This window comes from Petaurus breviceps, unplaced genomic scaffold (genome assembly GCF_028583685.1).
Source record: "Petaurus breviceps papuanus isolate PSGF00001 unplaced genomic scaffold, PetGlider_PUasm1.0 90721, whole genome shotgun sequence".
NCBI classification, from domain to species: domain Eukaryota; kingdom Metazoa; phylum Chordata; class Mammalia; order Diprotodontia; family Petauridae; genus Petaurus; species Petaurus breviceps.
Window position 1 is genome coordinate 3,734,638 of NW_027187322.1, and position 70,091 is coordinate 3,804,728.

At 52.0% G+C, this 70,091-nt stretch overlaps 2 protein-coding genes across 2 annotated transcripts; both read left to right on the plus strand.

Annotated features, from left to right (window-relative positions):
• The first annotated feature begins 17,711 nt into the window (after nt 1-17,711).
• SYT12 (synaptotagmin 12) lies at nt 17,712-37,596 on the plus strand. Its single transcript, XM_069066474.1, has 6 exons — nt 17,712-19,367; nt 20,317-20,709; nt 28,689-28,904; nt 29,464-29,584; nt 32,513-32,646; nt 34,129-37,596. The coding sequence occupies exons 2-6, from the start codon at nt 20,323-20,325 to the stop codon at nt 34,300-34,302; spliced, it is 1,032 nt and encodes a 343-aa protein (XP_068922575.1). The 5' UTR covers nt 17,712-19,367; nt 20,317-20,322; the 3' UTR covers nt 34,303-37,596.
• A 5,698-nt stretch (nt 37,597-43,294) lies between these two features.
• Nucleotides 43,295-54,653, plus strand: RHOD (ras homolog family member D). The gene is made up of 5 exons (XM_069066462.1): nt 43,295-43,710; nt 48,462-48,549; nt 51,031-51,140; nt 51,922-52,056; nt 54,175-54,653. Exons 1-5 carry the CDS (start codon nt 43,582-43,584, stop codon nt 54,346-54,348), a joined length of 636 nt encoding a protein of 211 aa, XP_068922563.1. The 5' UTR covers nt 43,295-43,581; the 3' UTR covers nt 54,349-54,653.
• The last annotated feature ends 15,438 nt before the right edge of the window (nt 54,654-70,091 follow it).

Below are 70,091 nucleotides of genomic sequence, written 5' to 3' on the forward strand. Positions count from 1 at the left end.
TTTGGCTTGAGTGCATGCTTAATTGAGGAGGACCTAGGATAGGCAAAAAGATGATCTGAGTCCCTTTGGCTATGCTGACTGGGTGGGTAGAGCTGCGGGTCTGACTCCTAGAAGAGCTGAAAGAGCCCTGAGGGCATAGACTGCCTGATAGAAGCTCTTGAAGTTCCCTTCCACTTATTAATCTTGTGACTAATTAGAAACTCTCCTTGCAGGGCAGATGCCACCTGACTGCTGCTATGCAGTGGAGAAGTAGCCTTAGCCAAGACCCAGCAGATGGCAGCTCAGTGGAGAAAGCCGCCCAGCAGAAGACATCAGTAGCTCTGCGGGGGACGCAGTTTTGGAGGCAGCCTTTGGAGTGTGGGCTGTAGAAGAGTACTCCTGCTACTTAGGAGGTGGTGGATTTCCCCCTCCCCCTTATTATTTGCCATTCTGTTTAGTTTAATTACTTTGCTTTGCATTCCTATATTGTGGCTCAGTATACTTTGAAGAGTTGGAAGCCTCGGAGAGATGACCCCCACAGTACTTGGAGCCTGGCTGTTGCTTTCTGAGGGCCATGTGGAAAGAATCCTCACTCCACTTTTGTCTCCCTCAGCAAAGTAAGCATTTAGTAAAATTGCTTATATCTTAGAGGATTGTTTAAAAATAAAACCCCCAGACATTAAGGGTTTGTGCCGAGTTATTCATTGTAAAGAATTTCTTATGAATGAAGGGCCATCTGCTGATGGTGGAAACAAGCCCTTTACTGGGGAATAGTGGGGAAAGCAGCAGCAGACTCACAGCCCAAGGAACCAGGTGTGAGTCCCTCTAAATCCCACAGTCAGAACATGAAGCTTGGGTCTGAGTCAAATGTTTTGGTGTCTTCTAGATGGTAGGCGGCTTAGGGGGTAAAGGAGTAGTCCTGGAGTCAGGAGGACCCGAGTTCAAGTCCAACCTCAGACACTCACTAATTCGTGATGCTGTTTGCCTCAGTTTCCTCGATTGTAACAGGATAATAATAACACCTTCTTCCCAGGGCCTTTGTAAAGATCAAAGGAGATATTTGTAAAGTGGTTAGCATGGTGTCTGGCACATTGTAGGCTTTTAATGTCTGTTTCCTTCCTTTTAGCACAACAGCAAGCATTCAATAAGTGTCTGAATTGGGTAAACTGGAAATGCAGCACTCATCCAGTCAATAAACATTTAGGAACTGCCTATGTGTACTGAGCTCTAGGAGGGACCCAAGCCCTGCCAGGTTTCAGCTCCAGTGAACGAGATGCCCCTCTGGGGCTCAACTCCTTCCTCCTAAGTATTGGAGCCAGGTGGCTAACTCAAGCCTCACCCTCTGATTTTCCTCTGATTGGAGGGCTGGAGGGCGAGGACCAGCATCTTATAATGCCTTCTTTACAAAGGGTGGAACTTGGCCTTTTTGGCTCACTCCAGTCTGCATCTGCTGCTCAGCTTGGCCTCGGACCTCTGGCCTCCCCTACAGCCCTTACTGTCTCCTTTGGTGAGCTGGCTCCCTTCCTCCCTGTTAAACTATAAGCTCCTTGAGGGGAGGGACTGTCTTTTTTATTGTATGCTCAGTACCTGGCACAGAGTAGGTGCTTAATAAATGTTTATTGGGTTAGAGTGTATTCCTTAGAGCAGCCCAGACTAGGAGGGGGAGATTCCAGACCCTCTGATACCCTGAGCAGCCCAAGAGGTGATGTCACTCCCAAAGAGAGCTGACCCACAGAGGTTCTGAGGGAGGCCCTCTTCCTCTTTCTCTGAGTCTCTGGACATCTCTCCAAAGCGCAGAGCACAGATGCACTGGTCCCAGGAGGATAATAGCTATTCCAGAGCATGACTCAGTTCAGTCTGGATTAAAAATTCATCTGGGCTCTTCTGGGTTTGCTCAATGCTTTTCTCCCAACATCCCTGACAGGTAGCTGGGTGGCACAGTGAATAGAGTGCTGGCTTTGGAGTCAGGAAGACCTGAGTTCAAATTTGGCATGACACTTATTAGCCTGTGTGACCCTGGGAAAGTCACTTAACCTCTGCCAGCTCAGTTTTACTGCCTATACAATGAGGAGAATAACAGCACCTACCTTCTAGGGTTGTAAGTGCTTAGCACATAGTAAACACCTAATAAGTGTGAGCTATCATTTTTCTCCCCCATTTTACAGATGAGAAAACTGAAGCCCAAGGAGACCCAAAGTGCTGCTGGCCCAAGATGACACAGCTAATCCTTGTCAGAGTCTGGCTTGCCCAGGTCTCTTGACCCAAAGTGCCTCACTCTTTCCGCCACCCCCTGCTGTGTTCACTATTCATTCAGCAAACATTGATTAGGTGTGAGTAGTCTGAGGCTGGGGGGCAGGTTCGGAGGAGGATACACCATGAACATTAAAAATGCGGGCAGTAGCAATCACAGTTTGAAGTGCTCTATGCGGGAAAGAGTAAAAGGATTGTCTTCATTATTCAGAAGCCAGCCCCAAGGCAGCCAGAACCCTGCCCTCAGGGTACTTCTCAGATCCTCTCCCTCATGGGATAGATGTGGGCACCCCTTGGGTAGATGAGGTTCTCTTGCCATTCCTGGGCACAGCCCAGGGCCTGCCTGAATCCTTTTCCCATGAGCTTCCTTGCACCCCTTGGGCAGTGTGGCCCCTGCCCTTTGGGACACTCTCAACTTGGATCTGTCAGAACCTGGAAGATCTGCACCAGGTAGCACCGCTCAGGATGATTGGAGCCGATAATCCCCATCCGCCTCGTGGGCAGTCTGATATCTGTAAAAGCATCAAACATCATCCCAAAGGTGATGCTGTTGTTCTGGACCCACTCATGACCTGCCACCCATTGGGTTGGCCTTGGATAATAGCAACAGTTCACTTCAGCCAAGCGCTTCGTAAACCTTAGTGTCAACTATTAGCATCTGCAGAGCAGGGATCAATTAGCAAACACTCATTAAGCGAATTCTGTGTTCCAGATATCCCAGGATACGGCAGGCTGTGGATACGCTCACCCTCCTCTCAGATCAAGGCTACCATCTCTGTCCAAAAGTCTTCTTAATAGATTTCCTGGGACTTCCCAGAGGAAAACCCCCTTTGCTGACCCTGCTCCCTTTTTATTAGAATGTAAGCTTCTGGAGGGCAGGCGTGGGCTTACCTATTTGTATCACGGTCGACACCCAGAATTATTTAGTAAGTGGCCACTTAAAGTGGCACTTTTTCTGCATTTCCTGTGCCACTTGCTTCCACATAAAGGTTTTGTGAGGTCGGCACTATCGTATGGCATATGTCATATATCTATCTTATACCCATTCTCTCACTGGGAAAAGGGAGGTTGCTGGAGTGAAAGTGAGCTGCATACACAGTAAAACACACAGACACCGCTGGTTTGCGGCACAGTAATTGATGGTTGAATGAATGAGCGCGAGAGAAAGGTGCAGGTGGGCATTTGCCTTGGTTTGGCTCTCGCCTGAACCAGGAGCCCTGAATGCTTCGGGCCCCTCAGGGGACTGCAGAGCTGCGACGGAGACTGCCTGCGCTGTGGGGGGAAGCTGGGCTTTGTCCCTTTGAACGCAGATCCGCGGGCACACATTGGCGCATACCCAGGCGCGCACACCCAGACATACACACGCATGCACGCACGCACACTCCCCCCACCCACCCCGCCATCTCTTCTGGGAACCATCCCTGACTGCGGCGCATTTGTGTGAGTCTGCCCGCTCCGACTAGGCTGGCTCGCTGCTGACGCTAGCCTCCAGATTTGCCTGCCACCCGGTTAGTGCCCCCGCAGCGTTTGCGGATCCCCTAGGGCCGGGGGCTCGGGGCTCGGGGCTCCGGGGCTTCTCCTCCAGGACCGCGGCCACTGCAGGGGTTGCTGCGGAGGGCGGTCGGGCTTGGATTTGGCAGGGCAGGGCAGGGCAAAAGATGGGCAGTATGGGCAGGGCGTGAAGCCCCCCGAGGGAGAAACCGAAGGGCTGGGGCTGGGGCAGGGGCAGGGGCTGGGGCTGGGGCAGTGGAGACCGAGGCTGGAGCTGAGCTGCCTGCTGGAGCCACGCGCGGGAGGGGACCCGGGCAGTGGCAGGGTCGGGGCTGGGGGGCTCTCAATGGGCAGGGACTGAGCGAGGGACTGAGCCAGGGTGGGGGTCTCTGAGTATCTCCAGCAAGCAGCCTTGGACTCGGACTTGGAATAAGAACGCCCTCCTGGATCTCGGTGAGTGGTATGCCTCATCTCATCCCTCATCTTACCCCCCCCACCCCAACTCCACCCGACCCCTCCTCTTCTTCAGGACACCCGCCTGCCTGGGGAGCAGCACTTATCTCCCCTGGCCACTGCATGCTGTCTCCTCCCCAGCTTTCCCGGTGCATTCCCTCCCCCCTCCCTCCATACCACCTCTAGCCAGGCTACCAGGGTGGGCAGAGGGTTATAGTATAGTGGGAAGCATGGCGTCTGCAGGCAGAGGAATTGGGTTCCAGTCCTCTCTGTCATTTACTACCCAGGAGACCTCAGGCAAATCCCTCCCTCCTCTCTTTGCGTCAGTTTCCTCATCTGTAAAATAAAGAAGAGGGTGATGTCTAAGCTCCCTTCCCATGTTTAATCCTTTAATAATCATTGCCTGCTGGAAGAGGACTTAGTGGGGCGAGCCATAGCTCCAGAGATGAGGCAGACTGAGGCAAGGGGCGGGAGGAGCAGATTCAGGGGACTGGGGGCGGAGCTATTAGACAGCGAAGTGCCATTGGTAGGAATCTGTAGCTATGGGGATGGGTCCTGGCCAAGAGAATTCCCAGCGGGGGCTCAGCCACATTCTTAGCCATGGATGAAGAGAGAGGCTTTGGTTTTTGCTCTGCCCCGCCCCCCCCGCCCAGTTTGCGGGCTTCCAGGCCCTTCCCTGACAAACCCCTGCTTTCTCAGTGTCTTAGGAGGGACTCTGAACTGACTGGTTAGGAAATAACAGTCCATAGAGCAGAGGCTTGGCACAGTGGAAGAGGGGTGTGAGGAGCCCTGGGCACTCTGCCCCCTTCAGAGGCCTGAGAGGGCTCCTTGCGAACCCCCTCCTCTATCACCGGTGCAAAGCGCCCATTCTGGAGCCTTTGGAACTGGAGGTGCCTGGCAATTCCCCAGAATTCCATTGTGGCCTCTCTGCAGACTGTCTGGTGCCAGGCCCACTCCCACCTCCCTTGGAGGCAGAGCCCATTGGCCAAGACCTGGCATCTAGGGGTGCTCTAGAGCTACTGTCCCCTTCCCCAACATCTCAGACATATGTTTTAGATGCCACAGAAAAGATCTTCACTGTCCTGTTGGATGGAGCCCTTTGGAAGAGGGGTTTTCAAGGACAGGGTTGAATTGGGCTTTCCGTTCTGCACCATCCATGGAGGATGAAGCCCATCTATGCCAAACACCTTCCTTTCAGCAGTCAGAATTAGAGATTTGGACCTAGAAAGCACTTTAGAGGCCACTGAGCCCAACCCTTTCATTTTCCAAAGGGGATAATTGAGGCACAGAGAGGTTGAGAGACTTGCCTGGGGCCACACATCTAAGAAGTGTCTGAGGGGGAATTATTAGCCCAGATCTTCTCGGTGCCAAAGGCAGGGTTCTGCTCTTACGGACTTACTCTGCTTTTCTGTGGGATCATAGTGTGAGTACTGCCATCTCCATTTTACAAAGAAGGAAACTGAGGCTTGCTCAAGGTCAGACAGCAATTCCGTGTCTGGTCCAGGATTTAAGCCCAGGCAGGATCCTGGAAGCAGCACTTGACCCATCATATCACATACTTTCTCTGAAATGGAGTATTTGCTTGAGAGATCTTTGAGATTAGTATCTTTCAAATGTGGAAGCTGGAGCCCAGGGTAGGAGAGGAGGTTTTCTAATGTCACCCAGGATGTCAGAGATTCACCCAGGACTGGAACTCAGCACTCAGGTGTGCTGTTTTCCTCTTCTGGCAAACTGAGAATGAGCAGGCTGTTCCCATCCAGCCTCCTCTTGGATGAACCACTGTCATCCTTGGCTGAGTGACAAAAGAAAGTCTCAGAAAAGATTTCCCTCCCCCACAAGTCCCCAAACCCACTGGGAGTCTGAAAGCGGCGGCAGCCTCCCAGCATGTGCAGGCACCTCTCTCCTTGGTGCTTTCTGGAGCAGGCCTCCCCCAGATGCTGCCTTCTCTGTGCTCACCTGCAGAGCAGGAGAGGGAGGGACATGCAAATGCTGTGTGACGTAGGATGGGCTAGCAGCCATTTGATGAATGGCTCTCTCTGCAGCAGAGGCAGCATCCCAAGCCAGCTGGGCCTGGGCCAGGGATGCCCTGGGAGTGGGAGAAGCTGGGCTAGATCCCTGGGGAACTCACTCCTCAGCAGGGAGCTGGATGGCAGAGGGAATGGAATGGGGAAGGGCCCAGGCTCTGCTGTGGAACCATTAGCCAGACCTTTCTTTGATCTGGCCTCAGTTTCTTCATCTGTACAATTCAAAGGTTGAACTAGATCTCAAGTCCCTTCCCATTTTGATGTGCTCTATTCGAAGGGCCCTCCTAGAATTCTACATGTGAATGTAAATGGCTGGTCAGGACTCTTCTGGGGAGCAGGATTCGATGGGGGAAGGGAAGTAGCATAGTAGGCTTGAGGGTGGGGGGGCAGTGTCTGGGAGGATGAAGACAAAGGCTTGGGGACAGCAGTGTTCTGTCCTCCAGTTTGGGATGGATTTGCTCTTCCCCTTGGCTTCTCGAAGTAGGCGAAGGGTTTTGTTTTTCTTCCCCATAAAACGGGTTGAACAAAGCTTAGAATGTCCCATTGGTGTAAGGAGTCTGAACTACACGTCAAAATGCAAAGTGAAGCTGTAAGCCAAAAGTGTTACTAAGAGGCAACTCTGTGACCCTGGGTGGGTCACCTCCTTTGCCTGAGCCTCAGTTTCCTCCTCTGTAAAATGGGCACACTTTCACTATCTACCTCCTACAAACTCACTCACATGCATGGTCAATCACATCCCTGCACCAGAACGTGCCCCTCCCTCAGCCTGCTTAGCCTCCCTACCTTTGGGGGAAGGCATTGTCTCCAGAAGGCCTCAGTTAAAGATGCAAATATTATCACCTGTAGAGAGGTTACACATGGATCCCTTAGCTATTGAAATAACATAGATTCATTCATCAGACTGACTCGCTGTCCCCGGAAAGATGATGGAGCCTGGGCCACTGGACAGGTAAGTTTGGATGGGGGGGTGGGGAAAGGGGAGAAGGAGAGGCTAGGTCTACTGGGGACCTGCTGTAGAAGGCTCAGAGGCAACTTGAGGACCTGAATTACCTCCAAAGGGGGAATGAGAGCAAGAAGGCACAGGAAGTCATATGGTTCAACCCTCTCTTTTTACAGAGGGGGAGATAGATCCAGCATCAGCTAGTAAAGGGTTGCATCAGGATTAGAACTCAGGTCCTTTAACTCCCTGCTAGACCATAAGGCTCTTGGCAGCGTCTTTCTCCTCTTGGGGAGTTTTTGGACAGAAGATGTTGAGGGTCTCCTGGCCCAGAAGGGATCACTGTAGGAGCAAATATTCTCTCTCCAGAGGAAGGAAGGGGAATCAGCACTTTGCCTAGAGACCAAGAGCAGAGCTGCCCACCCTGGCAGGGCTCCAGGCCACCAGAGGAGAGACCAAATGCTGAAGTCATCTTTTATGAGAGGCTACAAGAAATGACCAGCAGGAGGGAGATGGGAAAAGCTTAGGTCCAGCAGTACAAAAAATAGTTGGAAGCTTGGGCAGGGTAGGGAGATACCACATCACCCTCTTCACCTGGCCCCTACCACCCAACAGTGGTCCCTTTGGCCACCCTCTCTGGGTCCTCCCTAGGTTAGGCCCCTGGCCATCATGGCAGACCTAGGATAAAACCTGCCCCTCCCCCCACTGCCCAGACAAAGCTCTCTGGGAGACAGGGGGAGGAAAATGCTCTGGACTGGGGTGTTTCCTCTTCTGGCTCAACCACAATCCAGCTGTTTGACCCAAGGCTTGATCTTTCTGACCCTTATACTTATCTGCCAAATCAAGTCTGGCCTCTTGGGAGCCCCACCCCCTCAACCCTCCCAATGGTTTGAAGATCTTTGCTTCTATTCCTGCCCCCAGAGGAAGAGATGCTGAGAGGGAACTGGTTGTTATCTTCAAACCATGACTCCTTCCACCAATCTCCTCAGGATTTATAGCCCTGGGATTGGTTAAAGATACCCTGGGATCAAATCAGGCTAAAAACAACACATCCAGGGTGGTGGAAAGATCATGGGGTGTGCACTCACTCATTGGGTTCAATGACTAGCCCTTCACAGACAAAACTCTTATCTTCTCTGTACCTGTTTCCTCACCTGTAAAACGATGAGGTTGGCCTAAATGATCTCTAAATCCTCTTATGTGATCTACTGATCCCAGGTTTTCAAGCCCCTGGTCTCCTAGAGATTGAGCTATCCTGGGGGAAGCAGGGAAGGTACTGATCCCATTGTACTGCTGAGAAAATTGAGGTTCCCCAAAGTCAAGTCCCTGAGACCAAGCCTAGACTGAGTCTAGAGGTGAAGGTTAAGTGGATCCAGATAGAGAGATGGCAGGACTGTGGCAGCAGGGAGGTGGGAACAATGCCAAGTTTAGAGACTGCAAAATTCCCAGGGTGCCATCTCCCACTCCTCACCCCATGAGGAACAGAGTGGGGGGCACCAGTGTGTGAGGGCCCAATGGTAAGAAACATCTGTTGGAGATAATGAATTTTTAGAGTAAGTAGTATTGGAGAAAAGCACAAATCCTGCCCCCTAGCCTCCATTATAGTCTCTGGATAAGATTCATTTGGTTCTCAGGGCTCTTCTTTCAAAATGCAGACTTCCCCAGGACAACACTTTACATCAGTTGACCAAGATCCCAGGATTTAGTGCCACCATGAATTGTAGATATCTTCAAAGAGGGGGATCCCAACCTAGACCTTGGTAGAGTTTTTGGCCCAGAGATTTTTGTATGAACTCCCAAATCCCCAAGAATGCCTTCTACAGAATGGAGTAGACCTTGGTCAGGTGTGCACAACTTTGTAAGATACACACACTGGAGTCTTGTAGCTCTAAAGAAGGACTTTGTCATCCCGGACTCTGCAAGGATCCTAAGAGCACAGTTATAATCAAGGGGCCAATTAGTGGTGTTCTGGGGAACCTTATCTTGGAAAAAGTTGGGAAAACTTGCTCTTGTCCAACTCTCATTTTATGAATGGGGAAACCGGGGCCAAGCTAGTGAGCTGTGCCTGGATTTGGATCCAGGTTCTCTGACCCCTGATCTTGTGCTCAAATACAGGCTGCTTCAACTGAGGATGAGGGAGGCAGGAGAGGCTAGCTGGGGGAGAGATCGAGGACTCTGGCTGGCAGGAGGGGCCCTCCGTGCACTCTCCTTCCCCTCACCCTGAGGTACAAGCCGGTTGCCAAGGAGAACTCCTAGAATTCTGAGTTTCCTCCAAGGCTCAGTTCAGGGGACACCTCCTACAGGAAGCCTTGGAGTTGAGCACATACTCTATCCTCTAGTAAAGCATAAGCCCCCAGGGCCTAGTACCTTGCCTGAGGTGGGCTGGTAATTCAGCAGCACTCTTTGAATTGAGGTGGAAGGAGGCAAGGACAAATAACCAACATCTGGAAATACCACACCCAGACAAGGCAGAACTGCAGGCTGGATCATTTTTTTTTATTTTTTTCTTTTTTTAGGTTAACATACACATTTTGAAAACAAACACATGATTGGTGCTTATATGTTTCTGCCTAATTATTTTTATGTTACTTGATTTTCTTGGATGCTTATTTGGTTAATGAGGACTAAGGTTAGAAGAAAACAAGAAATGAGAACAAAAAGGGAAGAGAAGATTCTTACTTTGCCGTTTTGCTCAGGGCCCTGGTAGCGACCAAGCGCTACCGAAAATCCTTCTCTGTTTAAACAGACAAAACAATGCTCTGATGAGTGACAAAGACAAACAGGAACAACAATTATAAGGCACATTAATGCAGCTTCACGGTTTCCAAAACGCTTACCCTCCAATGAGAGAGGATGTACAAGTATGATGTTGCCCTTGTAGAGAGAAAACACGCTCAGAGACTTTAAGTAACCTGCCTAGGGTCACACAGCGGGACTCAACTCCAGGTCTCCGGGCTTCCCGCCTTCGAAGCAGGGCTGCATTGGAGGGCCAAGGGTCTCACTGCTCAGTGCCGGCCACTGCTCCTGGGCTGGGACGGGGGGGGGGGGGTGGTGGGGAAGGGCCGGCCTTTTCCCCCAAGGTCTCTTCTCAAACGCCCCAGCAGGCCCTGCTCAGTCCAGCTGGGAGCCAAGGCTCCCATCCATGGCAAGAACTGGAGTGGTTCTTCTCCTGTGTCTCTTTGTCTTAGAGTTACTCTTCATGTCCCTCTCCCAGATAGTGACTGCCATGCAGATGGGACCTGTCTTATGCACGTTTGTCTCTCCCCCAGAGCCTAGCACATTTCTGGACGGAGCGGGAGTTAACAAATCAATGGGGGTTGAGTCTTCAGATGTTTTTGGTGGAAGGAGGTCTATGCTGAGTGCCCAATGAGGGGTGGAGCCAGGCAGGCCATGGGAGAGGGGAGGGAGGACATGCCCATGATGGGCTGGGGAGGTCAGGCGGGGCTTCCTAGGGAAGAGGACGTCTTCCTGGTTGGGCCCTCCCTGTAGGACGCTCTGGTTTTTCGTGACACTTTTTGGGGGGCTCTGGACCTGTGATGTATCTCAAAGGTAGGTTTGGCAGCTCTGGGGCCCAACACTCAGAAGCAAGTGCTAGCAAAGCCCAGTTCCCTGCCCTGGCTGACCACCTCTGCCTCTGGGTTTCCTTTCCAGATCTCGGGGGACATGGCTGTGGACATAACTGAATACCATCTTAGCGGTGAGTTAGACCATTAAGAACACTCCACACGTGCCGGTGAGTTAGACCATTAAGAACACTCCACATGCGCCCGGCGCCAAGGCTGATCAGAGCCGGGTCACGCTCAGCCGTGTGGTCAGTAGAGCGGAGGCTCTGGGAGGGCAGGGATGGTGTCCTTCATAGCTCTGTCTTTCCCATGTCTAGTGCTTTCCCTCAATAAAGGTTTGGTGAAATGCATTGACTCGATCCTCACACCTGTCTATGGGAGGGGGCTGGCTGCAGGCTCAAGGGGAGGAGGCCTGGTTTGCCCAAAGTCACTGGCTGCGCCGAGATGAGCAGTAGCCAGGCCTCTGGACTCAGCCCCAGGCTCTGCTCTAGTCAGAGAATTTTTCCGATTCACTGAAGTTATTTTTTGCTCCGGGGAGGCTCCCGTTCAGAATTCTCCTGATCCTTCCCAAGGAGCATTTCTTTGTCCCTAGCCCACACAGGAGACCAAGGTTCCCAGTCCCTGCTTACAGACAGCCTGCCTGGTTGGGGGGTCTGTACCATCACCCTCGGCCCTCCCCTTCCCCCACACCTTGACTGGGGAAGGTGCTGGGAAGGCAGTCGAATCATCCTCAGCTCCGAGGCAGGAAGCTCCGTCATTGGTACTCCTACAACCCACCACTTACTACCTTCTGCCTACACTCAGGTGCAGAGCTGAAGGAAATGGGGAGTGCTCATCTCCCTGTGAGTCTTTTCTGGGGAGGGGGGAGGAGGACAAGACAGGTGTGGGAGCACCCCTCTCCCTTGCCTGCTGAGGACCAACCACGCCCATTTGGGCTGCCAGCTATGTTCTTCAGCCTTATCAGGTAGAGCACCTCAGCCCTAGGGGCACTGGGTGGGGGTGGGGGGGTGGGGCTGGCTGCCCTGGAGAGCTCCCCTGTTTGGGAGTGGGGTGGGGGTGGTTGGTTTTTTTGACCCCTCCTGATCCAGGAAGAGCTCACATCTCCATAGTTCTTGATGGTTGGCTTTCTTTACAGCAGCTCCCTAAGTGGGGCAGGGTAAGTATATCTATCCTTATTTTATAGATGGGAAAACTGGGACCCAGAAAGGTGATGCAGTCTCCTCCAGGTCACACAGCTAGCTAGGTGAGGAACCTCTGAGGACATCTAGGAAGAGGTGGGCTCCTTGAGGGCCGACTTTGAGGATTTCTGTCTTTGGAACCCAGTGCCCCACACAAACTAAGCACTTCATAAACTCTTGACTGGGGACTGACTTAACGATTACCTAGTTCAAACCCTACCGAGATTTTAATGTGAAATCATGATAGAGATCTACCTTTCACTTATAGCCCCCCAGTTTGGGGGACCCACTAAGCCATCTGGGACAGCTCTAGTCATCAGAAAGCTCACCTTGCCCTCTAGGTTCAGCCTACCGGGGCCACTGTGTTGTCTATCCATCAGCCCGACAGATCTCAGATGGCTCTCTGACCCTTTTAGTCTTCTCTTCTAACCAGTCTAAACAGAGCTGTTGCTTCCAATGATCCTATGACATGGGTGGACCCTAGCAGAGCACAGCATTGCTCGGACCATGCTTCTCTTGATGCAGTCCAAGATTGTGTTAACTTTTCTGGCACCACATCACGGTGAAGACTCCTCTGGAGCTTGCAGGCACTACAACCTCCAGATTTTTTCAAATGATTGCTTCCAAGAGCTAGCAGAGTCCCCACTCACAAGGGTTTTTCAGCAAAGGTACATGGACACTGGTTTGGGGGAGTCTTTGTGGAGACTTATTTTAGGGTATGGATTCTGAGGTTCTTTCAAATCTGAGATTCTGTGATTTGGTCTAACCTTGCCCCTGCTCCTCCCTTCTTATCCTAGTGAAATTGATTTTTTGGACCCCAGTGTTGGCCTTGATAATTATCCCTAGCACATTTCATTTTATCTGATTCAGCCCAATGCTCTAGCTGGTCATAATTTTTTTGGATTCCAGACTCTATCACTGAGTACAATGACTCTTTTAGCTCTGTGTCACCTGCAGTTTTGACAAGCATGTCTTTATCCACATGTGGGAAAGAGCCCAGGCCAAGCCCAGATTCCCTGGGGAACTCCACTGGAAGTGGACAAGTGAACTCTTCTGTTCCAAGCTGTTCAGACTCTACAGTCTACCCCACACCTCTCCATCATTTCCACAAGAGTAGCTGGAGATACTTTATCAAATGCTTTCCTAAAATTTAGGTAAACTCCATCTGATCCATTAGCTCAATAGCCCTGTCAGAAAAGGAAATACAGTGAGCCTGAAAAACTGTTCTTGATGGAACCATCTCCTTTGCTAGATGGGACACTTGCCCTGCCTTCAGAATTTTCCCAGGAAGCACAAACTCACTGACCTCCAGATGCACACCCTCTCTTCTTCCTTCCCCAGTCCTGCAGTATCTGCCCTATTCTCCAAGATTTTAAATGTCACTGATGGCAGCTCAGCAGTCACCTGCTGGCTTTCAGGGATGAGAGGAAAGCGCTTTGTAAACCTTGAAGCATGAACCCATCTTTGGGATCTGTGATTTCATTGCTGGCTGTCTCCTCCAACAATGCAGATGGCAATTCATCCTTCATTCCCCCATCCTGTGCAGCTCTGGTCCGTGTTATCCTTTAAGTCCACTCCACACGCTGGGGGCCTTCCTTGCATTCTCCTGACATCACGAGGACACCAGTGGGGTACACAGGCTGATCCTCAGTGATCCCTCTTCTCTTGCCACGTAACCAGGCTGCCTTCTTTTTGGATTATAATTCTCCCTCATGACATCCCTTTTTCCTTTTTTCTCTGGAGTTCCTTAAAGGTCAGATGCTGCAGCCTGGTTACAACCACCATGCACCTCTCCATGGCCCTCTGAGTGGTCATCGTTTTTAATTTTTTTAAAGGCTGTGGAGTTGTGTGACTCACAGCCATAAAACACCAGTGGAATATTGGTCGTTAAAAAGATAGGCCTTTGTCCCAGGGAGAAGTTTGGGGTCATTAAGGGAGCTTTACAATTTCCCAACAACAATCCAGCCTGCTCTCCTCATATTTAATTCTGGGTCAAACTCACCATCCATTTGCAATATTTATCTAAGATTACATCTATATCTATATATAATATATATGTATGTATCTATGTATGCATGTATATATATATTGATGGACAAGCTCTATAGTTTATCTAATTGCAAGCCATAATTTGAACTACAGACATTCTTCATCCACTTGGTTAGTCTTGTGTAGATGGTCAGGTCAAACTCCTTAAGTGGTCACAGATCTCATTCAGGAGGCTCTGCAGTGTTTTAGGGTTTGATACTATCAACACAATGTCACATTTAAAAAGCACTTGGGGGACCTTCCCTTCAATAAAGAGTACCTCTTCAGCCTCCATCACAGTGGCAAACACTTTTATCAAGTGCATATCTCCTTGTTTCATGCCTTGCCTGATACTGATGATTCCAGAGGGGTCAAAGGAGGTTGTCCTGTTATTTTATCTTTCTAGGGATCTTAAATCATTTTGACATGTGGATAGGAGACAGTTTATTGAAAAGACAGTTGTTAAGGTAATTACCAAACTGCCCAATCAAGTGCTTAAAAAAAAAAGAATCGGATAATGAACACAATGGGGTCTCATATTCTTGGCATCTTTTAGTCGATTGAATAATGGCAAAGATGCACCTTTGTAGACTCCTGTTGTTTATAAGATGCCTGTTTTTGTTTTTGACTAATCAATGTCCCTTGAAATTAAGGATTCCCTGGATGCATGTGTGGACCATTCTCATTCAGAGATGGGAAAATAGATATACAGGTTGGTAGGTATTGATTTGCACCAGTTTGCATTTTTTAAAACTGCTAAGAGGGTCTGAGACCTTTTCCCCCACGCCTTTGGTATTTCTTCCTTCAGACACCTTGTGAATGGTCTCCCACCACACACACAATTGTGCTGCCTTCAGCACATAGCTCATCCAGGTACATCTGGTGCAGGCTAACTGCTATTTGGGTCTTTAGGCTGTGGTACAATATATTGGTTAAACTTCTACATGAAATGATTGTAATCATGACTTTCTTCTGTCCAGTTTTTGGGTCTTCGATAACTTGTTTGCATAGGTCAGTATTTCTTATATTTTTCTAATCTTTCTTCTTTTTTTTAGTTTGGCACTCATTTTGACTTTTGCTCATCCCAGCTGGCAGTTGATGGTATCCAAACAGCTGATTCAGGAACGACTCCCACATTGGTGTCCAGTTTGTTAAATAGAATCATTTTGGGTAATATTACTTGATGCTCACCATGCCCAGCACCTTCTGATTCTTTTCTTGAAGAAAGAGTTGACAGCGTACACAGGTGAAGCATCTGTGTAGTCCACAAGTCCGATATGGCCCATCTCATTACTTACTCCTCATTCATATGCTCCAACATATTTTTCACTGTCCTCACCCATTCCTACCTTTGCATCGAAGTGAATGAGCATCATATTACATTATGACCATTTAATTTGGAGGGGCCCATTGAGTTCGGGGTAATTTTTTTTTCCACCTCTTCATCCTCTGTAGTGGATGTTGGTACATCAGTGGCAATTGTTTTTCATGGTGGGCTTCTTGTAAATTCTTATTAGCACTTCCACACAAGATGACTGAGTGTCCCCTGGGTAGACGAATGATATTGTTGGTGACCTCTGCTCAAACCCCATTTGCCAACTTCTTTCTCTGCCTCTCCAAGGAGTATCTGTGAGCCGTCCTTCTGTTTTCATTGCATTTACATCAAGAATGTCAAGATTGATATAATTCAGTCTTACTAATGTGTCAACTTGGTGATCACTGGACAAGGACCTCACGTTTACAGCACCAACACCTAAGTTTGAGTTTACGAATGATTTAACAAACACAATTCTTAGCACTTGGACAAATAGCTCACGTTTACAGCACCAACAGCTAGGTGAAAGTTTATGGGTGGTTGAAAACTTGGGTTTCTTAGTACTTGGACACAGAGTTCACGTTTACAGCACCAACACCTAAGTTAAAGTTTATGGATGGTTGAAAACGTGCAGATCTTCCTTGCATTCGCCATCTTTTTTTTGTTGTTTTTTGTTTACCGCTCATTTGGACATCGTCTCTGTAGACTAAGAAGGGGATGCACAGGGCTGAGGGCCATTCTTCTTTGCTTCCAGATTGCTGTGGCCAAAATTCCATCACCTGGTGGCCAGCCTGCTGGTGATGGGCCTCTCCGCACTTAGCTAGGCCGATCCTCAGAACACAGACTTGGTCTGTTCCCGGGACCGTACTTGAAGTCTTTCCAGCATGGTAGGACCTGCCAGAGCTTCTGCTCGGCTGGCATAGCCTTCAAGAACCCAGGGTCACCTCCACGCCACGATGAGGCACCGGAGTAGGACTTTGTGGAGGAAAGCTCAAATCTATGAGTTTTTAGTGACATGACACGGTGGAAACTGGCACCACTGACCTTAGAATTGGTGAACTTAGAGTCATGGAACCTGAGTTCAAATCCTGACTCTAACACTCAAGGCCCCTGCAGTTTGCCTCGGGCAAATCACCTATGTTGCTTCATCTCTAAAATGAGGGTATTGGACTAGGTGGCCTCTAGGATCCTTTCTGCCTCTAAATCTATAATCCTGGGGGGTGATGTGGTCTCAGGTTGCTTTGCTTTTTTTAGATGACCATTATCACCTGATTCATGGGAAGCTTGCAGACCACTAAAACCTTCAGATCTTCTTCTGCTCTTAGGCCTGCCCCACCTTGTACTTGTGAAGGAATTCTATTGAATGGAGATGTAACTCTGGCTTCCTCTTAGAATTGGCCCAACTTTTGAAGCTGTTGAGATACTTCTTGATCCATCCAAAGTGTTGACAATGCTTCTGCTTTTTGCTGAATATTCTATACTTTATGATGCTATAACCCTAAATCCAATGAAAGTGTTGAATAGCCAGGGTCAAACACAGAGCCCTGGGGGGCTCAGTGCACTAATGACTACTATTCTCTGAGTCCAGACAGCCAGCCACTTTGGATCCTCATAATGGTACTGCTAACTAGCCTACACATCTCCAACTCGTCTGTAGAAATCAATTGGGGAAGCCACTTAACCTTCTCAGCCTCAGTATTCCCATATGTAAAACACTAGAGCTACAGTGTTGCATGGTCTAGTAACACTGTCGACATCGGGGATGAGATTCTGCTAGCTCTCAAGCCTTCTTTCTCCAAGTCACGTGGGCTCTTGGCGGCTGCTGACGGCTCTTTGAGATATTCACTGCCTCCTTTAGTCTTTGTTCCAGAATTACAACAGAAATTCAAGCCAGCCTCCAAGACTTGGAGCTTGTAAACTTGACCCTTTCCTCTTTTGACAACAGGGGTAGGAGTTGCCTTTTATGTTCTGCAGCCCTTTCCTAGTCACCTTCTCTGGGCTGGAAAGGAATTCAGAGGCACCAAGGCCAACCCTTACAAGAATCCCGTCCACAACATCACTACTTAGGGGCCATCAGTCTCTTCTTAAAGACCTCGATGAGGAAGAGCTCATTCCATCCCCAGGCAACCCCCATTCCAATTTTGGAGCATTTTGTTTCAGCCTCTTGGCAACTTCCCTGACTCCACTCCTATTCCTGCCCTCCCTTCAGATGCTTGAAGACCCAAGTCTTTTCTTATTCAAGCTGTTCCTTCCACCAGCTCTCATGGTATCTGCTCAATTGGAATGCATCAAATGTGGCATGACCTTGAGACCTCATTCCAACTTTGTCAGCCTCCTTGAACCCACTCCCTGAGATGAGATTTGAGCAGGTGAGACTCCTGGAAGTTCTGTTTCTCCAAACACATTCTGTCATCTTGCAGAGACCAGACTTATCAACAACCTCTTCTGCCAGATGTTTCAGTACCTGTAGGCTGGGATACCTGACCTCAGAAAGGACCACACTCGGTCCCATCTAATTCCACGTCTCTCCTCTGTGTCCCTTCCTCTCCACTCACATAACCGCCGTCATCAGGCTGTCATCACCTTTCACCTGTGCTCTCACCACTACCTCCCAATTGGCTTCCCTGTCTCCAGCTCCCTGCTCCAATTCATCCTTTCCCCAGCTGCCAAAATGAATTTTCTTTAGAGTTGGTTGGCAGAGACCACCCTCTTACTCAGTAAACTCCCATGGCTCCCTATGGCCTCCAGAAGCTCTTCAAACCTGGCCCTTTTGGCCTTTCTAGTTTTCTTCCTCAATGTTCCCCTCCACACACCTGACTTGGCTATTTCCCACCTTTGTGTCTTTGCCTTGGCTCTCCCCCATCATGCCTCACTTTTGGAGTCTCAACTCAAGCATTCACTTCTCCATGAAGCCTTTCCTGGGCCCTTGGAGCTGTCAGAGCACCCCCACCTCTACAAGCTTGAATTTATTGGGTACATATTTATGCATGTACGGAAACTCCCTGAGGCAGGGCCTGTTTCACTCTTGTCACGCTAATGCCAGCCAGCACTGGGCACAGGGCTTGTCACTGAGTAGGTCCTTCACAAATGCTTACTGATTAGCCAAAGCAGTAAGCTGCTTTCTTATCTCAGGTTTCCCTTCCCTCTAGCTGAGGCTGGTGTCTATGTCTTCCTCCTTACCTCTGTCCTTGGCCTTAGCTCATTCTGAGACTTGGCCCTCTTGGGGCGTTGATAACAAGGACAGGTCCCGGTTTGGTATTCTGTGCCTCTATGGGGGTCTCTCTCCTCTGGGTCAGAATCCTTCCCATGGGATCTTCAGGATATCATTCTTAAGCTTCTGGTCCCTTCTGAGAGCTCCCCAGCATTCCTCTGAACTCTCTGAAATCTGCTCCTGCCAACCACCTTGGTTCTGCCCTGGCACTGCCCTGAGAAGCTTCAGCTGGGGGCTTTTCAGACAGGTCTAGTGGACGCTTGTCCAGCCATGTCCATGTTTAGGCTCAAAATTTTCCCAACTCTCATCTCCTCTGTGGAACCTCACTGTGCCCAAAGGGTGCTCCCATGCCCAACTTGTCCCCAGGAGGCTGGGACCTCCAATTCTTGGTAGGCTAGGATCGGGATAATGATGTCTGATTCACGGGGACATTGTTTTTATGTCCTTGTCAAATCTTTAAAATATGAGATTGTCTTTCTTCATCTAATTCTCACCTTCCACTGTTCCACCAGCTGCAAGGAAGAAGGCACAGAAGGGCAATAAGGTTGGTGAAGTAGGGGGAGATCAAATTTTGATGTGGCTCAGAGGCTTAGGCAGGGCTCCTGTTCTGGGGGGCTCCTAAAACATCTGCGTGCATGGATGTGTACCCCCATTAGAATGTGAGCTTGGACCATGTGATTAACATTTTCTGATGGACAGGCTCCCCAGGATTCTACTAACAGCTACTGCCTGGTTCTTTCCCAGTTATTAAGAGTCCTCCTGGCTGGGAGATTGGCATCTACGTCACTGGGGCCCTTGCCTTGCTGGGGGTCGCTGCTGTGAACCTGTGGAAGCTTTGTAAATCGGGCAGCTTCCCCATCCCATCTCCATTCCCAAACTACGACTACCGGTACCTGCAGAAGAAGTACGGTGTGACCTATTCGGAAGTCAGGCAAAAGGTGAGAGGGGACTGCCTCCTTGGGGATGGGGAGAGGCCTGGAGAGGCCCAGCCTTCAGAGCTGTATCAAGGGCAGTCCCACCTTCTGAGAGAGTGGGCACTCACATTCATGGCAGGCCTCTCACCCCTAAATCTCTCTGCCCTAAACCTAAGGTGGCACCATTAGCTCCTACTTTGACCACAAAGATGAATTTGATGTGGATCATTCCATGCCAGGAGCCCCTCAGAGGCCGGCAGCCAGTTCAGGAGCCTCAGCCTTCCAGGAGCAGCTGCTTGCCTTGGTCTCTCCCCACTCCACCCACAGGCTCCCATTCAGCTGCCAAAGCTCAGCTGGAGCCCCAGCATTTCCCTGCAGTCTTCAAGATCCAGCAGCAGCTTCTGCCACAGCCTGGCCCTGATCTAGCTGCCAGTCTTTCTCTTCCTTTTTCCTTCCCTTTCTTGCCATCTGTGTACCCTGTGATCCCAAGTGCCTGCCTGTGGCTCTCCCAATAGGACCCCCTCCATCTCCCGCTCCCCAGCTCTGGGATGCTCTCTCTCTCCACCTCACCTCTGGGCGTCCATGGCTACTTTCAGACCCAGTTCAAACAGGGCCTTGTGCAGGAGGCCCCTCCCTCTAAGGCTGTCTGGGATGGGTCTACTTGCTGCTCCTTCATAAGAATGGAAGCTCCTTGAGGGCAGGGACTGCTTTTTTCCTCAGCACTTCAAAAAGAACAGTATCTGGCACACAATAAATGCTTGATGACTGACTCTGAACTGTGGTCCAGTCGCCCTGTGACCCCCACTCCCAGGGGGCAGGCCCTGTCTCACCTCCCTCCCACCCCATCTCATTTCCTCCAGGGCCTAGCACAGGAAGTGCTTAATAAGTGCCTGCCTGCCAGACTGAACTGGGCTCTGTTTCCTTCCGTCTTCTTCCCTCCCTCTGATGGCTTTCCTTTCCCCTTGGTCCCCAGAGAACAATGGCCTGGAGTAGCCGAAAGACCAGTGAGCGTGGGTCTCCCAGCCGCAAGAGCAGCCTGCGGATGGACGACGCCTTTGAGAGCGTCAGCGAGCTGGGCTCCCTGGAGCTGATGAACCGGGAGACGGAGCTGCCCCCCTACGGGCCCCTCCAAAAGTCCCTGTCTGCAGACTCCCTCAACTCCATCTCCTCTGTCAACAACAACTTTGGCCAGGACTTTGTGCTGGGCCAGGTGGAGGTGAGCGTCCACTACGAGCCCAGTAACCGGATGCTGCGGGTGCTCGTGCTCCAGGGCAAGGACCTGCTGGAGAAGGAGGACCCTGCCTTCGACTCCTGCTTCCTGCGTGTCAGCCTGGTGCCCGAGGAGCAGATCGTGGGCATCTCCCGGGTGAGTCTGTCTTCTTGGCATGAGGCAAGAAGCCTCGGGGGCTCCTGGGAAGGCCAGTACGGGGCAGCAGGGAGAGCCCTGGGTTCGAGTGCTAGGCCTTCTACTTAGCAGTGACCCTGCTCTGAGCCTGTGTCCTCCTCAGTAAAATGGGAACAATCACAATACTTGTACAACCTACCTCATGTGGTTGATGGTGCCCAGGTTGGACGGGCATGGATGGATTGCAATCGGCATCACTGAAGAGAACCCACACACTAGGACATGTCCACTGCAGGAGTGGCCCCTCACAGGGTTTTGGTGAGGGTCCAGTGAAAGAGCCTCTTGCCCACCTGAAAGTTCCAGAGAAATGTCAGCTCTGGTCAGGATGGCCTGGGAGCCCAGGAGGCATCAGTGGATGGACACCTGCATCTTTGAATAGACTTAGAGACATAGATGGGCTGGGATGGGAAGGCCTTCAGAACACAGAATGTCAGGGCTGGGAGGGCCCTGAGGACATAGAAAGTCACCTTAGAACACGGAATGTCAGCTCTGGGAGGGACCTTAGAGCATAGAATGTCAAGGACCATAGAACATATAGTGTTACCTTAGCATAATGAGTGTCAGAGGTGGGAGGGACCTTAGAACAGAGAAAGTTACCTTAGAACATATCATGTCAGGCTTGGGAGGGGCCTTAGAACACAGAATGTCAGGGTTTGGAGGGCTCTTAGAATACAGACTTTCAGGACTGGGATGGACCCTAGAACTCAGAATGTCAGGTCTGAGATGGACCCTAGAACACAATGTCAGGGCTGGGAGGGCCCTTAGAACATAGAATGTCACCTTCAAACACAGAGGTGGAAGGGACCTTAGAACACAGAATATCAGGTCTGGAATTGACCCTAGAACACAGAATGTCAGGTCTGGGAGAGACCTCAGAACATATAGTTTTACCCTAGCATATAGAGTGTCAGAACTGGGAGGGACCTTAGAACATAACGTCAAGGAACAGAGAATGCCACCTTAGAATGCAGAATGTCAGGTCTGGGATGGACCCTAGAACACAATGTCAGGGCCGGGAGGGACCTTAGAACGCAGAATGTCAGGTCTGGGATGGACCCTAGAACACAATGTCAGGGCCGGGAGGGACCTTAGAACGCAGAATGTCAGGTCTGGGATGGACCCTAGAACACAATGTCAGGGCCGGGAGGGACCTTAGAACACAGAATGTCAGAGCCGGGAGGGACCTTAGAACACAAGACTATAGGCTGCCAAGATCTGGGAAGTGTGTGAGGACAGACTCTAGAATATCAGAATGGAAGGAGGCTAGAGCAGATCATCTGACCCGACCCACTTGTTCTCTGGAGGAAAAAGCCAAGATCCTGAAAGGGAAAAGAAGTTTGTCTAGGTGGAGATGGGGGTGTAGGCAGGTACCCCAAGGGATGGATTGGATGCCAAAAGAGCCGAGGGCAAGGAAGACTTCCCACTGCAGCTGCCATTTTGCCTGTGGAGGGTACTGACCCACCTCCCTCCTCCTGGGCTCACATCCATAGGTGGGCAGTACCCACCTGAGGTGTCCCTAGGGGCAAGACTTCAGGCCCCCCCCCACCGCCAGGTCCCACAGGAAGGACCAGACCTCCCCTGACCCTTTCACTCCTGGTCACTCCTCTCCTTGTGCTTGGTTTGGTACCAATTCAAAAGATAGCTTCTGTAGGTCTGTGGGGCTTTGATCCAGGCCTGAGAAGCTCCTCAGGAGGGAGCTGGCATTGGCCTTGGCGGGCAGCTGGCAGCCCCAGGGAGTGCATGTAGTCGGCATCCTCCTCTGCTGCTTGGTCCAGGCCCTAGGGATGGAGAGCAGAGAGAGGCACAGGGCAGGCATTACTATTCAGAGGCCACTTGTTCAAAGTGACCCAGCCCTTGGGACTAGAAACCCGACCTCCTAAGGACCCTCAACGAGCCTTTAGCAGCGACTGTGGCTGGGGGCCCAGGACTGGGTGAGGGCTGTGGGAAGAAAGGGCAAAGGAAGCTTTCCTCCCTCCAGAGGACTCACTGGCTACCTGAGGAGAGAGATCACACTCAAAACAGTAAGGAAAAGTACAAGGCAGCTTAAAATTAATGCCTGCCTAATTATGAAGTTCCCATTTCTGTGGCAAAGCTCTGTGTAGACATCATCATACTTTCTCCCCATTTCACAGATGAGGCACATGAGGCTTCAGGAGGCAGAGACTCACTAGCTAGAACCAAAGAGAATTGGAGCATGGGGGGAGTAACTAGCCCAGGGCCACAAAGCCCGTTCTCCTGGTGCCCAGCCCCACTCTCCCGAACCAGAGCAGCTTTCAGCCCACCTACTTGGGCTCCCTTCAGGACCCAAGACCTGCTAGGCTCCTTCTGGCCTTCTCCCATCTCCACACAGCTTCAGTCACTGGTGCCCACGCCTACAACATGCAGTACCCACCTCTGGCTTGGCTGACATCCTTTCCATCTTTTCACACTCAGCTCAGGTGCTCCCTCCCCAAGAGGAGAGCCCTCTGGGCATCCCTCAGGCCTCTTGCTTTGGTGGTTTCTTTGTCCTGACCACACCTCACTCCCCCACCTGACTGGCAGCTCCCCGAGGACAGGGACTGAGTCTCTTCCCTCTCCCTTCTTGCATCAGCTGACATGCTTCCAAGACCCCCTCTTGCATCTGCCCAGACCCTCTCACCTGGACTAGTGAAACAACCGCTTCCCTGGTGTCCCTGACTCCAGATTTTCCCATTCCCATTCCAGCCTCCCTACCTATAGCTGCCATGTCGGCCCTCCCAGAATACCATCTAAGGAGGCCACACCTCTGCCAATGGCCTCCCTGGCATATCAATGTCCCACAGTGCGGCACTACCCACCTCTCCGGTCTTCTTTGGTACTGACCCCTCTGATGGAGCCCCCTGGTCAGCTAGCTGCTCCTCACACACAATGCCCTATCCCATCCTCCTCTCCAGTGCCCAGGAGCATCTCTGGCTGCCTGTAGGCCAGGGCCCTTTGGACACCATGCAGGTACTCTGCCTCTCCAAATTACCCACAGTTACTTCTCTTTGTATACATTACAGAGGGTAAGGTCCTCGAGGGCAGAGCCTATCCCCTGTGTATGGCACAGGACCCAGCACACAGTAGGAGCTTAAATACTGTTTGTTGAACTGACTCAACAAACGTTTATTAAGAACCTATTACACAGGCTGACCGTTGGGTTCAGCCCTGAAAGATGTTAAAATATGAGAACCAACAGGGGATGCAGGAGGGGGTGCCACAGAGTGCTGGGCTTAGAGCCAGGAAGCCATGAGTTCAAATCCAGCCTCAGACAGTGACTAGTGGTGTGACCCTGAGAAAGTCACATTGCCTTAGTTTCCCCAACTATAAGATGTTGGTGTTGTGAAGATGAGATAGTATTTATAAAGCTCCTAGCACACTGCCTGGCCCATGGCACCATATAAATGCTAGATATTATTATAAGAAAGTGGGATTACAAATTGAATATGGTCAGGACCAAGGAGAGGTCATGACAAAGTGCTCTGAGTGAGAAATCTGAGGGCAGGCTCACTTGGAGCTCTGGGAACATCATGGGAAGAGGGTGAAATATGACCGAGGGGCCCAGGCACAGGCCACCCCAGGCTTCTACAAGGGGAAGAGAACAGTCCAACCACTTGAAGACCATCATTCTTAGGACTGGGAGGAAGCTGAGGCCTCAGAGAAGTTAGGGGACTGGCCAGTGGTCACCCTGCTCAGCATTAAATAGGAGAAAACCAGGGTTTGGGTTCCTGGCCAAATGCTGGAACATTTGCTGAATCATGAGACTATGAGCTTCCTGAGGGCAGGGGCTGTAACATTCCTAGCCCTTGGCAGAGTGCCTGGAATGCAGAAAGTGCTTGATACATGCTTTCTCACGTGGGCACCAATCAGCACTGCCAGACACCAGCGTGGCATCAGCAAGTGGAGCTCAAGGCACACTCCCCCATTTCATTTCAAAGTTATCTAGACGCTTAGACTAGGGCAACGCTGCAGGGACAGTTCACCCAGATTTCAAGTCTCTGATGCTCTTCTGGCAGACAGGAAAGGAGGGGAGGATAGTGCAGCTGGGGTGGAGCTGGGAGGTGTTTGGGAATGGCAATGAAAGAGGGCCTCAGGGTGAAATGAGGTGTTTGGACTGGGGGGAGGCCTCCAAGGTCCTTTCCAGCTCTCCAGCCAGGATCCTGTGACTGTGAACAGGTCCCTAGAGGCTAGTCTGTTGAACAATGTATTGCTTAGACTCTAAACGGCAGGCTTGTCCAAAGCTGGAAGGGTAGGCTGACAAACAAAGCCAGCCAAGATCCTAGAAGGCGCTGGTGGTTGGGGGGGGGGGGGGGGGGAGGAAGAGGAGGCCCAGGAAGTTCCTTGATCTTGGGTGAGCCAAGGGAGAAGCAGCATGGGACACAGGGACTGGGACACTTGGCCTCCAGTGCCAGCTCCAGCCTTTCCTGGCCATGTCATGACCAGACTTGAGGCCCTTCCCTTCTCAATTTCCTCAGCTGCTATAGGCAATATGTGCGAATATGTACTTACCGGATGTCTTGCATCTTTCACGGATGGCTTCAATTAAGAAAGGAAGGGGAAGGAGAAGGCTGCTTCTTGTTCACCCACGGAGCTCCATTCCACAGAGAGAGGCTGTAAGGGAGGAAGACTGAGCCACTGAGACACCCAGAGATTCCCACCCTGCAGGGCAAGGCATGGCCTGGGCCAGTTATGCACAATGAATGGGGTCAGGGGCAAGGCGAGGTAAAGCTGGCCTCTTGTGTATGTGTATATTGCTGAGAGGTGCTGGACGACACCAGAACTGGGGACTCCTAGGAGGCAGTATCACTAGAATGAAAGCTCTCTGAGGACAGGGGCTTTGGAGCTCGCCCCCAATTATGCCTGGCACATAGTAGGTGCTCAACCACTTCTGGTTTAGTTGAATTAAATAAAAGTAGAGGGAGGAAACAACAAAGAGAACACTGGGCACGTTTGGAGTTCAGGTAAATGTCTAGGCCCATGGCCACTCCTTGCTACATCTGTTCCTCTGCCTGATCTCAACTCCAAGGAATAAGATGCCCCAGACCAGGTGCCCTGTGCTGCTTCCCCTTCAGACTGTAAGCTCCCAGAGGGCAGGGACTGTCTTTTTATTAGCTGTATGCCCAGTGCTTAGCACAGTGCCTGGCACATTCTGTTGTTGTTGTTGTAGCTAGGTGGCGCTGTGCAGTAGATACAACATGAGACCTGGAGTCAGGAAGACTTCTCCTCTTAGCTGGGTGACCCTGGGCCAGTCACTTCACCCTGTTTGCCTCACTTCCTCATCTATAATACGAGCTGGAGAAGGAAATGGCAAAGCCCTCCAGGATCTTTTCTAAGAAAATCCCCAACACTCAGCACAGTGCCTGGCACATAGTAAGGGCTTAATAATTCATTAAAAGTTCATTGGATTGGAAGATCAATGGAATCAGAAACAGAAGTGATTATGTCACTGGAGTAGACAGTGGACTGCCTGGCCAGAAGAAGGAATTAGATGAGGTATTCAGGGACCAGATAAATATGGGACAGGCAGGCTATAGTTGTGATTGGTCAGTTGATATCATGGGGGAATGGCTGCCATTATCTGGACTTCTGCCCCAAACAGAGAGGCTAACAATTTCATGGTTTGGCTTCATGATAATTTCATTCTTGAAAAGCAGGAAGAACCAACCATGGAATTCTATATCTGATTTGGGAGAAGCAAGTTGCTAGGGTAGAAAGGCTCAGAATAAGCCTTGAGGAAAAATGACTCCTTCCTCCCAATCCAGCGGGTGGGAGAAGACAGGAAAGTGGAGCATGGTTTGACAGGCACACTTGGTTGGGGGACAGGCTCAGAGGAAGGACAGTTAGGGCCCCATGGTCAGCTCTTCACAGGGGAAGTAAGAGCAGGAAGGAGGAAAGATTTTCCTCTCAAGAATGAAACTCTCAAGACAAGAAAATTCTGATGAGAAAGAAAGGGGCGTTGTCTGAAGAGACTGGTGTGGATGTACAAGGTGGGGTTCCCTGAAAATGTCTGAAGAGGGAAGCCAGGGCAGGTGGCAGGGGGTGAGTGTGTAAATGTGGCCCAGGACCATTGGCTCTAGATGAACAGAAGATGGCCAGCAAAGTCCAAACACAAAGGACAATTTGTTAAAGCTCTCTCAGAGAGAAGAGGTTCAACAAAGCTGCAGCTAGAGGAGCCGTGCTTACCAAAATGCTTCTCATTCATTCATTCATTCATTCCATCCTGTCTAAGTCAAACTAGATGAGGCCGAGGAAGCCAAAGGGGATCCTGTGATCTGGGTCGAGACTGAGCTCGGCCTGGATGTCAGCATGTCCCTTGTCCTCATGGGGAGTCCTGGGCAACATCAGTCAGGAGAGTGTCCAGAGGAGGCAGCTGGAATGGGGAAGAGCTAGGCTCAGGGCAGACATCACGTCCACTCTCTGGGCCAACTCCAAGCACCAGAAGAGCTATGATGTGCAGGGAGATTCGTTCAGCTCGGCCCCAGCAGACAAGACTCAAGGCAAAGTGAGGGAAAAGTAGTTCTGGACTTTCACCAAGCTCTAGCTGATACTTAGCATTTCCTTCAATCATTCAAAGACCTTTTTTGGAGAAGGGGTCTCAAGGCTTTGCCAGACAGATGCCCAAGGGGTCCAGAACACAAGAAAGGTAAAGAAGCCCTGGTCTCATCCTTCTAGCAGAGTGGGCTGGCCATCACTGGTCACCATGGTTCCATCTGAAGCTGTCTTGTCCATGGATTGAGACAGTTGGGAGCAGAGAGCAGGAGGGAAGGAGCTGAGAAAGACTGGTTTCCATCCCCTTCCTAGGGGATCACAATAACCACATCGATGTAACACTTTGCAGTTCACCCTATGATTTCTTTGCCACTGCAATGGGGAGAGTAGGTCTGGACATGTTAAAAATGCCAGCAGAAGAACATCCAGATGATTGTTCCTGGCATCCAAGGCCCTCCTAACTTATTTAAGGTCACTACCATCCATCCATCCAGCGACCTGTTTGCCACCTTGTACTCAACCCTGACTTCCCTTTCCCTGACCCTTCCTATCCAATCAGTCAGTCTGCCCTCCACATCACTTGCCTAGCTTCTTCTCTCCATTCCCGTCACAGTCACTCTGGTTTTCTCTGAACTTTGAAGCCCCCAGGCTCTAGCACAGAGCTCTGCACACCCCTCCCAGCTTCTTCTGGGTGGCTGGCATTACTAGGATGAAAGGTACTAATGAAAGAGACTTATTAAAAGGAGGGAGCAGAGGCTTGAAGCTCCGAAGGGACCTTGTTTTTTCGCAGGTCAGGTCAGTCACCGAGCCTTTATGAAGCACCTACTATGTGCCCAGTTAAGGGCTGGATCTGACCTGAGCAAGATCATTCAATCTAACTTTCATTTTATAGACAGGAAACTGAGCTTAGGGAGAAGAGATCTGCCCAGTGGATTGTCTCCCAATTCCCCTCACCTCTTCTCAGACAAGCTGCCCTTCCCATGGCCACTGATCCCCTTCCTATTAGAATGTAAGGTCCTCAGTCAGGGTAGTTTTGCTTATGTATTGGTATTCCTTCATTCTTTCTCATTAAGTACTAGGGCAACTCCCAAACCAGACCCTTGGCCTTCAAATATAGGGCGTCTGCTTCTCTTGGGAGAGCGGGTCTCTACCCATCTGAGAGGCAGCATGGTGTAAGCCGGTCCCTTCAGTGTCCTGGGTCCCATGTCCTCCTGTATGAGGAGGGGGTGGGACTGGACCTCCACCCTATGATCTGTGCTCCTATTACCCAGTGAGTATTGGGCTTGGAGTCAGGGAGACCTGAGTTCAAATCCTACCTCTGACCCCTAGCAACCTCAAAACCCTACTCAAGTCTTGGTTTCTTCATCTGTAAAATGGGACTCCCGGGGCTATAGTTGAGCCTGGGTGTGGAAGGCACAAGCACTCATTGCTGCTTCCTTCCTGCCTCTCTGCAGATCCAGCGAACTGCATATTCCATTTTCTTTGACGAGAAGTTTGTCATCACCGTGGATCCCTCCGTCCTGGAGGAAAGCAGCCTGCGCTTTTCTGTCTATGGCATTGATGATGATGACCGCAACGTCATGACCGGCGTGGTCGACCTGAAGCTGTCTGTGCTGGAGCTGCCCCACCAGCCCTTCTGCGGATGGCTCTATCTGCAGGATGTGAACAAGGTGAGGGACTGTGGGCAGGTGGGTGGGCAGGGCAGGCCTGTGGCCGGGGGATGGCAACGCAACACTGGAAGGGCTGAGAGCCCAAGTGCACAAAGCTCCTGAACTTCATGACTCTGGGCAAGCTAAATCACCTCGCTGATTCAGTTTCCTCATCAGTAAACTGGGGATAAGTGCACCCACTTCCCAGGGCTGTTGTAAGGATCCAAGGTGCTTTGAAAACCTCTATCAATCCCAGCTATTCCTACCTACTCCATAAAAGCATGCTCTTCCTCTAAAGACCACATCACTGGCAATCTCCAAAAGCAATCAAATTGCATTTCTTTAAGAATGCACTGTGTCTGAAATGTCCATTCGTTCATTCAGACAGGTTTTCCTTGCCCTCATCTGAGCTGGGGAGGAAGCTGTGCCCTGGCTAGATGCGTCAGCCTCTGTGGGGCCCACACCACAGAGGTGGTCAGGGGTAGGGTCTCCTAGAGGGAGGCCTCCTGCGCTGGGGCTCAAGACTTCCTGTGATTCTCTGGCTTCCCAGGCCCATCAGGGATGCTCTGTGTTTTTCCAGGCCTCGGACTCGGTGGGCGAAATCTTGCTCTCTCTCAGCTACCTGCCCACAGCCGAGCGACTCACTGTGGTTGTAGTGAAGGCCAAGAACCTTGTCTGGACCAACGAAAAGGCAACTGCTGGTGAGTGTTTGGTCTCCACGCCGGGGGAGGGAAGGCAGCTGCCTGTCTGGTCCTAAGGAAGCAGAGGGCTGAGGGACCACCTCCCTGGGTGATGCTCAGAGGGCGGCGCAGGCAGTGGCCAGGCTTGCCTTGGAAAGAGGCTGATGGAGATTTCTCGATTCTGTGCCAGGAGCAGGGTGTGAAGTCTCAGAGTTCACACAGCCTTGAACTTCATCCACCCTGATCAGGCCGGTCTGGCTGACTTGGGCTTCCAAAGGGCTCTTCAGCACCAGGAGGGCCCTGGGGAGTTTCCAGTCCCGGCTCATCCCCGGCAGATGAGTTCCCCTTCCCACAGCCAGAGATTCCTGAGCTTGCGGCCTTCTCGGTCCTCCAGGCCTTCTCCATGCCGCTCCCCTGGAGGCTCTCTGCCCTGCTCACACCGGCCAGCCCAGGGCTTGAGGCGGCCCACGGGGAGAGGGCTGGGCTTGGGTTCAAATCCAGCCTCACGCATCACTTCGCTGTGACCTCCCCCGCTTCTAGCTTCCCCATCTGTAATGGGGGTGAGGGGCTGGGAGGCTCAGGGGACGTGGAGAAGCTGCTTACATCGTTACCGTTAATTACAAAGCAGCCAGCCGCCGCCCCAGCACAGCGGGGGGCCCGGGTGGGCGCCAGGGCTGAGGCTGGACAAGCTTGGGCTGACTGGACGGGGAAACCGAGGCTCCGGGGGGGTCCGCCAGGCGTGCCCTGGGTGGCCGGGGCGGCTAGCAGCAGAGCTGCCTGAGGCCGAGGCGCCCTCCCCCCCACGCTCAGGGGCCGCAGGGAAGCACCTACTCCCCCTCCCAGCTTGCTCTCCGAGCAGCCTACCTGGCCCCAGCCGAGGGAGGGAGGAGGGAGAGCAGGATGCAGCTGGAAGCCATGTGTCTGGCTCTCATTGGCCGGCCGAGAGCCTGGAGACAGCGTCCCAGCCAATAGGAATCGAGGCTGCCTGACAGCCGAGCTGGCTGCGCTCCCCCCACCCCCAGGTATTTCTGCGGAACCTCAGTTCCCCGGAGCCTGCGCTGGTGGGGGCGGGGCGCTCGCTGCTGCCCATCCATCCATCCATCCGTCCGTCCGTCCATTCACCCATCCTCCTGTCCGCCCGTCCATCCGTCCATCCGTCCATCCATCCATCCATCCATTCCCGCAAGGGGCCAGAGCAGGGACAGCCCGGACAGCCAGGGGGCCCCTCCCAGTCCTGCGGGGGGGGGGGGGGGACAGTCCCGCTTCACTCATAGTCTGGGAAGCTTCGGTTCAAATCCAGAATCAGACAGGGCTGCTGGAGGAGCTCCCCCAGTTCGGTCCTTGGCTTCTCCAGGGCGGTTCTCCCCCTGCCAGCTGGCCATCTGCACCTTGCACAGACCCTCTTTGCTCTGCAGCAAGCCTCCCCTGCCTCTAACTCCCTTGTTTGTGCCAAGGGTTCCCTGTTCTTCCAGTCGTCCTCAGGTCCCTGTGTCCCCTCCTTTCTGTCCAGTCAGCCTCCATGTCTGCCCCATTCTACCTCCAGTCCCCACCTGTCCCCCTAGTTCTGGGCTGCAGTGGTCCCTTTGGACCACTGCCTTGCCCTCACTGGCCTCCCATCCAGTCCATCCTCTCCCAGATGCCAAAGTGGCCTTGAAGGCTGGTTCTGTGCTCCCTCCTGCACATTGAAGACCCCCTGTGCAGTCCTGTCTTCCATTCGGGTCCCTTCCATGGGCCATGGGACCCAAATGTCCATCTCCTGCCTCCTTCCCCTGAAAATGCAAACTCCAAGACAAAACAGACTCTGGCTTTGTCTCAGCACTTCCAGACCATGGTGGGATGCCCAGCACTGGACGGGTCTTTACAATGCTTGTCCAGTGGGGCTCTCAGGAGGCTGGAGGTAGGAGGTCCAGAGTGGTCTACACTGGCTGGCCCCTACACTGGCTGCATACAGGATGGGCATTGAGCAGGCTGTGTGGCCTTGGCCAGGTCACTTCCAGAAAGAGAGGGCTGGACTAGGTCAGCCAGGTCTAAGTCAGTTGAGACATAGATCCATATAGGGAGAGAGCTTTCAGGTTTACCAAGCCCTCTGCATAACAGAGAAGGTTTGTACACAAAACACTTCTTTAAGAAAGCTGTTAATTAGGACCCCATTAAATCAGCTTCCTTATCAGCCAATGGAACTCAGTGGACTAGAGACTGCCTCAAGACTATGTGGTGCCCCCCAGCTGGGGGAGGGCAGGATGGAGAATGAATGAATGAGAAGAAGTGGAGGCCTGTCCTGGTTGCCCTTGCAGCCCCTGCTGGGTAGACATGGTTCACATGGTGCCTCCTCCATAGATCGTGAGTCCCTCATGGGCAGGGCCTGGTTTTGCCTGGCCTGGCAGCATCCCCACAGCTCAGCACAGTGCCTGGCGTCTAAGCAATGCTTGTGTACTGACTGACTGAACAATAGCAGCATGGTAATGCTGCTTCCTGAGCCCACAGCAGAAGGCAGAAGGTGAGGGCAGGGGCCAGGTGATACTCCAGCCATGAAAAGCACTGAGGAAGCAGAGACCCTGGGAAATCTGGCTGCTGGGGGCTTGGCTGGAGGGGTTTGGAGCCGCTGCTCCCAGATGGGGAGGCAGGGTAGCAGAATGGGTATGGAGCCAGCCTCATGGCTTCAAATCTTGCCCATAAGACCCCCTGGCCACTGGTGAGGCTAGAAATAGCAGGAAGGGTGCCAGTTAGCACTGCTAGAGGGGGGTTTCAATGCTAGTGAAATCACAAGTCTTAGCCAAGGAAACCTGCTGGAGCCCAAGTGAGAGCAGGGGGTGGAGCATGGGAGTATTTCTGCTAGACTGGTCCTGGGAAGGACCCACCCTCAGACTAAGTGGGGAGCTAGGATCCTGGAGGTGGGGGGAGGTGAGAAGTAGAGTTCTCGCCTGGACTTTCTGCTCCTTCCCCAAACAGATCCCTTTGTCAAGGTGTACCTGCTGCAGGATGGAAGGAAGATAAGTAAGAAGAAAACAGCTGTGAAGAGGGATGATGCCCACCCAGTGTTCAATGAGGCCATGATCTTCTCAGTTCCAGCCATTGTGCTACAGGTAAGGGGGTCAGGGCTGGAAGCACAGGGCCTTGTGGAAAAGCATGCCTAGGGTCCCATTCATCCAACAAACAGACATTCAGTGCCTCCTGGGAGCTGAGCCCTGTGCTAGGGCTGGGGAAGGTACAGAGGCTGGAGGAGATAGATGACTGACTCTCTGCCCTCCTCAAGCTTGCAGTGTAGTAGAAGGGGCAAACACAAGGTAAGTCCATTAGGGGTGAGCAGAAAGAAGTACTGGCTGAGGTCTGAAGAAGGTCCCTAACTACCTGGGGACTCACACAATGGTGATAGCCTCCAAAGGATGTCAGAAGGCTGGCCTCCAGGAAGGTGATTTTGTGGGGATGTGAATTCTGCGGTGTGCCCCCTGGATGTCTGCTCAGGGCCACCCTTACTTGACTAGCTGATGCCCCTTGTGACTGAGGGTGACCATGAGGGAGAGAGCTAGCCCAGGGCAGGTGTAGGTACTGTGGCTAAGGGCCTAGAGTTTCCAGGCTTTTTTCCACCTTCATTTCTGTCCCCTCATGGAAAACTGCCTCCCTGGAGCTCACAGCCCTTATTCCTTCTGTTCCTCTGGTCCCTGAGGAGTCATCAAGGCATGGCCCACTCAGCAGGACACACCCCACCACTGACCAATGTCAGGCACTGAGCACAGTGCAGAGATGGACCTTTCAAGCTGGAGCCCTCAGCTTTCTTGGGGTTCCCTTGGTCCAGACCTCTCTGTTTTGGGTCCAGCCTTCACTGCCAGGGCCGGCCCATTTCCCCATCTCCCCAGTTTGTCTTCCTGGCCCCACTGATGGCGAGGGAGGTAGAGCTCACGCCCATGGGTCAGAGCAGACAGAACAGGCCAGGCTGCACCCCACAGCGTCCTTCTGGACGCTCTTCGCTCCCTGGCCCCTGCTCCTGGGCGCCTCCCACTCAGGCAGGTCTCCTGCAGTCCCCAGGCTCCTGCCGGCTGCCCACACACCTGTAATTCCCTTTCTTGCCACTCGGTCTCTAGGCAACGGGTCCTTCGTCATTATTGGCTGCACCGCCTTGGAGTCCCACAAGGGGGCGCGCTGGTGGCAGCCAGAGGGCCACACAAGTCTCCTAATTCTGCACACACGCATTTGGGGCTGTACCATTTTCCTCCTCCTGCAGGGGACATAGAAATGGAGGTGGAAAAAGAAAGAAAAAGAAAAAAAAATGCACTTCTATAGAGCCCATGTTCCAAAGCCTGCAGAGCCTGGCTGGGGGTGGGAAAAGCCCGACCCTGGCCCAAGGAGGCAGGAGGGCCATCTGCCATCATGGAGAGTAGAGCCACAGTGAGCCCAAGAGGGAACAAAGGAAGAGCTCCTTCTGTCTGGAGGGATGGGTCAGGGATGCTGAGGCCTTGAAGGCCGGGCCCCAAGCCGGCCTGAGAGGGGGAGGGGAGGGGCAGGGCACCTGCCCATCCCTGGGGCTCTGGGCAATAATCCCACCTTCCCCTGTCCCCTCCCCCCACCAGGACCTTTCTCTGCGAGTGACAGTGGCTGAGTGCGGCAGCGACGGCCGGGCCGACAACATCGGCCATGTCATCATTGGCCCACTGGCCAGTGGCATGGGCATCACTCACTGGAACCAGATGCTGGCCACCCTGCGCAAGCCTGTGTCCATGTGGCACCCTGTCCGGCGAAACTAGGGAGTCCCCAGACGCTGCAGCCAGGGGCCATATGCCAGCAGCCCCTGCCTGGGACCCTCTCCCTACCTTGGGTTCCAGCACAGACTCTGCTCTCCCCTTGCTCTTCTCCCCACATTCCCAGCTGCAGGGGAACACGGCTCCACCAGATTATGCCCTTCTCTGCCCTGTGCCTCTCCCCACCCCGCCCCACCTCACCGCAACTAGGACTTATTTGGTTACCACCATTGCTGATTTAAAGAGAAAAAGGAGGTGTCCACTTGCATGGATCAGAGCTGACCTCCCTCTCCCACTAGCCTTGGGCACAAGTCAAGCCCTCAGAAGGTTGGGAGAGGAGGTGCCAAGGCAGAGCTGGATGCCAAGGGCCAGCCCACAGGCAATTTCACTGCAAGCCCCAGATGGGGCTTTTTCTTGGTCTTGGAGCCCACCCAGCTAACCCAAAGGGGAGGAAATGGCAGTCTGGGGTCCCACCTTCTCCTGAATCCCCCTGGATGGATGCTTTCATCTTCATGGGTTCCATGAGGTCCATGCTCGCTCTCTGAGGGCAGGTCCTGCTTCAGCCAGATGTCTGGGCTCTAGAACAGATGGATAAAACCCAAGAATTAGCCTCAATCCCATTTCCATCCTGCTCCAGAAGTTTATAGAGTGCTTTTGCCACCCTGGGACAAAGGACATGCCGGTCATATTATCCCCATTGTACAGATAGGGAAACAGGCTCAGTGATGAGGAGGGTCTTGCCAAGGTTACCTGACAAGAAAATAGGGAACTGAGAATCCTCTGCCTTGTAGCTGGGCCCCTTCATCCAAGGGGAGACCATTTGGATCATCAGGAGCAAGTGCTACTGTGTGCTCAGTACCAGTGTCAAGAGGTGAGGGGAGGCCAAAGATGAAGAGGCTTCTAGGGTGCTCCCAGCTCCAGCTGGAGACACACAGTGTCTGAGATCCCAAAGCACACAAGGAACTGGACAGACTCCAAATGCCAGAAGGATTAAGAGGAGAAAGGTGGGTGTAGACAGAAATGGCCAGCAGAGACTTCCTGGAGGCGGGGGGCCATTTCCCACTTCCCTGCAGGAAGGGCAGATAATCCTGGCCAAGGAGTAGTGGGTTTGTGCAGGGAAGGAATGGGCTGCTCTGTCTGAAAAGTGTGTGTTCTGGGGACTGGCTCTGTGCGTGGTAGGATTTTGGTGGTGTGGACAGGGCCAGTCATGGAGTTAGGAGGGATCTTGGGGGGAAACAGGCCTTTCCCAGCTGAGGACACTAGGCTTTGGGAAGTAGTTCCTGGTAGCTACTTTCTGACCCTAGAAAAGTAAACAATCCCTAAGGAAAGCCAGTTCCAAAAAACACGCTGGACTCTCAGCACCGCGCCCCCCCCCCCTTCTCAAAGTCTTAGAAGCTGATTGAATCAGCCAGACTCTGCCAAAAACCCCAGGTGGGTCATTGTCCAACCGGGGGATCTTGGGTATTGAGCCGCTCCAGAAACTACCTATAAGCACAGTCTTAGGTGTGTATGGTGGACATCAGAGAATACGGAACATTAGGGAGGGACCTCAGAGCAGAGAACATGGGATGTCAGAGTGAGAAGAGTCTGGTGGGATCCAACCTCTTTATTTTACAGAGGACGGGACTGCTGCCCAACCTGAGGCTGGTCCAATCAGATCATCTAATGGAGAGCCCCCAGAAAGAGCAGTTATTTTTACTATTAGCAATTACCAGTAAACTACCCAAAATAGCCACACTATGTGACTCTTTAAAAAAAGTAGAAGCACTGTCCACGACAGATGTTTCAGGATAGCTCCAAGCAGGGGCCAAGAAACCATCCAAATCTTATTAATTCAAGATGCCGGTGATGGAGGCTGATCTTACCTGAGCGGCCCTACTCATATCAGTCAGGCTGGTGAAGGGGCCAGCAGAGGGCAAAAAAAAAGGGAGTTTAAGAAAAGACAATTTCCTAGGTGAGCTTGGGGAAGTGATTTCCTCTTTCTTGGTTTCCAAACTGAGGAATTTAATATTGATGGTCTGGAAGGTCCCTCCCAGAGCTAAAATCTACAACTAAGTCCCTCTGGGATAGTCACTGAACTTTTCCTGATCTGACAAATTGGGGGGCTAGATGAGTTTAGGGACTCTGGAACAGTCCAGCCTCTTGGGGCTCTGGGATCCTTGATCACAGCTCAAGGAGCTAGCTCATTTTTTCCAGGAGGAAACTGAGGCCCAGGTGGTCAAAAGACCTGTCCAGGGTCACCAAGTTGGACAATGGCAGGGCTGGCTACTTTCACTCTCTCCCATGGAAAACCAGAGGGTTGGTCCCTCCCAGCTCCAGACAGTACCATTCTATGGTGGACGATGCTAGAGGGAGGGACCCTAATTTTTTTAGGTGCAGGGAGGAGAGGGCAAATAGGACAAAGAGGGATTCTGCATCTTTAGGAGGAAACAATTTCCAAGCCCCTCAGAAGGCCCCTTTACATTTCTTTGGAGACTGAAATAGGCTGGGCCAGTTCAGGATGCCCAGAGGCTCGAGCACCTCCAGCAGCACAGGGGTTGTTATGCCCACTTTACAGATGAGGCAAAGGGCTTAGAGAGATGATATTGAGGCCCCCAAGGTTATAAATCAAGTAAATGGCAAAGCCTGGACTTGAACCCAGGATCTCCAACTCTAAGACATTCTCCCTGATTGCCCCAGATAGCAAACAACTTTATGTAGGTACTTCCTGAGCTCCTAAGGGAGCTCAGACTGTCCTCAGCTGGGGGGTGATAGGTCAAGGCAGGTGAGGGAGGTGCTCACCCCAGCTGGCTGACTGGTCCTTCTTTTAACAACTACTTCTTGGTAACTCGGTGCTAAGCTCTTTTGCTACTGAAGGACTCCAAATGGTTTGAGCAGCCCTCCAAATGAGCCGCCCAAGAGAAAAGTCCTTGTTTCCCCAGCTTAGGTGCAACTCTGGCATGAAGGAAGCACTTCCTGGCAATGAGAGCAGGGCATCCTTGGCCTGGGCAGCTCAGCTTGGGGCGGTGAGTGTCTCCTGCTGTGTCATTTTAGGGTTCTGTGCCCAGTTCCCCGGAGCCTAACTTCCTGATGCCCTTGGCAGCCCATCGGGGTTTGAGGGAAGGGCTAATGTGTTCCCCCAGTATTTTACCCCAGTGGACAGGAGGGAGCAGCATCTCCTAACCTTCTATTAAGAGCAGAGTGAACCCCTTGTGTTGTTGTTTTTAAATGCATGAAGTGTAACAAATGTGTGTAACAAATGTGCTAAGGTATCAGTGATCTGACTTCCCCTACAAAAAATAAAGCAGCTGGAGAAAATAACGGTCTGGTAGCCCTCTGTGTGTCTGCGACAGCCCCTGTGGACCCAGGGTCTTTGGAAACTTAGCTGGGACAGGACAGGAGATAAAAGACCAGTCAGAAAGATGCAGGGAAGAAGCTACTTTACTTTTTTTTCTTTTTTGGAGAGGGAAGGCTGGGCAATTGGGGTTAAATGACTTGCCCAAGGTCACATGGCTATTAAGTGTTAAGTGACTGAGATCAGATTTGAACTCAGGTCCTCCTGACTTCAGGGCCAGTGCTCTATTCATTGAGCCACCTAGCTGCCCCAAGCTACTTTAAATTAAGGATGGAGGAAAGCAGTAGCCCCTCAGAGTGTCCAAAAGATGAGGGCATGGAAAGTAGGAGGAGGATGGCCCCAACTGGGGAGGAAGGGAATTTTCTCATTCCTCTGGTTGAATCAATCAATGAGCAAACATTTGGTAAATATTTAGGAGGAGCCAAGCCCTAGGGTTACAAAAAGAGGCCAAAGTCCCTGCCCTCAAGGAGCTCACAATCCCAGAACAAGCAAACAGGCACTCCAGTCAAGAGGGGTTAGAGAAGCTGCTAAATGGAGAAGGTAAGATTTTAGCTGAGATTGCAAAGGAAGCCAGAGAGGGCAGTGGTTAGAGTAAAGGAGGGAGATCCTTTTGGCCTGGGGGACAGAATGCCCAGAGCTGGGAGATGGAGGGTCTGGTGGGCCTGGGTCACTGGATTCAAGACTATGTGTGGAGGAATAAGTTACAAAAGAAGGCTAGAAAGGTGGGAGGGCAGGTGAGGAAGGGCTCTGAATGCCAAACAGCATTCTGAGGGCGCTCGGGAGCCATGGGAGGTTAGGAGGAGGGGAATGACATGATCAGAGCTGTGCTTTGGAGGCTGAGTGGAGGCAGCCAGTGCAGTAACTGAGGTGTGAGGTGAGGAGGGCCTACCAGGGGCTGCGACTCACCAAGCACTGCTGCCTCCAGCACCAGTTGGGTACAGGGGGCTCTCAAAGCATTCTCTACTTGACATCTGCCTGGCCATGCTAGAACCCGTCTATCTTCACAGCAATGGGGGGGGGGGGGGAGCCTGGGAGCCTGGGATTTTATTAGGCCCCAGGACTTGTCAAGCCACTTGCTGAAGGCCATCCCGGCAAGTCTGGGGCAGAGACAGGGAGAGAAAACAGTATGCTTCAATCTAAGCTAAGGCTGTCAAAGCTGGTCACTGCACACTGTGGCTGTTACTGTGCGACTTCTGGTTCTGCTCACTTCACTTAGCATCAGTTCATGCAAGTCTTTCCAGGATTTTCTCCAATCGGGGTTCAGTGACTTGCTTAGGGTTGAATAGAGAATGTGCCAAGTGTCTGAGGCCAGATTTGCAGGGCCAGTGCTCCCTCGGTCACCTAGCTCCTCATTTCTTATAGCACAGCAGTATTCCATCACCGTCATCAGGGCTGTGGGGATTGTTCAGCCATTCCCCAACTGATGGGCATCCCCTCCATTTCAATTCTTGGCCACCACAGAAAGAGCTGCTCTAAGTGTTTTTGCACATGGGGGTCCCCTTTGGATGATCTCTTTGGGAGGCAGACCTAGGTCTGGTACTGCTGGATCTAAGGGGAAGCACAGTGTGGTTGCCCTTTGGGTGTCATTCCAGATTGCTCTCCAGGATGGCCGGATCAGTTCACAACTCCGCCAACAATGCCTTAGTGTTCTGAGCTCTTTCTAAGGAGAGACAGAGGATGGTAGTGAGAGGGGAAGGTTTCAAAGATAGGGAAGGCTTGAGCCGGCATGGTGGCAGGAGGGAAGGAGTCCTACAACTGGGGCGGTGGCAGCTGGCTGGCAGAATGGAGACAGCAGTGCTCAGTTTGAAATCAGGATGACTCGCTCCCTTTAATGAGCTCAGATTCTGCCTCAGACACTAGCTGTGACCTTGGGCAAGTCACTTCTCCCTGTCTGCCTCAGCTTCCTCATCTGTAAAATGCGTTGGAGAAGGAAAGGGCAGACCTCTCCAGTATCTGTGCCAAGCAAACCCCAAAGGGGTCACAACTATGCACCAGGCCTGCAGCTGGGGCCTTAACAAGGCCTGGACGGTGTGAGCACGCCCGGAGGCCCTGGGCCAGGGTCCCAAGGCCCACTCCCCAGGGCCCCCCAGGACAAAGCAGCCTTCCTCTGCGTGTGCGGGATGGTCTCTGCTACCGCCCCTTTTCCGCAGAACAAGGGATGGGGACACGCCCATGCGGGAGCCCAGCAGCACAGCGCAGCCCAGAGACGCCGACGCCTGTGCCGGCAGCTGATTGGCTGCAGAGCCTGGGCCAATGGCGTGCGTCACCTGGACTCTGCAGAGAGGCCGGACGCCTTCTTCGCCTAGCAACAGCCAACCGGTTACCAGGGTTACCAGGAGCCCTGGAGGTTTCTAGGCGATTTGCAAAGCCTTTCAATGATCTCATCCATCGGGAGCGGGGACGCGGGAGGCCCGGGAGGTGGGGTGCTGCCCCTGCAGAGCCCGGTGCAGAGAGGTGTCAGAGGGGGCACCGTCTGGGCCCCAGGGTGCCCGGCCTGGGCGGCCTGGGGCGAAGACGCTCCGGCCTTCGAGGCCAGGTTGTACTTGTGCCCCCCTCCCCGCGCCTGGCACGCGGGGCCGTGAAGGCCTCATGGGGCATCACGCCTGGCTGCCGCCCACTTCCCTTCCTCAGGTCCTCCAGGCGGCCGCAGCTCTCCCTGGCCGGCCGATGCCTCTCTTAAGGAGGGCGCTGGGCATCGGATGCCCAGTCCGGCGAGGCATCACAGGCCGCGAGAAGGCCCCGCAAGGTGCCAGGACGGCCCGAGGGCAGACACTGGTCCGAGGCGGAGCGGAGTGCGTGCGGGGCACCTTCCGCACTAGTGGGAGTTCCAGCCTCACCTAACGGGCTGCTCAGGGCAGGTCGGGCTGGAGCCAGCCCGGGGCGTGGGTGCCAGGGGGCTCGGAACAGGGCGGGCTGGGTCCTGACACCCGGGCCCTGGGCAGAGCAGCCATGCCACGCGTGCACCCCACCCCCCAGACTCGGGCGCTGCTCCACTGTGCCCCGGCCCTGGGCGCCCCGCAGTCTGTGCTCTCTCCTCCCGGGCCACTCTTCAGTCGGCAGACACTGGCCAGCCGGCTGTAATCCCAGCCTTCGCCCTGGCTTGCCCCGTGCCTGGAATTCTCTCCGGCCTCATCTCCCCCTCCTGGCTCCCTGGCCAGCTCACACTCCATCTTCTCCAGGAACCCTTCCCTGATTCCCTCTTAATTAATCTCCCATTTATCCCATAGATATCTTGGTTGTGTGTGCGCTGTTGTCTGTCTGGATCACTGACACAGGACCAGGCCCTGTTTCTACTATCTCTGACACCCATGGTGTGACCTTGGGCAAGTCATGTGACCTGTCTGGGCCTCAGTTTCCTTGAGTGTAAAATAGGGGCATTAAATTCAATGACTTTTGAAGTCCCTTCCAGAGCCATATCCAAAGAAAATGAGGACCCAACATTGAGGGGAAAAGACTTGGACAAGGTAACAGCTAATTAGCTGAAAGCATCAGGACTGGAATCTAGATCTTCCAGCCCAGACAGTCTCTTCATCAGGTCCCTCTGAGAACAAAGGAGGAAGCACAGGCCTCTGTTCTATGAACTGCTGGGCCAGCCCAGGTGAGCTGAGCTGCAGCTTAGGGCAGCCAGGAAGCAGAGCAGGTTTTCCCCACTTGGACCCTAGGCCAGTGAAAGGGCCAGCACCCTCCCATCAGCCCCTTACAATGATGGATCACTGTTCAGGCTGGTTGGTTGCTGACCAATTCCTAGCCCTAGAGTACCTTATTAAGGGCTTTCCTCCATGGTATTCTAAGTATTACTATCTCCATTTTACAAAAAAGGAAACTGAGGCTCTGTGAGATGGCCTGTGGTCATGTGTATCTGAGCTGGTCTTCCCCCTGGCCTCCTGTGCCAGCTGCATCAGTATGATAAAGTAGGGCAGGGCATCTGGGGTTTGGCAGAAGCGCTGTCTCCAGGAGGCCCTTAGAAAACGCACCTGACGACTCTTGGGGACTTGGGGACAGCAGGTCTCCTAGCACACTGTCGAAAGTATTATGAGCTGGGCCAACCGCTCTGGAAAGTCATTTGGAATTATGCAATGGGAGAGGATTAAACATCCACACCCTTGGACCCAGAGATCCCAGGGCAGACTTACTGACAGATGTCAGAGGAGGTCAGTCACCAGAAGGGTATCTCAGATACCAAATATTCAGTGGCAGCAAAATGAGATGCCCCCAGACTAGAGAATGGGCAAATGGGTTCTGGCCATGAAGAGACAGAATATCGCTGCACTGTGAGAAACCAAGCCCAGGGAGAATTCTGAGAAGCTCCAGAAGATCTCTCTTAACTAATGGGGCAAACTGGGAAAAAACCGATACATGCACCGAGGACGACAATGATCTAACTGCCTTTCCCTGCAGGGAATGAAATACTGCACAGCTCCTCAGAGGGGGTGGGCATGCTGGCTTTGCCGAGCTGCTTTTTACCCACTTTACAGTCTCTGTTAAAAGGGATGGAGGGCAAGGAGGACGGAGATTTTCAGAAGGGATTGTGATGTAAAAGCAAACTGTATAAGAAAAATAAGATTAACCTAACAACTAAGAAGGAGGCACTATGGTACAGTAGGCAGCCAGATGCCCTCAGAGCCAGGCAGACCTTCATGCTCCACCTCTGACAGAGTGGCTGTGTGACCCTGGGCAAGTCACTAAACTTCTCTGGGCTCTAAGAACCACCGAGAGTCGTGGTATCAGGGAAGGTGCTGATCATTGGGAGGAGTCCCCTATAGCCATGAAGTCACTGGTCCAGTCATCAGCCTATCCCTCCCTTCCTCCCTCCTCTTGGTAAAAGAGGCCAGAACTGCCAGGGCAGAGTGATAGAGACACTGTCAGGTGAGGTTACCTTATCAGTTATTTCTGCTTAACTGGTTTCTTGGATACAAGGGAGGGTTCAGTTCCTGGGTGTGTGTGTATAGATTTCTAGCAATGAGCAGAGTGTAAAAACAAAAGACTTCAATAAAGCCTTTAGAAATGTACATGTGGTTCATGGAAATGTCCCATTGGAAAGTGAAAGGTAACAGGGAGGCGGAGAGCAGGTGGGGAGGGAGGGAAGAAAGGGAGGCTGGGGAGGAGGAACCCTTCCCACCCCACAGGCTGGCTGGAGGAAAGCATCACCCTGGTGTAGGGGGTCCCCAATCTGGTTGATCCCACAGCTAGAAAGGATCAGTCTAACAGAGCTCACTGGAGGGAGCCCCCCCCAGGAGGCTGGCCACTAGCCCCAGTGATGGATAAAACTGTCTAGGTGGGGGCATCTGGGGGTGCAGAGGGAAGACCTTCCTACTCCCCGAAATCCTCCTAGTTCCAACTGTGAGACCCTGCAGATACCTCCAGTCTTCTGTGCAGTAAAATGAGTGTTGGGGGGGGCAGGCTGAGAAGGGAGTCCAGCCCCCTCTGACGCCCCCTACCCAGGGACCCTAGCACTAACCATTGTGCTTCCTCAGGTCTCGGTTTTCTCTGGTCAAACATGGGAGCTGGACTAGGCAGCCTTCTGGCTGGAGCTAGAGTTTCCAGGGTCCCAGGGTCCCAGCGGGGCCACACCTTAACCCTCGGCGTCTCTAGATGTCACACACAGCTCAGCCAAGCTTTCTCTGGCTTCCTGGCTTCCTCCAGGTGGGGCCCGCCCCTTCCACATTCCTGAGCTCATACCTACAGCCTTTCCAGGCCTGTCACCGGAGGGGCTGGGCCAGGGCTAGAGCTGTGTGCTCAGTGACTCTCACCTCCTCCAGAGAGCGGTCAGGCACCCACTGGCCTGGCAGCCTCTCAGCCCCTGGAGGCAGGTCCTGGACAGGGCAGGTAGCGGGGAAGACCCCAGGAAGAAGAGGCAGCCTGGTCATCCTCCGGCTACACCTTTCAGAGAAATGCCTGCTGAGCTGGCCTTTTGAAGGACAGGCTCTTGGAACAGCACGGGGGCCAGCGGCATGCAAAGGGACAGCGAGCCCCAGCCTTCGGACCCAGCTGTGCCCACCATCAAGGTGGTCCTAGTGGGTGATGGCGGGTGCGGCAAGACATCTCTGCTGATGGTCTTCGCCAAGGGAAAGTTCCCCGAGGTGAGTCCGGGCTTCCACACAGCTGGGGGGTATACACATACATATGGACACACATTCAAGGCTACATCCTTTGCCATGTCCCCTCCCCACAGTCACACATGGCTGGGCTTCTCCCCTTCCTCCTGGACCCTCAGAGTGAAGAGCACCCTCTCCTTCTAAGAGGTCCCAGAGGGGAAACTTGGGACAGGTGCCCAGGGTGGGGGTGGGGGTGGGCTTCCCAAGCTCCGTTTACTTCCACAATGGTGGGAGGCCGGACTTCTCCAGGGTGAGGGAGGGAGCCCAAGCAGTCTGCTCGGGCGTGTTCAGGGGTTGACGTGTAAAGACCCAGGCCAGCGTCAGCTCCCTTCCCTGCTCTCACTGTCCCCAGCCCATCCCTTAAAGACAGGCCCAGAAACAGAGACAACATTTCACCAGCCCCCTTCCTAGCCTCTCCTACTAATTTGAACTCCCTTCCAGACCAGCCCCTCACTCACCGGAAGAGCTTTCCCTTGGTCTATCTGCCCCAATCCCCAGCTGTATTGTCCTTCCTTCACTTGGGATACAGTAAGAATATTACTAATAGCATTGCTGCAGCCCCTTCAGGTCTGCAAAGCTTTCCCTGGATTATCTCGGGGAGCTGCTGTGATTATGACCACTTTACAGATAAGGAAACTGAGGCTAAGACAGGAAGGTGATTTGCCCCTGGGTCATATAGCTAGGAAGGGGAAAGACGCAGTCCCTGAACCCAGGTCTTTCTCACTGAAAGTACAGATCGCTACCCACTGGGCCACCCAGCTGCAGCACTCACCTTCTGTTGTTTTTCTGGTTTACAAAATGTCTTTCATATATCATCTTGTTTCAACATTTTACTGTTCAACAAATACCATGTTGGCATCTGGGCCAAGTGGGCACTGAGCCAGTGCCTCAGGCAAAGGGAGGGGCTGCCCTCAGGGAGCACTCGCTCTGCACAGACAAAGCTAGGGAGCCTGACAGGGGAGATGGCAGGTGGACTCAGCTCTTTTCTTTGTCCTGGACCCCCACCCGGGGCCTGACCTTCTCCTGCCTCTGCTTCCCCCAGGTTCCCAAGGGCCAACAGAGAACAATGGAGGGGAGGGGAGCAGCATGAGCACCTGGCCACAGATGCCAGCCAGAGGGTGCCCGTGGTGAGAGCTAGGGGCTGGGGGTTCAATGGCAAAGGGGTCTCCCAGATGAGCAAACTCTCTCCACTAGTACAGGTTGGCACCTCCCCTGGAGCCACAGTGATGGGGCGTGGTTTATGAGGCAGGTGAAGGAGGGGTCTCTGTGTAAAATGCTACAGAACAGAGGAGCAGAGGGAAGGAAAGGGGAGGAAGGGAGGGGCACTCTTTCCTGCTGGCCCAGACCTCCCCAATGGCCTCAGGCACAATGGTGGCAAGTCAAACCCTTCCCATGTGACTCCCATCTATTTCTCCAGTCTTATTTCATTTTTCATCATGTATGATATATGATGTCTTTTGTTTTTATATCATGATCATTTTCAAATACAGCTCTCCCTTTTCCTCCTCCCTCTCAAAGCTTCCATTTTGATAAATATTAAAAAGAAAAAAAAACTTTTCAGCAAAACCAACAAAATGGTTGTATCTGCTAGGATATGCCCTACTCCATACCCATAGGCCCCACCTATAGTCTTCTAATCCAATTGCCTCATTTTACAGATGAGGCCTACAGAAGAGATGGGCTTGCTCAAGTTAAACAGAGTGTAAATTTTCTCTGACACCAAATCAGAGAGCTTTCTACTTTCCCACACTGCCCTCCTCCCCATCATGCATTCTCAAGTTGGTCTGGAGCGGTTCCCTGGTCATGACATCCCATCTCCAGCCTCCAGGAGTTTATCCAGACTGTGCCCTAAATCAAGAATGTAGTTCCTGCTCCTCTCCTGCCCCTTGGAGAGGCTTGAGAAAAGTGCCCTCCTGCCCCTCTAACTCTCCTGGGACTTGGCTTTGCTGAGCCTAGGCTGCCATGAAGGCTCTCTTGCCAGTCCCCTTCTGGTGGGACGCAGGCCCACCCATCCTCTGTGAATTCCAGCCCTAGAACCCCATGGGATGGGCTGGACAACTCCTGCTTCCCTGGGGATGGGGAGACTGCCATGGCTGGCACCCCCCAAACCCCTACTACCCCCACCCCAGCTCTCCAAAGGCCTGCCTGAGCCTTGTTCCTTTCCCCTGTAACCCAACAGGAGGGAATTCTCCTGGAATCAGAACTAGGCCCTGTGCCTACTCCACCATGCGGAATGCCCTGGGAAGGGTAGGGCCTTTGGACCTCTTTAGCTCCTCAGAGATGATTAGTGAGTAGATCTGACTAGCTGGTTATCACTTTGCTCCTGCTGGAGAGATACTGATTGAGAAGGGGGCCACTCCGGTTCAGGGAGCAGAGATGAGGCCTTGAGAGCCATGAGAAGGTCTTGGGGAAGCCAACCCAGGGGCCCCAGAAAGCTCCCTCCCTGCCCTGCTCACTGAGCCCTCTCAGCCACCACAAGGGGCCGGCTCTCAGTCTCACTTCCTCACTGGACCGAGCCACAGGAATATTCCTGTTTTACTATTTTCCCATCTGAACACCTTGATACACAAGAGGGAGGCTTTGTCTGGCAGTCCAGGCTAGGTCCAGGGTCAAGAGAGGTAAGACCTTGGCAGGCCGTCTCAGCTCTGACTTCGAAGGTTCTAGGTATATATGGATACGGCACTCTAAACCTGGCAGGCCTGTGCTCATGATCCCCTTCCCGCAGTCAGGGGCTGCTGGTGAGCTTCTGCTTTCAGAGCTCAGACAGGAGGCATGGCCCAAGGCCAGCAGTAGGGGCCTACCTGAGGAGATGGAGCAGGGGAGACACAGGATGGATTCTCTGGCTTCATCCCAACTGAGTTCTAAGGTTAACAGCCTTGAGGGGTAGGCAGTGCCAAGATTGCCATTCCTACTTTACAGATGGAGAAACTGAGCCTCGGGCAGGTTACAGAGCTTGTCCAGGTGACACCACCAGTCACCCACTCAAACTTTAGCCTTTCTTCTCCCTGGAAACCTAGTGTGGGCATCCTCACTTCCTCTCCCTCGCCTAATCTTCCTAAAACATGAGCTCCAGGCCTTGGGTGGCTGCAGCAAAAGATCAGTCAATCAGGTATCTGAGCACTGCGTGCCAGGTTTGGCTCGAGACCACAGGGGTCCAAATACAGTCACTGAACAATCCCTGCCTGTTAGTCATGGGGGAGAGCACAAGGATGAAAGAACGCCAGCTCTGGAGGGGCGCAGGCCAGGGGCTCTCTCAGGGCCTTTCCCTTCTGTCTTTCTACTCCCAGCTCTCAGCACCGTGCCTGGCACACAGTGGGGGCTTGAGGAATGCTTACTAGAATGGACTGGGGGGAGGGAGGGGCATAAGGCAGCTTCTTCTGGCCTGCACTTGTCTTCTCTGGTCTTTTTTCACTCACCTCGCTGCCTACAGCAGTGAGGTCCCCCACTCCTCACCCTTGGCCTTCCCTAGGGTTGCTGGTCTTGTTGTACTCTGTCCTGTATTCATTCTCCTCCCTCCCAACCCTGAGCTAAGGCCCAAACCCTGCTGACTCAGAGGCCCCAACTGCCCTTCTGAGTCACTCCCTGGGCCCAGCCACAACTGGGTGGGGTCATGCCCTTCCTGGCCAAAGATCTGGTTGGCCTGGCCCTGCCCTCATCTTCCAGGGTTTCACTCTCTGCCCTGAGCCCTGAGGAGGTGGGGATTGGAGACCAAACAGCCCTGTAAGCCCAGTGTGGTCTTCCTGTAGACTTTGGGGCCAACACCAGCCCCGCCCCCCCATCTGAATACTTGGCTCACATTTCTAGGGTACAAAAAGCCCTCAGCTTGCCACAGTTAAGGGGAACTGGGGAGGTTTCCACTTGTTGGTAGAAAGGAGACTCGGCTTCCTATTATCCCAATGTCCACAAAATTCCTGATTTTGATTTTTCTCTTTTTGCTCTAAGGACCCAGGGTTACCATCCCTCCCCTTCCACCAGCCTACCTGTCCAGTGCTCATCCAGGAGACAGGGGAAGCTGACATCTGACCTGGCCATGGTTTCCCCTCCTTTCTCCTTTCCTTTCTTTCCCATTATCTCTCCAATATGGCTTCTTCTCTCCTCTGATGCTTCCACTAGCCTGGCACAGGCCCTCATCTCTTCACACCTGGACTACTGAAATCATCTGCTCTACCTGCCACGAGTCTCCCTTCTTTGGTCCACTTTTCCTAAAGCCCAAGCCCAACCATGTCACTCCCCTACTCAACACTAAGGCTCCCTATCACCTCCAGGATCAAATCCAAAATTCTGTCTGGTGTTCAAAACCTTTCCTGGCGTAGCCCTGACCTGCTGTTCCAGACTTCTCACACCCTCATCCATTGTGCACTGGCCTCCTGACTGTTCCTGGAGAGAACCTCCCTCTCTGGGCTCTGGGCATTTGTGCTGGCTGTCCCCCATGCCCAGAAGGCTCTTCCTGCTCATATCTAAAGTCCGCCTTCTACAGGAAGCCTTTCCTGAGCCCCTTCCTGCTGGTACCTGCCCTTCATAGATAAGCTCCAATTGAGCTGTCCATTGCTTGTTTCCCTGGTGTTTCTCTTATCAGACTGTAAGCTCCCTGAGGGCAGACTGTCTTTTGCTTTTCCTGTATCCACAGAACTTGGCATTATGCCTCGTACATCCTGGACTTTTACTATTTACTAAGTGACTCTAAGGGCCTCTAGTCTCCTTCTGTCATTAAATGCCTTTTCTCTTCTTCTGCTCAGGCCTACGTACCCACAGTCTTTGAGCGGTATTCCATGGCCTTGCAGCTTGAGGGCAAACCTGTCAATCTCTACCTCTGGGATACTGCAGGTAAGCTTGCTGCATTGGGGAAGAGGGATGGATGGTGTGGGGAAGATTCCAGAGGGTTAGAACCCTAAGCCCTAACTCTAAATGCACCTACCTTTCTCCCCTCTGCCTTCCAAGGAGCCAGAGGCTCCTTTTAGCCTAAGGCTAAAGTTGGGGAGGGCACAAAATGTCTGCCCACCCAACATGCCCCCATCTTCCTTTACTCCAATGTGTGCCAACATCCCTGGATTCTGGGCCCTGCCTTCCGAGAGCTTCTAGTCTCAGACAGGGGTGTGCACAGAGATGTCTGGGCTGAGGCAGACTGGGTTAAGAGCCAAGGGAGGTGGTGGTTACGGCTGTCTGACCACAGGTCACTGACCTGCCTTAGATCGGGGCCCTCACCTTTTTCTGGTGCCTCTCTGCAGCTCCCCCCCAAATGAGTCCATGGTAGGGAGGGGGAGCCAGGTCTCCCCCACAGTTCACTAGCCTGGGCGGGGCCAATGTCCAAGGACCCTTCACCAGCAAGCCCTTGTCCAGTTCACTTCACTCAGATGAGCAGGTGGGCCCGGTGGCGCCTTCTCAGGCTGGGCAATTCAAATGCTCCCTGTCCATCAGGAGGCCCTACTTCATCACTGCTATCCATCCCTCCCTTGATAGATCAAGGCCCCCAGTGCAGAAATGACGAAAGCCTTCGGCTCTTAATTCTCTGTACCAAACACAGCCTTTGATTCTAGCCTCTCTTATACTGTGTTCTGAATGTTCTATGGGGGAGGGAGACTGGCAGCTTCTGAGAGCAGGGGCCAGCCTGGTGCCCTAGATTAGGAATCAGGAGTTCTGGAGTCCCATCCTAGAACCAGCCACAGCTGTGTGACAGGGAACGTCTCAGGACCTCTCTAAGCCCTGACTTCTTCCACTGTGAAAAGATGGAAAAGATGGCCCTCCCCAGGGCTAAGGGGTCTTTAGGTCTCTAAGGACCCTCTGCTAAGGGTCCTCTTAGCTCTGACAGGCAGCCGAGAGAATGCCTGGCACTCGGAGTCAGAAAGATCCATCTTCCTGAGTTCAAATCCTGCCTCAGACACTTCCTAGCTGGGTGACCCTGGCCAAGTCACTTCACCCAGTTTGCCTCAGCTTCCTCATCTGTAAAATGAGCCAGAGAAGGAATTGGCCAACCCCTCCTCTATCTCTGCCAAGAACACCCCAGATGGAGTCACACAGAGCCAGACATAAGTGAAAAATTACTGAGCAACCACAAACCAGTCCTGCTCTAACCTTCCCCTCCAACTCTGACATTCCATGTTCTTTTAAAAACATTATTTTATTTTTTCCAATCACATGTAAAGACATGACATTCCATGTTTAGAAGGCCCCTCAGCTCTGGTGCTCCAACATTCTATGTGAAGGAATTCTTAACCTGGGCTCCATGAGCTTGTTTTAAAGCCATTTTTATAATGACAGCTACTAGCTGGAATGTGCACAGTGTGCCCCGAGCCCTTCACAGATTGGGGGAGGGGGCAACTGGCATTAAGAGATGCCCGGATGGACAGTAAGTGAGAGTATGAGGCTGAGTTTGACTCAGCTCCCTGACTGCAGGGCTGGCGCTTTAGTGGGTCAACATTTCTCAAAATAGCTACTTTCTTTTGTAATTCTATGCCTTCTATACTTTGCATTTAAAAATGTGATTCTGAGAAGGATCCCAGGCCTCATCAGCTGCCAAGGGGACCCAGGCCACAAACAAGCTGAAGAACCCCATTTCTTCCTTTTCCTTTTTAAAAGATATTTTTTTTTTCCAATTCCATGTAAAAGCAATTTTTATCATTTGTTTCTTTCCATTTTGAGCAGTGAATTGTTGCCGTCCCTCTCCTTCCCCCTTCCCTAAAACAGCAGCAATCTGCCAGGGTTTCCCGGAGAGCCGCCATTTTGTGTTCTGTTCTTAAGGGTCCTCTCGCCTCTGGGATTCCATGGCTCATGGGCCCTCCCAGCTCTAGCGGCGCATGAATCTGCTCTCCTTTGGCCTCTCTCCTGTTGCTAGGCACACACAGTAACGGTGACAGTGACAGCAACCAGTGAGGGCTCAATCAATACCCACGCCAATGAAATTCAACAGCAGATGCACTGACTGCAGCTCTTTCAAAGCAGATGAAATCAAAATGGACGGGGCAGAGAGGGAGTGACCATGAGGTGCTAGAGAGACATTTTACATTTCAACATTTATTTAAACATATAGATAGAACTTTGCATTGCATTGGTTTTTAGTGCTGTTTAGCAGTAAATGATTATTTAGGAAAAGTAAAGGAAGGGGACAGGGGAGCCAGGCCTAGCCCCTGAAAGGTGTTAGCTCTGAGCCCCTAGGAGCCTGTGCCCTTGCCCTTACCCCCGGGACGGCCAGGCAAAGCCATTTCTTTGAGGGGCATGTCACCTTTAGGCTGTATCCTCTGCAGGCACCCTCTCCCCCGGCATCTTCGGGGCAGGCTAGATAACCGCTTTTTTTTCATGGGTCATTTGCAGGACAGGAAGACTATGACCGCCTGCGCCCACTGTCCTATGCTGGTGCCCAAGTGGTGCTCATGTGCTATGATGTCATGAGCCCCAACAGCTTTGACAATATCCTTTCCAAGGTCAGTGCCCCAGGGGTGAGATGGCTCCCTGTCTCCTTCCTCCTCGGAGGCTTTTCCATAACTAGGCCATGGGGAAAAGCAGAATAAATACTGGATTGAGAATTGAAGGGCCTAGGTTCAAACTCTCACCTTGTGACTTAATACCTGTGGGACTCTGGATGAATCACTGTGCTGGGCCCTGCCATCTTGAAAACCCGTAAGTCTTCATGAACTGACCTGGGAGCCGTTGAGCACTGAGTGCTACAGCAGCCCAAGTGGGGACTCTGCCCCCACTTGAGGCTTCAGACGGCTCTTAGGCAGGAGGGCCACAGGCTCTTCAAGTTAGTGCAAAGGAACCAGCTCCCACTGGGTCATAGACGCCCCCAAGTGGCAAAGTCCTAGGCTGGCCATAAGAGTAGAACACAAGATAACAATACAGAAGCTTGGAATAGGGGAGGCCTCCAGGGGTTAGGAAACTTTGCTTTGTTCCACAGCAAGGTCCATGGGGGAGAGTGTGGAAAGTGCAATGCAGCCCAACCCCACTGGTGGAGAAATGACTCCAAGAGGCCAGGCACAAGAGCTGCTAAGAAGCCGAGCTGGCAATCCCATGGGGCTTCACTGGATCAGTGGAGTCTTGCAACAGCTCCCTGGGGCTGGTGCTATTATTATTCCATTTTATAGGTAAAAAAACTGAGGCTGGCCAGCTTCCTTTTGTGCAAGGCCATTAGGATGGGACAAGCTCCCTCGTTTCCCTTGGAGGGAGTGAGGCCTAACTCATGGTCTCCCTTCTCTGTTCCGATAGTGGTATCCAGAGGTAACACACTTTTGCCCAGGGGTACCCATCATTTTGGTGGGCTGCAAGACTGACCTTCGCAAGGACAAGGTGCTGTTGAAAAAACTGCGACAGAGCCGCCAGGAACCCATCACCTACCAGAAGGTATCTGCCTCAGGCTGTCCCAGCCTTTCTGTGAGGTAGTGAGCTTTCCATACCAAGAGGGCTTCCAGGGGATGCTGGAGGACCATTTGTGGAATCTGTTTAGAGGGGGCTGACCTCCAAGGCCTCTTTCCACTTTATACCTGCAGGACCTCAGGTCCAAGGCACTCTCTGTGTCTTTCCACAGGAACACTCAGGAGAAAGAGAAGGACCCTAGCCCATCCACTAATCTCCCTAAGTCTCTGGAGGTGGGCCAGCTACATTGAGGAGACATAGAGGCAGAGGACAGACTATAACCTGGGGGGAGGTACGGTCAGGTAGCCCTCCCAAGGCAGGAGGCAGTAACTTTGCACAGGCCTAAAAAAATCTCCCTAAAACAATTTGCTAGATGTGACAATGAGTCTGTCAACAACCCTGCTCCTCCCCTGCCCCAACACACACAGATTGTTGGACCTGGACTGGGGCGGGGGGGGGGGGGGGGGCTACCTCATCCCAAGGTCTGTCAGGGTCAAAGCCTAGCTAGCTCTCCCCCCATCCCTCCCAGTGTGGGCCTTAGAAGCCTGTGTGTTTGGGGTATGGGGAGTGCTACCCTGAAAAAAATCGGCGGGGGGGAAGCCTGAAGAGGTATAAAACCAAGTATGATCCAAGGCCTGTCTGAGGGAAAAAGCCAACCCTGGCTCCTGGCTCCCTCTCTTCTTTCTAGCTGAATTTCACATGATATCATTAACACAGTCTATGTTCCAGCTCAACAAGCTAAGAGTACAGCCTTCTTTCACCAGCCTCCCTCCTCCCGCCCTCTTCTCCTGGTCCCTGCTCCATCCCTCCTCATCTCAGACCGTCTACAAGGCCCAGGATCATTAATCTTACTACACAGGGTAGTAGAGTGTAACAGAGCTCACTGATGACAAAGCTGGGGTCTTCTGACCCCTCCAAGCCAGCAGTTTCCCACCTGCAGTTCCATTCAACAGTTCAACAAAAGTTTATTAATTAACTCCTATGTGGCAAGCCCTGTGCTAAGCACTGGGTAAAAAAATGAAACTGTCTTTATCCTCAAAGACTTTGGATTGGGAAGAGAGGAGACAGGCACCTTGGGAGACACACACACACTATGTAGACACAGGCAAGTAGCTGCAAGCTAATTTGAGAAGAGACCAAGGAAGGACTATGAGGTTTAGTGCCAAGAGACCAATGGAAGGTCACCTTGCAGAGAGCAGTTTGAGTGGAGGCTGATCAGTGAGGCCCTAAATGTAGATGACACTTTCTAGGAATTTGGCAGTAAAAAGGAAGAGAGACAGAAGGTGACAGCTTGAGGGGATGGCAGATCAAGTAAAGGTCTTTGGAGGATGTTTCTGGGCAGTGGGAGACAGTGAAGATTAGAGGAAGGGAATGACTGACAGGCCAAGCTTCAGAAGGAGGAAGGCAGGAATAGAATCAAGATGCAGAAAGGTTGCTCCTGGGCAAAAGGGTCACCTCTTCCTCTGAGACTTAAGCAAAGTGAGTTTGGAGGTATGGAAATGCCCAGTCTCGATGCGGGTGGGGAAGTCAGGGGCAAGAAGAAGAGAGAATCCTCTGTCACGGAGAATTAGGTAGGGGCTTCAAAGGAGAAGAAAGCTGCCAACTCTTCACTAGACAGCCCCCTGGGGAAGGGACAAGCTGAAGGCCAACACGTCCCTGGTGTGGAGGCGTCCACACAGCTGAATGACTTTCTCCCACTCTGAGCCTCAGAAGAGTCTGAGAGGATGTAAGGGAGGCGAGTAGCCTCTCTCTCTCTCTGTGTGGTGATTACCATGGTTGTGGAAAAATTCCAGTTCTTGAAGGAAGCCTGAAAGAAAAAGATCATAGCCCCTAGAGATGGAATGCACCCTAGCAGGCACCTATTCCAAACCTCACCTTTTGCAAACAAGGAAACTGAGGTCCCAAGAGGTGACATGCTTTGCTAAGGTCTCCTGGCCAGTACAATGTGTGACTGGATCCCAGCCCCTCGATGCTTGGTCCAAAAAGTCTAAGAAAAAGCCAGGCCAGTGACTTTCACAGCTCATGCTGGGCTGGAGGGAGGGACAGGACCAAGGATGCTAGGCAGGGCAACACTGATGCCAAGGCTGCTTTTCGGTCTCTCCCCAGGGCCAGATGATGGCAAGGTCAGTCCGAGCAGTCACTTATGTCGAATGCTCTGCCTGGCTGCAGGACAACGTCCCCTCTATTTTCCACGAGGCAGCAGTAGCTGCCCTCAGCAGCCGCAAGCGCCGCAGCCGTCGAAGGCAAAGGGTGGCTTGGAAAGGCTGCCTGGTGACCTGAAGGCCTCCCTCTCCCATGGCCAGCACGGACCAGAAGACCTGTCCTCTTTGTTCCCCTCTGAGGAGGAGGGCAAGGGGCTGAGCAAGCTGGCCTGTGAGAGCCCCCAGGACCTGGGAAGGGCCTCCCACCAAGCTGGGCCAGGGAGCTTCCATCACCACCTGGCCTAATGGTGCTTCCTCTGGACATGAGCAGAATGTACCCCATCATGACTGGACCTGTTCTTAGAGCCTGATTACCCTGAAAGCTGGGGAGGAGAATCATCGATGCCCACCTCCAAAGGAATAATAATAATTATTATGAAAACAGTTCATTGCTTTAGGCCTCTCTTTTGACCCTGTCAACAGTAAGGATAACTCTCAGGGAGTGTGTTTAGTTTGGCAAGGGAAGGCTTCTGGGTCCCACTTTACAGATAAGCCACTGAAAGGCCCGAGGGCATGCCAGGAGCATGGCCTGCAGGGGCATTCAGCCTGGCATCCAGTCAGCTCATGGCCCCAGCCTGAGCAGTGTAAGGGGGTATTTTGTTCCCCCAGAGAAGAACATGACATCCCAGGCCTCTGCCCTTTAACCTGACCCTTCCACTTCCTCTGGGTGCCCTGCCCTAGGAGAGGTGGTGGAGGGGGGGGGGGGAGGGGGCACCAAGGAGGGTGAGGCCTGGTCCTGATGACTAGCATAATGGCATTAGTCTAGCTTCTGGCACACAGTAGGTACTGAATTAGTGCTTGCTCCCTTCCCCCATAAGAGGCACTGCTTCAGAACTCGGGTCTAGTTGGCTGTGGTTCATTAAAGGCTTGAGATGGTGTCTGACCAATGAGCACAGCTCGCGTCCCAAGGCAAGTCCCACCTCTCAGTCCTTGCAGGCCACTTTAGAAGATTCCAAGGTCTAGAGGCCAAGTGCCTGGGCCCTGGGCTGGGAACTTACTTGAAATGGGTTTTCTCTATAGTAACCAGATGCCCCTCTGCCAACTGTCTGAAGAGCTGCCCATTGGTGTGGATCCTGTGGCTCTTGGCCTAAGTCACCTCATCCGAGCCACACAACTACCACCCTCATGGAGGGAGACTGAGGTTCCGCCTGCCTTAGGGTCACATCACTGTAGCAGAGGCTCCCTTCAGGCTCTCCATCCAGCCAAACCAGCCAAGGGGGGCTCCTTGTGCCCACTTTCCTCCTCCTAGCCTCCACAGAGCCACTTCCCTCAGGCTGGCCTTCTGGTCAGGCCTTCAAGGCTCCAGGCCCTGATACAGCAGGCCAGATCTCGAGTCTGGTGCTCAGCAATGACCACAATGCACTCCCTGGAAGAGCCAAAGCTGCCTGGGGCAGGCATGGCTACGTTTCTGTCCTGGTACTTGTAGTGCCTGGCACCCAGCAGGCATTTAACACAAGCTTGTTGGCTGCTCATTGAGTTCACCCAATGGTGAGTTTCCTAACAACAAGCACTTGCTAGTTTAAATCCCTACTGTGTGTTTGGCTCTGAGAAGAATCAAAGAGAAGACGCAGTTCTTGTCTTCACAGAGCTCACAGTCTGGCTTGGGGAATAAATCCCACAGAATGGCTCACAATCAGGACAGACAGAAGACAGGCTCACGTCCACAGCGCCAGCTCTCTGCTGACCTCCAGGGGACGTCTCGCACTCCACCTGTCCCAGACCCATCTCATTGTCTAGGTTTCCCCGTGACTGTTCTGGGCACTGCCCTCCTGCCAGCCCTTATCCTCCAGCCTCCAGATCATCATTCCTTGCTCCTTCACTTCCCACATCCCAGCTGCTGCCAAGGCCTGCCAACTCTCTCCAACACGCCCCCTTCTCTCCTGACATTGCCCCTCATCTCCTCACGACTGGACCGCTGCAATAGCCATGGGGTGGAGGGGGCTGCCTCAAGTCTCTCACCACTCCAGGGATCTTCCTAAAGCCCAGGTCTGACTGTCATTCCCTACTCAGGATAGCCTCCAGGATCAAACAAAACGCTGCTTTGCACTCAGAGCGCTTGATTGATTGCTCTCAGCTCCTAGAATTCTCTCTGGATGTTGCCCATTTCTGGAATTGTCTCCCTTCTCTGTTCTACCTACTGACTTCCCTGTCTTCCTTCAAGACCCAGTTAAGATGCTGCCTTCTTTGAGAAGCTTTCCTGACCGCTCCTAAGGGGAGCAGCTCCAAGCTCTCTTGTCTTTAGCTTGTTTGGACAGGGTTGCTTGCATACTGTCTCCCCATTAGACTGGGAGCTCTCTGAGGGCAGGGACTGCCTTTTGCCTTTCTTTGAATCTCCAGCGCCTAGCAGAGGGCCTGGTACATTCTTGACTCATCACTCTTTCCCTTCTCCCCAACCCCAGCCAGTCTGATGACGGGCATTACAGTCCCAAACATGTAGCTACTAGTTGAGGAAGGAAAAGACAGGTATGGAACCAGAGATGGGGCCAGGGAGTGGGAGCCGTGGGAAGCAGCAGTTAAACAGTGGGAGGGAGGGCAGGTGGGGAAGAGGCCCCATCCCTCAGAGTCTGGGTCTGCCCAGGGCCTTGGGGCTGGCTCTTGGCTGGGAAGGGAAGAAAGAAGAGACAGAAGGAAGGAAGGATGAGAGGCAAGTGGAGTGGGAACCCAAGGAGTCATTCCCTTTGCACAGACCCCCACCCTGGTGTCTCTGTGGTGGGTGGGGCCCAAGGAGCTCTGAGTCATATCAGGAAGGTGGGGCCAGGGACGTGCCTCCTGGGGGCAGTGACACATGGCCCCTGGAGGGTGGGGAGCCCTACCCTGGCCTGCCTGGCAACTCTGGTCCTGAGAACAGTTCCTCTGAGAAGCAGCAGGCAGTGTGGGGGCCCTGGGTCAGAAGTTTCCATCATGGCATCACCACCTCCAACCTTCTGGCTGGAGTGGGCGCTTTCCGGTTCCTGGGAGCAGTCTGGCTCGCCAAGATGGCACTCCCTGCTGCATCCTAGAAAGCAGGGGCTCAGGCCTTCCATTTCCCCCAAGGCTCACTCAGGAGCTACCTCCTCTCAGTTTCTGGGGCTTTCTGCCCCTTACTGCTCCAGGAACACATTCTGTGAGGGTGCAGCCTGGCTGATTAGGCCCTCATGACAGCCCTGGGCGGAGGGGGGACAGGTTGCTCTCATTATCTCCATTTTGCAGATGAGGAAATTGAGGCAGACAGTTATTTGAATTTGTCTCAAAAGGGACCCAGAGTGGCCACATGGTGTGGGATGGCTGGCCTCCAGGGTTTGGAACAGCACGGAGACGGAGGTGGCAGGGAAGGTAGCGGGGGCCCTCAGAGCCCAAGGAGGACCTAATCAGGGCCAGGCAGCACCCATCTGATATCTCCCTCTGGCACCGTGGAAGACTTGGGGGCTCCATGGGCAGTGCCCACACCTGCCAGCAGAGGGCAGCAAGGCCCAAAAGGCCAGGAAGCAGGTAGAGGCTCCTCGGCACAGCCAGGGCTCCTTTCCCTCCAGCCTTTTCAGAAGAGGAGCCTCAGGCCCAGAGGGCATTTGGGAAAGTCTAAGAGCACACAGAACAAAGGGGCAGAGGCAGAATTTGTGTGGCCTCTCTTCCCCGGCTGCTTCCATCCTAAAACCTGGTCAGTGCTGGTGTTTCAAATGCAATTCAACAGTTGTGTCTTCAGCACCTTTGCTAGTTGTTTGTTCAGTCCTGTCTGACTGTCCATGACACTGAGAGTTTTCTTGGCAAAGATACTCCAAAAAGGAGTGGTCTGCTGTTTCCTTCTCCAGCTCATTTCAGAGATGAGGAAACTGAGGCCAACAGAGTGCAGTGACTTGTCCAGGATCACACAGCTAGTTAAGTATCTGAACTGAGGAAGATGTCTTCCTGACTCCTGGGCCAGTACTGTGTGCACTGTGGTGCCACCTAGCTGCCCTGACTAAGCAGTTACCGTGTGCTCCCACGTCCAAGATCAGAGAGACAAACCTAGCAGTCCCTGTTCTCAGGAAGCTTGCCTTATAAAGAGGCAGCTCAGGGGCAGTCGATAGAGTTGGGGCCAGAACACACACATACACATGCACGCACGCACACTCACTCACACACACACTCACAAACACACAAGCGCACAATACACGCATGCACACATACATGCATGCACGCACACACTCACACGCGCACATATGCACACACGCACAAACGCATGCACACGTGCACACTCACACATGTGTGCATACGCATGCACACACATATGCACACACAAACACACGAATACACGCACATGCACACATGCGCGCACGCGCACACACACACACACACACAGGCTGCTGTGAGGATAAAATCAGCTACTACTCATAAACTTTCTGCAAAGCTGAGATCATTCTACTTAGCTAATATGACCATGATCACTATGGGCACATTCTGCTGTGGGGGGGAGGATACACACATAAGAAAAGCCATTTTGGGAGAAAGGCAGAACAGGTCCCTGCAGGTATCTGAGCTGGGCTTCAGTTAGGGAGGGGAGCGATAACAGCAATCTCAGCATCCACAGGTGGGAAATAGTGACAGCCTGGAGAGTGGCCACAAAGGAGCTGGAGGCCTGGCAGCAGACCAAGTTTGGTATCGATTCCTTTCTCAGATGCTAGTGGGGTGACCCTCTGTGCCTCAGTTTCTCTCTCTGTAAAATAAAGGAGTTAGACTCTATCACCTTCCAGCTCTAAACGCATGGTCCTCTGAGCAGCTGTTAGTATGGAACCAGACTGTCCCAGAGGCCAAAGGGAACACAAACCTTCTTGAGCAGGAGTATTTGGTTCAGATCTGTGCTTGGCAGCTATGAAGAGGATGAGATGGAGATGGGGAGGAGGGTTGCCAGGAGACCAACCACTAGTCTCTGCCACTGTCCCACTGAGGGACGATGACATTCTGAGCAAGGCTGATAGCTGGCAAGGGGCCGAGGCCCAAGATGTCTGGAGGGAGGGTCGACGACAGCCACCAGACTAGACTTGGTGAAGATTGGAGAAGATGGGAGAGCACAAGATGCCTCCTTGACTGGAAAGCCAACAGAAGGAAGAAAGGGTAGAGAAGGGGTAAGTTTAGGGGAAAATAGGGTGAGTTGCTCTGAACGTGCTGTTTGAGGTGCCTATAGGATGTGCAAGTTACCCAGCTGTCAGCTGGTAACAGGCCCACACTTAGCTGAGAGATACAAACTGACCACTACACTCAGGAGAGGAAGGAACAGAAGAAAGCCCAGAACAGCTTTGGGGAATGATCCATAGTGAGCCAGCAGGAGGGGCATAGCCAGCAAAGGAGACAGAGCAACCGAAGATGGAAAGATGAGAACCAAGGGGGCTGAGCACCATGGAAGCCAAGGTAAGCCAAGTCTAGCAGAAGAGAGTGGGCCATAGTGTCACCAGCTTCAGAGTAAACAGGATAAGGACTGAGGGAAGGCCACTGGACCTAGTCACTAAGAGATCACTGGCAAATGGAATAGAAGAGGAATATATGATCATCCACCCAAATTGAGAGAACAAGAAATAGAGAACTGAAGCTATTCAACTTCAGAAAAGAGAAACTGAACCAGGTGGAAAGAGAAGAACTGTACAGGTGAAAGAACAAGGGGTATTATAGAACATAAATTATTCTCCAAAATCGAAAAAGAAAATTCTACTAAACACCTTTTATGAGGCAAACAGAGTTCTAATAACTAAACCAAGGAAGGATAAAACAAAGAACTATAGAACAAAGTAAATATAGAAGGACATATTTTAAACAAAATGATACAGTAAAACACTTTCTAAATTATTCACTATGATCATGTTGGATTCACATCAGAGATACAAAGATGGTTGAAAATTAGAAAAAAGTTAACATAATTAATCATATAAGAAAAAAATCATATGATATCAATAACTGCAGAAAAAGCCTTTAATAAAATATACAACACTATCATGCTAGAAATCCTACAAAGCAAAGAAAGAGAAGGATCATTTTTAATATGATAAAAAGGATACATCTAAAACCAAAAACTAGCATCATTTACAATGGTGAAACATTAGATACTTTTACAATAAATAAAGGATGTCCCCTTTCCCCACCATTAACTGATATAGTATTAAGAAAGCCTGGTGATAGAGAGAAATTAAATGCATAGTTAAAAAAGGAGAGAAAACTATTCCCATTTGCTGAAAACACTGCAATGAGCAAATCTCAAAGAACAACAAAAAGCTATGCCCGGCAATACTTTACTGAAAGTTGTTGGATACAAAATAACCTCCCCTATCCCTCTTCCCCATAGTGTTTCTAAATAGTAACAAAATCCAGGGGAAATAATGGAAAGAGAAGTCCTGTTTGGAATAACTACAAAATACTTTACATTTCTTTCTCATTTTACTAAGGTACACTCAAGCATGATACAGATGTAATTACAAGTCACTTTTTAAAAGAAATGAAGACCAACTTAAATAACTGGAAGGATAATTCAGTGCTCACAGCTAGGTCATGCCACTATAATAAAAATATTACCTAATGATTTACAGATTTAATGCTATGCTAATCAAACTACCTAGCTGATACTTTATAAAGCTAGACAATATAATAACAAAATTCATTTGGAGGAATAAAAGGTCTAGAAACTCAAGGGAAATCATTTTCAAAAGTAAGAATGCAGAGAGACTTGCACCTCCATAACACTCATCAGAACTCTTTGGTGTTGGTTAAAAAAATAGAAAATCCTGCGATGGAACAGACTGGATGAGGAAGCCCCAGGAATAAGAAAACTCAATTACTCAGTGCTAAATCAACCAAAGAACACAAACTACTTGGGAAAGAACTTCCTAACTGACAAAAACTTCTGGGGGAAACTGGGAAGTCACTTGGCAGAAAGGTCAGGCAGAGCGCCATCTCTCGTCTTCCACCAGGAGCTTCCAGCCCATATGTGACCTAGGGATTAAGAGTTACACTATCAAGAGTCCATAAAGGGACATGAACAGAAGCCATTACCCAGATGACCATCCCCTTCACTCATTCATCCAACAAGTATTCATCATTTGATATACTGTTGGGAAGCAAAGCACAGAGCCTGTGGGCCCCAGAGGAGGGCCACCTTGAGGGTGAGCCGCTGGGAAGTGTCTGGTGGAACAGGGACAAGAACCTACAGAGTGAGAAGGTAGAAATGGGCTGAGAGAGCCGAGGTCCACTAAGCAGGCATGCTTCGAGCCATGTGCTGTAGTAGCCTGAGGGCTGGGCTGGACTAAGACTTGGAGGCCTGGGTTCCAATGCCATCTCCTGACTAAAGGACCCTAGGAAAGCCAACCTATTCCCTTGGCCTCCACCTCCTGTCTGCCCCCCACCCCCCAGCCTAGAACACTTTCCCTCCTTTTCTTGGCCTCCTGAGAATCACTAACCCTCTAAGACTCAGCTCTCAAAGACCAGTTTTGGCCCTTCCTGATTGCCCCTAGTGGCTTTCCCTGCCTGCAGAATTACTATGTATTTACCTTTTTTGCCCTGCCCCCCCTAATCCCATCCCAGTCCCAGGAGAATGTAAGCAAAGACTGTGCCCTCTGTCTTTGTAGCTCCAGGGCCTAGCATGCAGCCTGGCATAAAGGAGGTTGGTGAGGAGAAACAAAAATCCACTTTTCTGACCCTGCATTTCGTCATCTGTAAAATGGGTTGACTGATACTTGTATTGCCTATGTGGGTTATCATTCACATTCTAAGGGAGAGGCAGACATCTCATGCCACAGGAGCTCGGGGACAAGAGAGATGGCTCAGTTCATCTGCGCTGGCTCAAGACCTGAATTGTGGCAGTCATAAGGAAAAGGATTGGGGGTGGGGAGGGCCAGGATGGTCTGCTTTTGTATTTGCCTTCTTGGCCCTTGAAACACGGTCTGTGCTTCTGAGCACATTTTTATTCATTTTCCATCCCATCCTCAAAGAGGAATCGGGAGCACATGACCAGTCCCAGAGCAGTGGGAAGAACCACTTACTGCCCTGGGCCAGTCTATGAATGCCATCAGACTCCCTTCCCAAAGCAGCAATTGTGTCCTGCTCACATATTCCAGATTAGGGGAGGCCTTGCATTCACAGGCTCTGAGGGGCAGGGAGGGTTAGGGTTAGGGCACAGCATCCCCTTCTCCCCAACTTGCTGCAGGCTGTGCTTCAGGACCTCAAATATTCCCTTCTCTCCCCGCACCTCCCCTCCAGGACAGGTCAAAAACTAAAGCAAGACCCTCCTGGTTGGCCCCTTCAGGCTTCCTGAGCAGGCTAGAGGCCTCTGAGTTTCTGAACCAAACTAGCCCAGAGATCCACTGGGCCAGCATTGACCTAAGACCCCAGCAGCCCTCTGGGCAATGGCCCCCCAGGCCCCTTCTTTCTGGGCTTAACCCGAGCCAGCTCCGCTGTCAGATGCAGGGAGCAGGGAGCTGGGAGCAGGACAGGCCAGACGTCTCTGGGGCACAGTTTCTGGCTATATAGTTCGATTTTAGTCTGCAAGGCACCGACCCATCAGCCCATGGCGTTTTACCCTGGACTGGTGGTGAACTTCAGCCTCAATTGGGCTTCATTCCAGCCCAAATGACTTTCCAATGGGGTCCTTTAAGAATTGGATTAGAGCAGGTTAGAATGAAAGTGGGTGCTGAGCACCCAAATATCCCCCGCTAAGCCCCTGGGCCCGGGTGGGCTCCTGGGAATCCAGACCTGAGAGCAAGGTCCAACGGGACTGGCTTTTCGTGCATTCTAGAAGCATCAGGGTTACGGAGCCTGCGGGAAAGCAAGCTGCGGAACCAAGAAGCCAAGCTCTGTCACCCGCCCCGCCTCCATCTGCCTGCTGGGCAGAAAGGCTTCAGCTGCTGCGGATTTGCATTCAGGCAGGGCGGGCCCTGTGTGAGTGCGTGCCTGTGTGCGTGTGTGCCTCTGTGTGTGTGTGTGTGTGTGTGTGTGTGTGTGTGTGCACGCGCGCGCGCGCTCGGGTGTGCATGTACTGAGGCACGTAGGCAGCCCTGTACAAAGCGGAGACATAGGCGCCCCCTCCCCCACCCGTCAAGCCCACCGTCCATGGCAGGGCCACAGTGATGTAGGGAGAGGGAGCAGCCAGGCATCTGGGCAGTGCTGACAGGTCCCTTCTGGCTGAGGGGAGCAGGAAGGATCCCTTCCGGAAAAGAGAGGGCTAGGATTTCACCAGGAGCCTTGGCCTTGTGGGTTACTGACAGGGCATGCCAGGCACAGAAAGCTCCAAGATCATCCCCAAGGAGAGGAAGCATCACCAGCTAAGGCTGGAGAGGTGGTCCCGGGGAGGGCCTGGACCCTAGCCTACAAGAGGGGGAGTGTCAGGGGGAGGGTCCTTGAGTTAGCTCTGGAGCTAGTGGGGCCCTCAGTCCAACCTCTTATTCTACAGGGAAAGGGAGGGGTAGGAGGGAAGAAGCATTTCCTGTGTGCGGGGCACTGTGCTAAACACTTTATACACATCTCACAACAGCCCTGGGAGGGAGATGCTATCCCCATTTTACACATGAGGAGGGGAAGTGACTTGTCCAGGGTCACAAGGCTAGGAAGTGTCTAAGCTGCCTTATCTGGGTGAAAGCTAAATCCACAGACACTCGCTCACCACCTCTTTTTTTATTTTTTTAAGCAATTGGGGTTAAGTAACTTGCTCAAGGTTACACAGCCAGGTGTTTCTGGGTGGGTGCTAAGTGTCTGAGCCCAGATTTGATCCCAGGTCATCCCGACACTGGAGCCGGTACTCTTACTCGCTGTGCTACCTGGCCACCCCACTCACCACCTCTTGGGAGCTCATGGGGGCAGGAGGGAGATACAGAGTTGAAATGAGACACAGGGCACTCCATGGCCCAGAATGGAGCTTATAGTTGGGTCATGGGAACTGGAAGGCACTTAGTAAGCCAAACTTTTCAGGCGGAAACTGGGGCCAAGAGAGGGGAAATGGGCCAGGGAGTGGGTGACAGAGATGTAGCCACCTTCCTGCCAAGTTGTGGCTCCACCTGGAACTCGGGTTCCCCAGCCCCATCAGGGTATACTCCCCATTGCCTTCTCTCACCCTTACCACTATCAGCTCTGGGGACAGGAATCAAATCCCCACTTGCACTCATTTCATTTACCTTCCCAGGTGCCTTCCCACCCCTCCCCTCTATGGGATATCTCTGGAATGGGCATTCCTTGAGACCAGTGCCAGCCTGCTTTTAGGCTCAAATTCCAAGCCTTTACTGTGGATCTCAGATCAATAGTAAGGCTTAATAAAGGCTTTTAATTCATTCCTTAGTTGGGTCTCAGCTGCAGATCCTCAGACACCCAATGCTACCGGGTCCTGTCCCGCACATTCCATGACGAATGGAGGAAGGCCACAGGAGGTCAGCTGGCCATAGCCTTCCTGGCTGGGGATTACACACAGCAGCTGGGTGAGGATGGCATTGCAGTTGGCCTTGAGAGCATGGGTAAGAATTCAACAGGTTGGGGGGAGGGGAGGAGGGATTCAGGGTTTCTGGGAAAACAGCAGCAGTAGCAGGAAGGGGGAAGAATACAGGCCTGTTCCAGGAAGGGGAGATAGTCCTTCAAGTGGCTAGAGATGAGAGAGCATGGAATGGAGAAATCCTGGATCAATTTCACAGATACTGGAAGAGGAAGACTTGGCTGGACCAAAATTCTGGGGAAAAAGAGCTGGGGGTTCTAGTGGCCCACAAACTCAGTATGAGCCAACAACTTGCCATGGCAGCCCAAAGAGTGAAGCTGATTGAGAGGAAGAGTGCCTGGACCTAGGGAGGTGGTGGGAAGCGGGTCCTCCTCTGGTGCACTGTGCTGAAGCCTGGATGCCACAGCTAAGAAAGGATGTCGATGATGTGGGGAGCATCCACTGAAGGGTCTTGTCTTGAGATCATGCCACACAAGGAATGGTGGGAAGAAGGGAGAATATTGAGGCCCTAGACAGAAGAGCTGAGGCGGCACCTCTTCCATCTTCAAAAGGCTGCCCCATGAGGAAGAGGGATACTAGACTTGTTTGGCTGGAGGGAGCAGCATGAAGGAGAAAGAATGGGAACCTGGAGACAGGAAAGACCTGAGGCTGCATCTCATCACCACCACTCACTAGCTAGATGACTGTGGACAAGTCACTCATCATCTTAGCGAGCCTCAGTTTCCCCATCTGTAAACCAAGGGGACTGGACTTTGAGATCCCTTCCAGCTTTGGGACCAATCTGCAAAGCCTGTGGTTCCTCCCTCTGTAAAGATGGTTGAGTCCAGAGCGGACACGTCCATTTCCAGGTAGCAGTGATAGCAGTGGTGGGCACCAAAGTGTTTGGACTTGACGCCTCCAGGGCTCTCCTAGCTCCTGGCAGCCATGCTTCTGGGAGAGATTGCAGAGAGTCCTGGAGGCCAGCTGCCCAGTTTAGTCCAGCCTCCAATCTCTGTTCCCTTTGACTGTCCAAACTCAGAGTTTTGCATGTTTTTCCATATTTTACATGTTTTTGGTTTAGCTGCCCAATCTAGTGGCTTCTATCTGGCCCCATTATCTCTTACAACAATCCACTGCTCTCAAGTCCTCAGCTCTCATCCACACCATTCTAAGAGCTTCCTAATGGCTGGCCTGGCTCTGCTATGTCCCCTCTCTAATCCATCCTTGGCCCAGCTCCCACACTGACATTCCTAAAGTACGGATCAAATCAGGCTACTTCTCAGGGGCTCCTAGGATCAAACTCCTGAGGGTGGCATTGCCAGGCCTCCATGACCTGTCTCTCACTCACGTTCCAGGCTCATTTCCATTTTCTTTCTTTCACACACCCTCTGTTACAGAAGAAAGTGCTTGTGACAGCCCATCTCTCACCTCCACACCTTTGTAAGTGGTTCCCCCTGCCTGGACTACACTTCCTCCTCTCCTCAGCCTCACCTCTTAGAATCTCTAGGAGTTCAGCTGCCTCCTCAGTACAAAGCCAGAACTGCACCCACTCCACCTGGATGATTTTTTGTCTTTAATACCAAAGATGTCACGCCCCTCTCTCAAGATACAGACAGCATTTGTTCCTCTCAGGAGGGGTCTTGGTTCCTAGTCTTAGGGACATTCGTATAAAGGCTATGGGTAAAATTGTCTTGGATATGCTGATTCTGTTCATACAAATCTTCCCATATTTCTCCTATGAATTGCTATCTGTCATTTACTTCAGTGTCATGGCGTTCCATCACAGTCATATACCAGAGTCTTTCCAGCCATTCACTCCTTGGTGGACACCCAACTTGTTTCCAGCTTTTCGATCCTGCAAAGGAAGTGAGGGGCTATGGACAGGCTGAGCAGCAGGCCTTGGCTTCTGCCTTCTTGGTCAGAGGGGATGGACAGCTCTGTCACCTTTCTTACAGAATTCCACATCGACCTCGGGTATGGGACATACCTTCACGGCTTCTCCATCAGCGGGCCAGTCTTTTGTCCCATCTCCAACCCTTCTCTTCTACCCTTTTGTCAGATGAGTGGAAGGGGGAACCTCTGAGGTGTTTTAATTTGCTTTTCTCTTATTAGAGGGTGGAAGCCAGTTTTCCTGTGGATGTTTATAGTTGGCAATTATTTTTAAGACCATCTGTTCCTATCTTTTGACTTCTCATCTCCTAGGGAGTGGCTCTTGGTCTCATTTTAGGGGTCAATCTCCTTGGATATTTTAGTCATGTCAGACTTTTACTGGTGCTATTTAACACAAAGGTTTTTCCAACTCTAATGGTTTTCCCCCCTAATTCTATCTCCGTTAATTTTATTTGTGCTCTCTCCCTCTTGGAGTTACTCTGAATTTCTTTGCCTACAATTATCTGGGTATGTACTGGGTTCCAACAGGAGAAGGAGAAAGCTCCCTGAGGGCAGGCCCAAGCAGCCCTTGCTGAGGAACAGTTAAGGATTTCTGCCGACCTTATCGGCCTTTCTCCACCGGAGCCCTTGTAGTCCGAGCCTGGCTCTCCTACATTACTATGGCTTCTGGCCATCAAGTTCCCCCAAAGACTGTTCTCCTCTGCTCTCATTAGCTAGGATTCGGTTTGCAGCTAGAGGGTGACACAACCATTTCTTTCCCCATTGTCCTCCTTTCCTCGAATGCTCTCCCTCCCTCCACCCCCTCCACTAAACTTCCTTTGGGTCCACAGTGACGTCCCATTCCCTGAGATTCCTACTGACTCTAATGAATCTTAGCACAAAGGAGGCTGAGGGGGTGGCTAGATGGCGCAGTGAATAGAGCACGGGCCCTGAAGTCAGGATGACCTGAGTTCAAATATGACCTCAGACATTTGCCACACTTACTAGGCTTGTGACTTTGGGCAAGTCACTCAATCCCAACTGCCCTCCAAAAAAAAAGGAGGCTGAGTTGGCATTGGAACCCAGACCTTTGCTCCCTGTGACTGCGATAAATTAATGGTTTATTTTCATGTGACAACAGAAGCACCAGCAGGATACCAGGGAACTTCCTATTATTTGTTCCTTGACATTGACTTTCAGCCTCATCTTCAGTGATCGGCCAGTTACCTGGGTAAGTTATCATCTTCCTAACGGCCGATGTGCATAAGCTCGAAAGTGCTTCACTAACGTCATATCACCCAGCTGCCAGACACATCTCCACCTGACGTGTAATATACCAATAAATATGATTTGGAATTTGACAATCCAACAAAGCTTATTAAATATCTATGATATGGCAACAGAAAAGTACTGAGATGTCAGGCCACCTCAAGAGGCCAAGGGGAGCCTCCTCCCTCATCTGGGGTTCCAGGCTCCGTTTCTTTTGGTCCTAGGAAGGAAGGACACCATCCAGATGAGGGCAAGCAGGACAGGGAGAGACTTTTCAATCATGACATCTGAGAATCAGCTAAAGAACTACAGAGGTTCTGGAGATAGTGGGTGAGGTAAGGGGTGGGGGGGGGACGGAGACAATGGCGTAATCACTGTTCTCAAGTAAATGTTTATTGAATCCACACATCTGAAGGAGCATCATCTCAGCAGGAAGAGGGATTTACAGGTTCTGTTGGGCCCCAGTGGGCAGAACAAGGAGCAAGCAATGGGAAGAAGGTGTCTGGAGGTGAATGTGAACTCTAGATAATTAAAACCTAACTATCCCAAGTGCAAGGGGTCTTCTCACTTAAGGTCTTTGGAAAAGGCGAGGGGACCACCCCTGGGTAGGTTTTAGAGGAATTTTGGTTGGTCCTGTTCTTTTATCATAAATATTTGTTGAATGGCAGAAGCCACACACCAAAGAGAGGAAATGGTAGAGTGGGGGCTGCAGAGGGATAAGCCTGGCCTCTGACCCCTACTGGGGATCAGGGCCCAGGAAGCTCCCTCTCCAAGACTGCAGAACATTGGGGGGTTCCTTTCTGGGAGTCTCCTCCAGGGATGAAGGCATGGGGCTGCAGTCAGACCAAAACAGCACAGGTGACCTTGCCCCAAATCGAAAGCCTACTTAGTGGTTGGGCCAAGCAGCAGGCTCCCTTTTGTCTCACACCCATCTGGTCTTGAAGGGTCTTTAAAGGTGGTTCTTTGCCTTCCTTCCACTCCAATCCATCCTCTATCCAGGGCCTAACCATGTCACTGCCCCACCCTGCTACTAAATAAACCCAAGTGGGTTCCACAAGGTCTCCAGGCTCTGTTTGGTCTTCCAAAGCCCTCCCACCTGCAAAGACTTCAGAAATCTTCCTTCCATCACCATGTCCTCTCCTATCCAGCACCACTAGGCTCCTGGCTGTTCCCTGGTCACTGAGCCCCTAGCTGTGCCTTAGCCTAAAATGGCTTCCCTCCACCACTTCTACTACTGGCCTCCCTGAATTAAAACCTCACCTGCACAGGAAGCCTTCCCTGAGCTCTCCCGAGTGAGTCCTCTCCTGCTGCTTTAGCCAGTGTCTAACTTTCTTTGTATATGTTTATTTGCATGTTGTCTGCCTAATTAGAGGCAGGGACTATATCTGGCCTCTTTTTGTATCGCCCCCACCCCACTCAGCATGGTGCTTGACACAGAGTAGGTGCTTAGTAAACACTGATTGATTGATTGATTGATCTCCCCACTTCAAGTTAAGTTTCTTGCACCAAAGTGATTGTCCTAAAATATAGCATTCTGATCATGTCATCCCTTCTCCCAATAACTAAATCCTGGTGGCTCCCAGCTAGCTCTAAAGCCATCGACTTGGCAGGGAAAGTTCTTCAGGAGCTGGCAACTTGCTACCTTTCCAAAACAACCTGGAGGTTTTATTTCACACCCAGCAAGCTGTCAAAGGTAGCTGGAGAGACCAGAAGATGATCAGGTTTGTCAGCACACTGCTGAGGGAGCAGTGAATGAACACAACCATTCTGGACAGGGATCTGGAATTTTGCAAAGGAAGTGGCTAAGTGTCCCATCCTCTGATCTGCAGTGTCTGAGGGCGGGGTAGGCAGACACCCTAAGAAGGTGCTGCTGATCAATGGACAGCCCTTTCTATACCAAAAGCTGGGTAGCAGCAAAGAACTAGGAACAAAGGAGATGTCCACTGCCTGGAGAATGATGAATACATCGTGCTACATATGGAAACTGTGGGCAGGTATGTGCCAGAGTGGATGGAGTCAGGGAGACTCATCTTCCTGAGATCAAATCTGTCCTTGGACACATAACTAGCTGTGTGACCCTGGGCAAATACTTAACCCTGTCTGCCTCAGTTCGTCATCTATACAACAAAGTCCCAAAAGGGGTCACAAACAGTTGGAAACAACCGAAAACCAACCCAACAACAACATGAATATAATGGAATATTAGTTACTGAGCTATGAGAAATGAATGTGATGAGTAATGATGCCCAGTGAGATCAGTAGCCCCAAGAAAAACAAAGACACAAGTACAACCTCAT

Bases quoted from the DNA above. Each gene is read 5' to 3' on its own strand.
- RHOD (XM_069066462.1), top strand. From the start codon at position 43,582: ATGCAAAGGGACAGCGAGCCCCAGCCTTCGGACCCAGCTGTGCCCACC. The intron at 48,550-51,030 runs GTAAGCTTGCTG...GGTCATTTGCAG, and splicing joins CTACCTCTGGGATACTGCAG to GACAGGAAGACTATGACCGC. The intron at 51,141-51,921 runs GTCAGTGCCCCA...CTGTTCCGATAG, and splicing joins TTGACAATATCCTTTCCAAG to TGGTATCCAGAGGTAACACA.
- SYT12 (XM_069066474.1), top strand. From the start codon at position 20,323: ATGGCCTGGAGTAGCCGAAAGACCAGTGAGCGTGGGTCTCCCAGCCGC. The intron at 20,710-28,688 runs GTGAGTCTGTCT...GCCTCTCTGCAG, and splicing joins AGATCGTGGGCATCTCCCGG to ATCCAGCGAACTGCATATTC. The intron at 28,905-29,463 runs GTGAGGGACTGT...GTGTTTTTCCAG, and splicing joins ATCTGCAGGATGTGAACAAG to GCCTCGGACTCGGTGGGCGA.